The 72,089-nt window shown below is 44.6% G+C and overlaps 2 protein-coding genes across 2 annotated transcripts; one reads left to right on the top strand and one right to left on the bottom strand.

Annotated features, from left to right (window-relative positions):
• Positions 1 to 26,755: 26,755 nt before the first annotated feature.
• LOC123128142 (universal stress protein A-like protein) lies at positions 26,756 to 32,339 on the top strand. The gene is made up of 4 exons (XM_044548076.1): positions 26,756 to 27,029; positions 29,298 to 29,419; positions 29,514 to 29,632; positions 31,988 to 32,339. The coding sequence occupies exons 1-4, from the start codon at positions 26,846 to 26,848 to the stop codon at positions 32,094 to 32,096; spliced, it is 534 nt and encodes a 177-aa protein (XP_044404011.1). The 5' UTR covers positions 26,756 to 26,845; the 3' UTR covers positions 32,097 to 32,339.
• Positions 32,120 to 33,069, bottom strand: LOC123128141 (uncharacterized). Its single transcript, XM_044548075.1, has one exon. The coding sequence runs from the start codon at positions 32,890 to 32,892 to the stop codon at positions 32,353 to 32,355; it is 540 nt and encodes a 179-aa protein (XP_044404010.1). The 5' UTR covers positions 32,893 to 33,069; the 3' UTR covers positions 32,120 to 32,352.
• Positions 33,070 to 72,089: the final 39,020 nt, after the last annotated feature.

Genomic DNA, 72,089 nt, shown 5'->3' with positions numbered 1-72,089 from the left:
TTCTTTGCGGCCATCTTGGGGTCGATGCCAGGACGCCCAAGTGCCTTGCGCTTCTCAGCCTCATTGTAGGCTTGCACACATCTGTCCGCCAGAGACTTCATCCGCTCACGTGAACCCTGAGCTTCTGCGCGCTTCTTCAGAAAGTTTTCCTTTAGCTCATGCAACATGATCTTGAAGCTCTTCACTTCTTGCACGCTGAGCTTGGCCATATTCTTCTTGAACCGAGCCTTTTCATGATCAATTTTCTGCTTCAGTTCAACAATGCGCTGGGCAATGGCAAGTTCTGAAGCAATAGCGCCTTGGAAGGCGACGCTGAGGCCAACGGGCAGCTGTAGATCTTCAAAGCTGATGTTTGGTGTGGCAAACCACTCGTCAATGAAGTTGTGGATGATGGCGACATCAAAGAGAGGCAGATTGTTGAAGATTTCTGCTTCTTCTTTGCTCTTGATGAGTTGCTCAAGAGCGTCATCTCCAAGATCTTCATCACTTGACAGATCAACGGCTTCACTGCGCAGGATGGCAACAGTTGTGAGCTCTTTGCCAGTGTGAGACAGAGGCATCTTGGCCTTCTGATGCCTTGAGACGCGTGATAAGTCTTCAGACTGCACACTGTCTTCAGGAGGTGCAGTCGCCAATGGCTTCGCCTTTGAGATTTTTGGTGAAGGGGCTGGCTTTGAAGCTTTTGGCTTCTTCAACTGCTTAGGCTTCGGCACTGCAGGCACTGCTGGCGCTTCATCAGACTCAGTGTCAGCTGCAGGCTCATTCACTGCAGTCCCTTGAACCAAGATTTAGGTGATGAGGCCTTCAAGGTTGGCATATGGACCGATGACATTGGGTTCTGCTTCTCATGTGCCATCTGCCCTTGGTGCTGAGGGACCAGGGTTGAAGTCTAACCCAAATATCTTCTTGTTTTGCTTCGCTGATTGTTGGGCAAACTGGAAGTTGCGCTTGAACAGATTGTCGTCATGACTCCAGAGTAGTGACGAAGGATGTGCATCATCAGGCTGTGGCCCACGAACCATGCATGGATAGAAGCTTTGGGCAATAGCTTCATCTCTGGACCTGGGTAAAAGGTTCTTGTATAAGATGTCTCCCCACGGTCTTTTGATGGCACTTTTCTCAGCATACTCTTGGGTTGTGAAGCGGTATTTGAACCACTGTTCTGCCCAATAGCGTCGAATCCATTGGATTCAGGTCTTGCGTTGCCCATAATTCTCTTTAGGATCTGTTTTATACATTTCTGCCAGTTCATCAGGCAGATCTTTGGATGTTCCTACACGTCGCTGTCTGCCCCCCTTCCTTGCTGCTGTTTCTGAAGCCATAAATCTTAACTTGGAAGGCTTCAAGACGTTCAAAGGCTTCAAAGGCTTTCTTTTGCTGGACCAACGGCAACTGGCTTCAGGAGAATTTATGTGATGCTGTAGGAATTCTGCAAATGAATGCAGACTATGAGAACCAAAGGATTCTCCCACGGACATGTACCTGTGACAGCATTAAGGTGCGAGGGAAGGGGAAGAGGTCATATGCATTCTCAGAAGATTTTGAAGATAAATCAGTTTAGAAGACATTGACCTCATCGTGCGAAGACATTCACTCATAGATAAGAAGTTGGTTCCAGATTTGTACGAATCCACAGATCAGTACAAGTGAGGAATCTAACTATTTTTTGAAGCACAACTGAATATTCTAGGCATGTTATGAGATGCAGTTTCAGAGAGATCTAGTTTGTGTGAGCAGAAACTGCTTGTGGTAGAAAGTGACAGATCAATAGGATCAACGGTGCTGTAAAAAGGCGGTTTTTTTTACCACACTGAGAACTGCTAGACGGAGCGAGAGATGAGGCCGAGCAGTTCACTCGTCCGTGCCCTAACTTGGCGACGGAGGAGACCTACGGCGACGGCGGAGAGGACGATGTCCGCGATCGGCGTGAAGACGGCATCGGAGAGGTTGCGGTAGCGAAGCGCTTCGTCGCGGGCGTCGTCGAGAGCTAGCGGTGGCGCTAGGGTTCGTGCGGGGGTGGAAGAAGGGATAGTTACCGCTGTGAGTGTGTATTTATAGGCACAGGGGTGGCACTGTGCTATTACACGGGTGCCCCTGGCGATTCGCATCTGAGGAACGCGTGGCCAGTTTGCGGAAGTTTGGGGTTTGTTCCACGTCCCACGCACGCCTGGATTATCGGGTGGTCGTTCCTGCTTCTCCGGATTTTATGTGGAGGAATGAGCATTGAAAACGGACTTTATGGTTGTCTCTATACCTTCTGCTGACAAGGGCGCAGTGAAGACATTCGACAGTTTCAATAGAATGCATATGACTTGGAGAGATAGAGTTTGAGATAGAAAGCATGGAGAAGTTGGGGTCCGATCACATTCACTTAGTTCAAAAAGATTCAACACGAAGATATAGCTATAAGTGAATGCTGTAGAGGACAGAACACTAGCATATATATATTTATATCTATAATCAACATAGTGAAGATAATCATGAAAATATGTTGAGTTCGAAGCCAAACCAAATGTGAAGACATTGCAAGGTAACGCCATGAGTGAAACACTTCAAAATAGAACGTTTGGTGGTGGCGTTACCCACCGTATAGGAAGTATTAGACCCAGACACGACGCACAATTATCGTGGCGCTCCGAAGTCAAATTCCACATTAATGTATTCACACTTAGAATGTATGTCTTCATTGATTGAAAATATACTTTACTTTGTGTGTTGCACATCTAATTCATCATATGCATAAGTGTTAGGATGCGTGCCTGATCACATGACATTTGAGGATTCCAGGATATTTAGCTCACACCGTAACTTGCAAAACCTCTTCTCATCCAAGGGCTTGGTGAAGATATCTGCCAATTGCTCTTCAGTGTTGACGTGTATGATATCAATGGCTTCCTTCACAACATGATCTCTGAGAAAGTGATGACGAATTTCAATGTGCTTTGTCTTCGAGTGCTGAACTGGGTTGTTGGCAATCTTGATGGCGCTTTCGTTGTCGCAGTAAAGTGGCACTTGCTTCAGATGAATGCCATAGTCCTTGAGTGTTTGCTTCATCCACAGAAGCTGAGCGCAGCAAGATCCAGCAGCAATGTATTCAGATTCAGCAGTGGAGAGAGATACACAGTTCTGCTTCTTTGAAGACCAACATACAAGTGATCGTCCCAGAAAGTGACATGTGCCTGATGTAGACTTGCGATCAACTTTGTCACCAGCATAATCAGCATCCCAGAATCCAGCCAAATCAAACTCTGAGCCCTTTGGATACCATAATCCTAGAGTTGGGGTGTGAGCCAAATATCGAAGAATTCGCTTCACAGCTAAGTGATGCGACTCCTTTGGTGCCGCTTGAAATCGAGCACACATGCAAACACTAAGCATAATATCTGGCCTAGATGCACATAGATAAAGTAAAGAACCAATAATGGAGCGGTATACCTTTTGATCGAACTCTTTACCATTGTCGTCAGGACCCAAATGATGTTTGGCTGGCATTGGTGTTGTGAAGCCTTTGCAGTCTTGCATACCGAACTTCTTCAGGCAATCTTTGAGATACTTCTCTTGTGATATGAAGATGCCATTGCGTTGTTGTCGTATTTGAAGACCAAGGAAGAACTTCAGCTCCCCCATCATGGACATCTGATATTGCTCTTGCATCATGTATCCAAACTCTTCACTGTACTTCTGATTTGTGCAGCCGAAGATAATGTCATCCACATATATTTGGCACACAAACAGTTCACCATCATATGTCTTCGTGAAAAGAGTGGGATCTAGGTAACCAGGTATGAAGCCTTTGCTCTTCAGGAAGTATTTGAGTGTGTCATACCAGGCCCTAGGGGCTTGTTTGAGGCCATACAACGCCTTGTTGAGCTTGTATACCATGTCAGGATGTTTTGGATTTTCAAAGCCAGGCGGTTGTGCAACATACACTTCTTCTTCAATCTTGCCATTGAGAAAGGCACTCTTCACATCCATTTGATAAAGAAGTATGTTATGATGATTTGCATAGGCCAGCAGTATGCATATGGCTTCAAGCCTAGCCACATGAGCAAATGTTTCATCAAAGTCAATGCCTTCCACTTGAGTATATCCTTGAGCAACGAGACGAGCTTTGTTTCTGACAACTTGACCATGCTCATCTTGCTTGTTGCGGTACATCCATTTGGTGCCTATTATGTTGTGCTTCCGTGGATCAGGACGCTTAACCAGTTCCCATACATTATTCAGCTCAAACTGTTGAAGCTCTTCTTGCATAGCTTGAATCCATTCAGGTTCCATGAAGGCTTCTTCAACTTTCTTGGGTTCTGATATTGAAACGAATGCGAAGTGCCCACAGAAATTTGCTAGCTGAGTTGCCCTTGAACGAGTGAGTGGACCAGGTGCATTGATGCTGTCAATTATTCTGTCAATCTGCACTTCATTGGCAACACGAGGATGTACAGGGCGAAGACTTTGCTCTTGCTGATCTGTGTTGTTGTTGGGAGGAATGTCTTCAGGCTGAGCATTGTCTTCATGTTGATCAGGTGCTGAGATGATAAGTTCTTCTTCAGGATGAGCTTCAGAAGGTATAATCTCTCCAGTTCCCATTAGCTTGATTGATTCACTAGCTGGAATTTCATCTAGCACATTTGGCAGTTGCTCTCTTTGTGAACCATTTGTCTCATTGAACCACACATCCACTGTTTCAACCACTTTGTAATGAAAGAGATTGAAGACTCTGTAGGAGTGCGAATCCTTTCCATATCCAAGCATAAAACCCTCATGTGCTTTTGGTGCAAACTTTGAGGTGTGGTGTGGGTCCTTGATCCAGCACCTTGCGCCAAATACTCTGAAATAACTGACATTTGGCTTCTTGCCAGTTAGGAGTTCATAAGATGTCTTGTTCAGAAGCTTGTGAAGATAAACACGATTGATTGGATGGCATGCAGTGTCAATGGCTTCAGTCCAGAATTTTCTTGGAGTCTTGTATTCATCTAGCATCGTTCTGGCCATCTCAATGAGTGTTCTGTTCTTGCGTTCGACGACGCCATTCTGCTGTGGCGTGTACGGGGCTGAGAATTCATGTGTGATGCCCAAGGTATCAAGATATGTATCAAGGCCAGTGTTCTTGAATTCAGTGCCATTGTCACTTCTGATGTGCTTTATCTTGGTGCCGTAATTGTTCATAGCTCGATTGGCGAAGCGTCTGAAGACATCCTGCACTTCAGTCTTGTAAAGGATTATGTGCACCCAAGTATATCTAGAGTAATAATCAACAATGACAAAGCCATAGAGGCAAGCAGTAGTGGTAAAAGTTGAGTAGTGAGTGGGACCAAAAAGATCCATGTGAAGCAGTTCGAAGGGTCGAGTAGTGGTCATGATTGTCTTCGAGGGATGTTTTGCCCTCGTCCCTGCTTCACAGGCACCGCATAAGTGATCTTTCTTGAACTTGACGCCCTCGATGCCTATGACATGTTTCTTCTTTGCAAGGGTGTGGAGGTTCCTCATGCCAGCATGCCCAAGCCTCCGATGCCAAAGCCAGCATTCTGAAGCTTTTGCAAGAAGACATACTGCAAGTTGTGGCCCTGCTGAGAAATCTACCACATACAAATCATCTTTCCGATACCCTTCAAACACTAGAGACTTGTCAGATTCCATTAGTACCAGGCAACGATATTTTCCAAATATTACGACCATGTTCAAATCGCAAAGCATTGAGACAGACATTAAGTTAAAACCAAGGGATTCAACAAGCATGACTTTATCCATGTGTTGATCCTTTGAGATTGCAACTCTACCTAGACCCAATACCTTACTTTTACCAGTGTCAGGAAATGTGATGTGACTCTTGTCGGATGGACGTAAGGTTGAGTCCATAAGAAGACTTCTTTTGCCAGTCATGTGATTTGTACACCCACTGTCAATAATCCATTCTGAAGACTTTGAAGACGCTGGTGTCGTACCCTACAGTGCAGTTAGGGGGATAGGCTTCATGAAGAGAATTGTGAAGCAAAAACATTTGACGAACCAGTGGGTTATGAAAACTTAGATCCAGATTAGGACTAATAGGGAGAGTAGCATGCGATTCAGGAACGAAGTACATAATGATGCCATTCGGGCATTTTATCTTGCGCCCTACAAGTTTTTTAAGGTCCCCAGCAATAGCGTCAGAAGTTTTTGGTTTTCTGCTGGAGACCTTTCCCTGCAAAAGAGAGTTAAGCCTTCTTAACCACCCACATCTTCAAGGGTGGCTTAGAAGCAATAAGTCTAAGTGCAGCATCTGAGAATTTTGGCTTTGAAGCCTTAGCAAACAGTCTTGCAGGTGGACAATAGTACTCATAAGAATAAGCAGAATAATTTTTGGTCATATGAACATGACGGTTTGATGAACCGCTCTCATATTCATATGCCTGAGTATGGTTTCCCTGCAAAACATTTGCGTTAGTGTGACTCAGGTGAGTCCTCTGTTTGTATGAAGCCTTTGGACCGTATGAAGCCTTTGGTCTGAGGTTTGTCTTCTTCAAGTGAGGTGTCATGAAGACATTCACAGGAAGATTTTCCAGACACTTTTTCGGAACCCAGATCTTCTTCATAGGCGGTCCATTCCTGCAGTTAGTACCAATGTACCTGGCAAGCACTTCACCATTCTGATTCTTAAACAGTATATAGTTTGCATCAAAGGATTCATCAATGATAATGGGGTTGGCACAAGTGAAGCCAGATAAATTGGATGGATCTGCTGAAGGTTCCTTTGCAGCAACCCACTTGGTTTTGGGGTACTGCTCAGGTTTCCAGTAAGAGCCATCTGCATTTATTTTCCTTACGAACCCAACACCCTCTTTCCTAGGGTTTCGGTTCAGAATCTGCTTCTTGAGGACATCACATGATGTCTGATGTCCTTTAAGACTTTTGTACATCCCTGTTTCAAGCAATGTCTTCAACCTAGCATTCCCATCAGCAATAGCAGTGGTATCCTTAGCAGAGGGGTTAGTTACCACATCAACAGTTGAAGATATTGCAACAGCAGTAGCAGTGGAACATTCAGCAACAGAAGTAGCATTATCACGCTCAATGCATTTAATACATGGTGGTTCAAATCCTTCCTGAGCGGAACTGATCTATTCGGCGCGAAGTGACTCGTTTTCCTTTTGAAGATCTTCATGAGCCGCTCTCAATTTCTCAAGTTCTTGCTTCCTTTGAAGGTAATCATAGGAAAGCTTTTCATGAGTTGTTGAGAGAGTATCATGACGATCTTCAAGTTCCTGATACTTAACGTGAAGATTTTTTATGTCTTCAATTAAGGATTCAGATCGAGACATTTCAGCACCCAACAGATCATCGCTTCTGTCTAACAGTTTTTGAATATGTTCCATGGCTTTCTGTTGTTCAGTTGCAATTTTAGCAAGTGTTTTGTAACTGGGTTTTGAATCACAATCAGAGTCATCGTCACTAGATGTTTGATAGTGAGTAGTGCATTTGTTTACCTTGGCACCGCATGCCATGAAGCAGTAGGTAGGAGTGGAGTAGTCCTTGTCATTTGCATCGGTGTCGGTATTGAAATCATTGTCTTCAGTGTTGAAGATGGACTTGGCGACGTATGCTGTAGCCAGACTTGCAATGCCAGAATCAGACTCCTCCTCAGACTCCACCTCTGCCTCCTCAGAAGCGGACTCCTCCTCTGAATCCATTTCCTTGCCAACAAACGCACGTGCCTTGCCAGATGAGCCCTTCTTGTGTGATGAAGACTTTGAGGAAGACTTGGAAGAAGACTTTGTGTATTTCTTCTTCTTCTTGTCGTCTGAGTCATATTCCTTGATCTTCTTCTTCTTTTTGTTCTCATTGTCCCACTGTGGACACTCAGAGATGAAGTGTCCAGTTTTCTTGCACTTGTGGCATGTTTTCTTCTTGTAATCATGAGCAGAAGCTTCATCATTCCTTGAGCTTGATCGTGAAGACTTTCTGAAGCCTTTCTTCTTGGTGAATTTTTGGAACTTCTTTACTAGCATTGCAAGTTCCCTTCCAATGTCTTCAGGATCATCAGAACTACTGTCAGATTCTTCTTCAGATGAGGAAACAGCTTTTGCCTTCAAGGCACGAGTTCGCCCATAGTTTGGACCGTAGATATCTCTTTTCTCAGAAAGCTGAAACTCATGTGTGTTGAGCCTCTCAAGTATGTCAGATGGATCGAGTGTCTTGAAATCAGGACGTTCTTGAATCATCAGGGCTAGGATGTCAAACGAACTATCAAGTGATCTCAGCAGCATCTTGACGATTTCATGTTTGGTGATCTCAGTAGCGCCGAGGGCTTGAAGCTCATTTGTGATGTCAGTGAGTCTATCAAATGTGTGCTAGACATTCTCATTGTCATTTCGCTTAAAGCGGTTGAAGAGATTGCGAAGGACACTGATTCTTTGATCTCTCTGGGTTGAGATGCCTTCATTGACCTTGGAGAGCTAGTCCCAGACCAGCTAGGATATCTTCAAAGCACTCACACGGCCATACTGTCCTTTGGTCAGATGACCACAGATGATGTTCTTGGCAGTAGAGTCCAGTTGAACAAATTTCTTGACATCAGCAGCAGTGACACCTTCTCCAGCCTTGGGAACGCCGTTCTCGACGACATACCATAAGTCGACGTCAATGGCTTCAAGATGCATATGCATCTTATTCTTCCAGTAGGGATATTCAGTTCCATCGAAGACGGGGCACGCAGCGGAGACTTTGATTATCTCTGCAGTTGACATAGCTAAAACTCTAGGTGGTTAAACCGAATCACACAGAACAAGGGAGCACCTTGCTCTAATACCAATTGAAAGTGCGTTATATCGACTAGAGGGGGGGTGAATAGGCGATTTTTATTAAAGTCTTCAAAACGTGGGAGTATGAAGACAAACAGTGAAGATATGCCTATTACTATGCAGCGGAAGTTAGACTACACTAGGAAAGCCATGGTCAAGTATCAACAGAGTGAAAGCACAGTGATAAATAGCTGTAGTGTAATAAGGATCAGGTAGGAAGATACTATGAAGCCAAACAGATCATACACTCACGTTGTGAAGACAAAAGATAGAACAGACACGCAATGACTTCACAATGAGTGATCAGTAAGTAAAAGGAAGTGAAGATGAAACCAGTGACTCGTTGAAGACAATGATGTGTTGGACCAGTTCCAGTTGCTGTGACAACTGTACGTCTGGTTGGAGCGGCTAGGTATTTAAACCTTAGGACACACAGTCCCGGACACCCAGTCCTGAACACGCAGCTCAGGACACCAAGTCCTCACCGTATTCTCCTTGAGCTAAGGTCACATAGTCCTCGCCCAATCACTCTGGTAAGTCTTCAAGGTAGACTTCCAAACCTTCACAGACTTCGTTCACTGGCAATCCACAATGTCTCTTGGATGCTCTGAATGCGACGCCTAACCATCTGGGGATGCACAGTCCTCAAGTGTAATAAGTCTTCAGATCACACAGACAAGAAGACTTAAGTGATGCCCAATGTTCTCTGGCTCTAGGTGGTTAGGGCTTTATCCTCGCAAGGAATTCTCTCTCTCAAAGGCTTCGAGGTGGGTTTCTCTCACACGACAAAAGCCGTACTCTCAATCTGAGCAGCCAACCGTTTATGGTTGTAGGGGGTGGGCTATTTATAGCCACTTGGCAACCCGACCTGATTTGTCCGAAATGACCCTGGGTCACTAAGGAACTGACACGTGTCTCAACGGTCAGATTTCAAACTCTCATGGCAACTTTACTTGGGCTACAAGCAAAGCTGACTTGTCCGGCTCTGGACAAGATTCGCTCTCATTGTCTTCACTCGAAGACATAGGTTTTTGGTTTAGGCATCACTTCAGTCATTCTGACTGGTTCTCCTGGACCCCACTTAACAGTATGGTGGTTCCTATGACTCAACACAAAAGAAAAAGAACTACGAAAGATCTACGTCTTCGAGCTCCATAGGCTTCATAACGTGTCTTCTTTTTTCATAGTCTTCAATGTGAATATCTTCATATACCACCTTTGACTTTAATGTCTTCATACATTTTTAGGGGTCATCTCTGGTAGTAAAACCGAATCAATGAGGGACTTCTACCTGTGTTATCCTGCAATTCTCACAAACACATTAGTCCCTCAACTAGGTTTGTCGTCAATACTCCAAAATCAACTAGGGGTGGCACTAGATGCACTTACAGTAACAAGTAATTTACTTTCACATGCTTGCTTTGCATATTGAATGCCTTACCCGCCGCTATCTTTCTCATCACCTCAATATCTTGGAGGGCCTTTTGGGCTTCAGCCTTGGCATTCTTTGTGCTCTCAAGGGTCGCGGCAAGCTCAGACTTTCTCATCTTCGAGTCAAGCTCCAACGCCTCGTGCTTCCTCACGAGATATTGGAGCTCTTGTTGCACCTCGCCCACCCGTGCCTCTTGCTTGTCCCGCTCGGTGCGCTCCTGGGCCGCTTTGTTTTCGGCCTCAGACAGCGCTTGCTTCAGGGTCGCCACTTCGGGCGTGGCCCCTAGCAAATTCATGATGATCTTGTCATTTTGCAATCGCATCTTTTTTGTATATATATACCTATAGACAAGGTATTACTTACCTTTGTTCTCCTCGAGCTGCCTCTTGGCAAGGCCGAGCTCTTTCTCGGACCCCTCGAGGTCCTGCTTCAGTGTGGCGACCTTCGCAGTCAGTGCGGCAGAGGTCAGCAGCGAAGCCTGCACACGCATATAGACATACTTATATTAGACTCCTGTAGATATTATTTGATCCTCTATTCGGCTTTTCTTTGTGAACACCAAACAGAGCATCAAGGGCTACTGTCTATGCGGTAATATTTTTCCTATATTCTAAATACTTACCTCAAAGCCTCTTAGAAGGCTGGCACAGGCTTCAGTCAGTCCGCTCTTGGCGGACTGAACCTTCTTGATCACCGCACTCATAATAGTGCGGTTCTCTTCGTCGATGGAAGCGCCGTGAAGCGCTCCCAGCAGGTTGTCCGGTGCCTCTGGATGGACAGAGGTCACCGGCATGGGCGTCTTGCCCCTTTTGGAAAGGAGCCGCCTGCCCGAGTCCGGAACCACTGGAGGTTCCGGCGCGGTGTTCGGCTGAGAGCCGAACTTGGAGCCCCCAGGAGCCTTGCTCCCTTTGCTCCTGGAGTCCAGAAGGTCGCCTTGAGGCGCCTCCGGGACTGTCTCCCCCCGACTTGGCGCCCCTTGAGACAATACCTCGGCATTGTCCGTAGGGCAAGGGGAGGAGGCGGTTGGAAGTGGATCGCTATCCATATCCGACGAGTCCAAGGAACCGTCCGACGAAGACACGTCGATACGGGATTGGGGCAGTCTGCATAATCATATTCGGCGTTAGGAGAAGCAGTGCAACAACGGTATGCTATGAGTTACTCTGGTATCCGAATACTTACGACTTCGCCAGGGGCTTGGCCCTGAGCAGCCACTCGTCTTCGCCTTTAGCGACGGTGGTGGAGCAGTCCGGAAGAAGAGTCCTTCCCTTCTTAGACCCTTCGGCCTCCCCGGTTGGGGCGGCCTTCCTTTTCTTATCTCCCCCGGCCGGAGGGGGATCATCCTCATCTTCCTCCTCTTCTTCATGGGAGGAGTGCGTCACGGAGTTATCGTACGATGAGTCCGATACCACCTGGCGCCGGGAACTCTTTCGGGTTCCCTTGGCCTTCTTCTTGGTCTTCTCCGGCACCTTATAAGGAGCCGGAGTCAGCATCTCCGTCAGGAGAGCGTCCGCGGAGTCTTCAGGCAGGGGGGCGGATAGTTAATCTGCTCCGATGCCTCCACCCAGTCCTGTCAAGGGCATGGGAGCTCAGACCCCGCACATGGTTAAGCTATGGGAAATAAATATCCTACCAGATACAGAACTTACCGGATTCGCAGGGCGCTTTGCGCTTACCCCGCGGTCCTCGGTAAGAGAGGGAGGGACCTCAGCGCCCTTGAATAGCACCCTCTAGACATCCTTATGCATCGTGTCGAAGAGCTCGTGTAGAGTCTGTTGCTGGGCCGGGTCGAACTCCCATAAGTTGAAGTCCGTTGTTGACACGGGAGGATCCGGCAGAAGAGTATGACCTGGACTATGTTGACAAGCTTAAGTTTCTTGCTTGTCATGTTCCGGATACACTTCTGGAGTCCGTCTAGCTCCACCGATGAACCCCAGGACAGGCCCTTCTCCTTCCAGGAAGTGAGTCGCGTGGGGATTCCGGATCGAAACTCGGGGGCCGCCACCCAGTTGGTGTCGCGCGGCTCGGTGATGTAGAACCACCCTAATTGCCACCCCTTTATGGTCTCCACGAAGGAGCCCTCGAGCCATGTAACGTTGGGCATCTTGCCCACCATGGCTTCACCGCATTCCGCTTGTTGGCCGCCCACCACCTTCATCTTGATATTGAAGGTCTTCAGCCACAGGACGAAGTGGGGCCGGATGCGGAGGAAAGCCTCGCACACGACGATGAACGCCGAGATGTTGAGGATGAAGTTCGGGGCCAGATCATGAAAGTCCAGCCCATAATAGAACATGAGGCCGCGGACAAACGGATGGAGGGGAAACCCCAGTCCGCGGACAAAGTGGGGGAGGAAGACCACCCTCTCATGAGGTTCTGGGGTAGGGATGACCTGCCCCGCGGCTGGCAGTCGGTGCGCGATATCCGCGGCTAAGTATCCGGCTTCGCATAACTTTTTGATGTGCCCCTCCATGACGGAGGAGGCCATCCACTTGCCTCCCGCTCCGGACATGTTTTGGAGAGAGTTGAGGAGGAGGATGCGGACTTGGGCGCTGGAGCTCGAGTGCGTGAGAATGGATGAGCAAGGAGGAAAAAGGCGTGGGTAGAAAAAGGTGAGATCTTATCCCTTTATAAGGGCGGACTAAACTATGCGCCCCCACTAGCCTGGTAAAACTCGCTTATCCCCCAAGCGCCATAATTGATGGCGCGGTTGGGTTACCCACGTCCGTATTGATGAGAATCCCGTAATAAGGGGAACACGATCTTTGCTTTGACAAGACGTGTCAAGAAACCGCCTCGCGTTTTGTGCGGGGCTGGTTAAAGAAAAACGGTTCAAATAATTACCGGGCCATGGCATGATGTCATACTGCCAAAACGTGTCAGCAGATTGGATTTATGGAAATATTATGCTCTCTACGGTGGTATGTGGAACTTATTTTGCAGGGTCGGACACTATCCTTGTATTCAAATTCTTCCGTGGTGTATTCGAAGGAGGAACCCGCCTTGCAATGCCGAAGACAACACTGCGCGCCGGACTCATCGTCATTGAAGCCTGGTTCAGGGGCTACTGAGGGAGTCCTGGATTAGGGGGTCTCTGGACAGCCGGACTATATCCTTTGGCCGGACTGTTGGACTATGAAGATACAAGATTGAAGACTTCGTCCCGTGTCCGGATGGGACTCTACTTGGCGTGGAAGGCAAGCTAGGCAATATAGATATGTATATCTCCTCCTTTGTAACCGACCTTGTGTAACCCTAGCCCCCTCCGGTGTCTATATAAACCAGAGGGTTTTAGTCCGTAGGACAACATACAATCATACCATAGGCTAGCTTCTAGGGTTTAGCCTCTCCGATCTCGTGGTAGATCAACTCTTGTACTACTCGTATTATCAAGAATAATCAAGCAGGACGTAGGGTTTTACCTCCATCAAGAGGGCCCGAACCTGGGTAAAACATCGTGTCCCCTGCCTCCTGTTACCATCCGCCTTAGACGCACAGTTCGGGACCCCCTACCCGAGATCCGCCGGTTTTGACACCGACAACAATGTTCTACATAAGTGGAAGCATCACTGATGCTAGACCCACACACTTCCTAAGAACAAAGTGAAGGCCCTCAACCAAGTGAACATGATAAAGGGAAAGATCACCTTCATGATGATGGTGGTGCACTAAATGATGCCCAAGATCAAGTCCAAGACTTTGAGCAAGCTCAAGACGGTGCTGAAGATGATCAAGATGATCCTCCTCAAATGCCTATTGAGGAGGTATTGGAGCGTCGTGCTGCCAAGGTGGCTTCCAAGCTAAAGCATCAAGAACATGTCATGGAGAATGTGCTTGGAAGCTTGAGAAAAGGGGCAACTACTCCTAGACAATTAACAAAATTTTGTGAGCATCACGCATTTGTTTCTTGTGTTGAATCCCAAAAGGTACATGAGGCACTCAATGACACGGATTGGCTTGAAGCCATGCATGATAAACTCAAAAAATTTGAGCGCAACAAAGTGTGGGAATTAGTGCCAAGGCCAAAGGAGAACCACAATGTCAATGGAACCAAATGAATCTTCAAGAGCAAGCAAGATGTGAACGGTGTGGTGGTTTGAAACAAGGCAAGATTGGTACCAAAAGGCTACTCCCAAGTCGAGGGTATTAACTATGGTAAAACCTTTGCTCCCATTGCTCGTCTTGAATCTATTCGCATGTTTCTTGCATATGCATCTCATCATGATTTTAAGTTGCAACAAATGGATGTGAAGAGTGCATTTCTTAATGGTCCTTTGAATGAGTTGGTATATGTCAAACAACCCCCAGGATTCGAGGACCTCAAGTTCCCCAATCATGTATGTAAACTCAATAAGGCACTCTATGGCCTTAAACAAGCCCCACAGGCGTGGTATGAGCACCTTACCGAGTTGTTGCAAGATCGTGGGTTTGAAATTGGGAAAATCGATCCCACTCCTTTCATGAATAGGGTTCAAGGGGACTTGTTCATATGCCAACTATATGTTGATGATATTATATTTGGTTCTCCTAACAAATCTTTTAATGATGAGTCTGCCACACTAATGACCGAGAAGTTTGAGATGTCTATGATGGGAGAGTTGAAGTTATTTCTTGGGTTTGAAGTCAAGCAAAGAAGAGAAGGAACATTCATCAACCAAGCCAAGTATACCCAAGAAATGCTCAAGAGATTCAAGCTAGATGATTCAAGCCGGCCAAGACTCCAATGCCAACCAAATGTAAGCTCGGCATTTATCCCAACGGTAAAGCGATGGATCAAAAGGTATATTGCTCCATGTTTGGATCCTTGCTTTACCTTTGTGCATCTAGGTCGGATATTATGTTGAGCGTGGGAATGTGTGCAAGGTTCCAAGCCGCACCTAAGGAAAGTCACTATGTGGCGGTCAATGGGATATTTTGATATTTGGCTCATACCCTAAACTTTGGCTTATGATACTCCCAAAGGAGCAAGCTTTGATCTCATGGGATATTCGGACTTGGACTGGGCGGAAGACATCGTGGATAGGAAGTTAACTTTCGGAGGGTGCTAACTCCTTAGTCGCTCTTTGGTGAGTTGGTCTTCGAAGAAGCAAAATTGTGTGTCTCTCTGCACCACTCAGGCCGGGCATGTAACCGCCACAAGTTGTTGTGCACAATTGCTATTGATGAGACAAACTTTAAAGGATTACAGTGTCATTTGTGACAAAGTGCCTCTTCTATGTGATAATGAAAGTGCATCAACATCTCTTACAATCCGGTACAGCATAGCAAGACGAAGCATATTGGGATCCATCATCATTTCATTTGAGATCACATCAAGCACGGAGAGATCAAGATTATCTACGTCAACACTCAAGAGCAACTGGTGGATATTTTCACAAAGCCATTGGATGAAGCAAAATTTCGCAAGTTAAGGCATGAGCTAAATATTATTGATTCGAGCAATGTGGCTTGAATCTAGGCACACCCCACTATATTCATCATAATATCTTGTTCTAGATGTAGGCATGGACATCGGGGGAGTGTTGTTATCTAAGTGAACTCTCCCTCCCCAATTATGCATAAATCGATCAAGTCTTTCACATTAGCCATTGTTGATGGTACTTGTGCGTCAAAGATGAGTTTTGGTCATGGTCCCAAGGTTAGAATATTTGGGGTGCCATACCAATTGACTCAAACATAGGTGGCTTCGGCCACCCCCCCCCCTAGTGAGGTATTTGCTCGTGTTAGGGCTTTGTTGTTATTTGAGACACCCCAAGTTTGCTCTTCTTTTGTTTGAGATCTTGAACTTGGAGTTTCTCTTCCCATCTGCTAGTCTTTCATGTCTTCAACCCAAGCCATATCATCTACAACCTCTAGATATTTGCATAAGCCACCATGCCATCTTGATCTTGCAAGTTTACGCCTACGCGGTACTACTGTTGATGTCTGGGCGGTACTACCGCTTGCAATCGGTACTATCGCCGAGCACCATGGTACTACCGCTAGAGCAGTACTAGCCGGCCTCCTGCCGCGTAGTAGTATCGAGGCGATACTACTACTCCTCTGAGTGGTACTACCACGCTGAGGATCTGGGGGGTCTGAGTCGGGAAGGGGACCCATTCATCTCTCTCTCCCTCACATTCTCCTCTATCTCCCAGGTGACAAACATGCTCCGGTGGCCATCGCCGGGCCGTCGATTCTGTGCCGTCTTTCGTGATTCCGATTGGTGAGATCGTTCCTCGCCCTTTCCTCTTGCCATGGATCCCAGTATTGACCATGTTTTCCTCTCCTATAGTTCTAGTTTTTGAATCTAGGTTCTAGGGCAATACTTGTTGCATTCTTCAATTTTTGGCCAAAATAGGGGCATGAGTAGGGCATAGAAGACTACTAGAATAAGTGGATTGAAGTTTAGTTGGAGGAAATTTCAATTCGGCATCTCCGGAGGTGTTGGATCTCGCCGCGGTAGTGGTCAGCCTGCTGACCTTTGCCTCTAGCGATACTACTGCTGCGAGCTCGCGGTACTACCGCTCGGAGCTGTCAACTTCCAATTTCCTCATCTCAACCTTCAATATTTTTGTTTAACTCTTCTAGCTAATGAAATTGTTTACACCTACTTTTCCCTCGCTCTGTGTTGTGGGCTCCAGGTAGTAGCAGCGTTGGGCACCAGGCCGTCGCAAGAATCCGGATCGTCCAGGTGGCTCGAAGCATTACCATACATCAGAGGATGTCAGTGCCACCCCCAGTGCTCAGCCTATGCAGAGGTCCAAGTAGGTTGCCAACAAGCAGAAGGAGAAGACCAAACCCGCGAGTGAACTGTTTGCTAGGGATTTTTGTATTTTTTGCTGCCGCAACCCGTATTGCAACGAGCAAGATCCAGCTCTTGTCAGTCATCCCTTCTGAACCAAGCAGCAACACTCTATCTATCATGACGTGCTCAAAGGGAAGAAGAATCTTTTTGTAAGAGTTAGGTCCATTGATTTGGATCATATGCAGAAGGATCCCAAGTACCTTGGTGAAGCTCTTGAACTGTGCGGTCAGCTGGATATCATCAGTCTAATGACATTCAACAAGGACTTTGATGCAAAGATTGTGGCTCAGTTCTATGCCAAGGTTCATCTTGGTACTGATATGGAGAGGACATTGACATGGATGACAAATGGAAGACTGTTTTCTGCCAAGTGGAAGGATTTCATGGCCCTCTTGGTCTATGCTGATAAGGGGCTTGATACCCCAATTGGGTTACGCCCTCACAAGGAGGTGGCTGCCACACACAAGTCTGTGCTCTGGCCATTTAGTAGTGAGAAGATTTCTCCCACCACCAACAAGAAGTCCTATGAGTTGTGCCCGTTCTTGGATATCATGCACCGCGTCATCAGGCACACGCTCTTCCCTCGCATTGGGAACTTGGATCATGTACACTCATACCTTGTGGATATGTTGCTCATCTGCGAGAAGGAGAAGAACAAGGGGCAAGTTTTGGATGTGTTCCATGTCATGTGGTCGGAGCTTCACTCAGTCCTGATGGGGCGCAAGTGCACCTCTACTGTCCCTACTTGATGCCACTTATTGAGAAGACTTGGGAGTGTAGCTTTTCTAGATGACATGTTTGTGGCTAGTGACCTGACTACTCACGATGTGGTTCTACTGAGGCAGAAGGACAACTGGGGTACTCTACTGCTCCTGAGATGGAGGCCCCTGTAGATGAGGAGAGGATGAGGGCAATGATGAGCCCGATTATGAGCCGTTCGGTGAGGAGCCATCTTGGGCTATGAAGCTCAAGCAAAAAATGTTCTACATGGAGGCTCATGGTCAGTAAAAGGTGCATGTGGTAGAGAAGAAGGCCCTTAGTCGTGACAAGGCCATCATGAGGCAGATTGGTCTGGAGGTTTCCAGTGGGTCTGAGGACAATATCACAGATGAGGAGGAGTGGACCGCGATGCACTGCAAGTGGTTTGACTCGCACGAGGTCCAGTCGCGTACTGTAGAGGAGTCCGAGGAGGAGGAGCACGGATAGTGAAGACATGGAGTGTTGCTACCATCTTGGATCAGTGTAGTGCTCTGCTACTTCTTGAGCTTGCGTTGGTTTTTCCCTTGAAGAGGAAAGGGTGATGCAGCAAAGTAGAGATAAGTATTTCCCTCAATTTGAGAACCAAGGTATCAATCCAATAGGAGACAATGCCAAATCACCTAATACCTGCACAAACAATCAAATAACTTACACCCAACGCGATAAAGGGGTTGTCAATCCCTTCATGGTTACTTGCAAAAGTGAAATCTGATAGAGATAGATAAACGATAAAGTAAATATTTTTGATATTTTTGGTTTATAGATCGGAAAGTAAAAGATTACAAAAATAGTAGATCGGAAACTAATATGATGGAAAATAGACCTGGGGGCATAGGTTTCACTAGAGGCTTCTCTCAAGATAGCAAATAATATGATGGGTGAACAAATTACTGTCGAACAATTGATATAAAAGCGCAAAGTTATGACGATATCTAAGGTAACGATCACGAATATAGGCATCGTGTCCGTGTCAAGTAGACCGAAATGATTTTGCATCTACTACTATTACTCCACACATCGACCGACTCCTTCCTGCATCTAGAGTATTAAGTTCATGAAGAACAGAGTAACGCATTAAGTAAGATGCTATGATGTAGAGGAGTTAACTCAAGCAATATGATGAAAACCCCATCTTTTTATCCTCGATGGCAACAATACAATATGTGCCTTGCTGCCCCTACTGTCACTAGGAAAGGAAACCGCAAGATTGAACCCAAAGCTAAGCACTTCTCCCATTGCAAGAAAAACCAATCTAGTTGGACAAACCAAACCGATAGTTCGAAGAGAATTACAAAGATATCAAATCATGCATAAAAGAATTTAGAGAAGATTCAAATAATATTCATAGATAAGCTGATCATAAATCCACAATTCATTGGATCTCGGCAAACACATCGCAAAAGAGTATTACATTGAATAGATCTCCACGAACATCGAGGAGAACATGGTATTGAGAATCAAATAGAGAGAAGAAGCCATCTAGCTACTAGCTATGGACCCGTAGGTCTGTGGTAAACTACTCACACTTCATCGGAAGGGCAATAGAGTTGATGTAGAAGCGCACCATGATTGAATCCCCCTACAGCAGGGTGCCGGGAAAGGTCCCTAGATGGGATCTCACGGGTACAGAAGGTCGCGGTGGTGGAAAAGTGTTTTCATGGATGCTTCTGGTGGTTTGAGGATATTTAGGAATATATAGGCAAAAGAATTAGGTCAGGAGGGTCGTGGGGGGCCCACAAGGGTGCGGGGCGCCCTACTCCCCTGGGCACGCCCTCCGTCCTTGTGGCCGCCTTGTGGCTCCTCCGACTTCATCTCCAAGTCTCCTGGTTGTCTCCTGGTCCAAGAAAAATCATCACAAAGGTTTCATTCCGTTTGGTATTCCTTTTCTGTGAAACTCAAAACAAGGAAAAATAGAAACTGGCATTGGGCTCTATGTTAATAGGTTAGTCCCAAAAATAATATAAAATAGCATATTAATGCATATAAAACATCCAAAACAGATAATATAATAGCATGGAACAATCAAAAATTATAGATACGTTGGAGACGTCTCATGCTCTTTGCCCTTTTGGTGTCTCGATGCCAGAGGGGGAGAGAGTTTAGGGATTTTCTTTGCCGAGTCATGAGTGTGTCTTACTTGCCTCGCCTTCTTCACTCGTGAACTCTTTGCTTTCTCTTGTGTTTGGTTTGTGCTTGTGGGACCCGAAGACCTATTTCAAATGGTGTGATACGTATGCTACCGTATCATTTTCTTCATGTCAAGTACCTTGTTAGCTTGTGAGTTATTTCTTATCTTGTGCCCTTATCCTTATGCTCACATGCTATGACTTGCATCCATACTTATCTCTCATATTATGTTGTTGCAAGTATTGCCTTGTCTATAAAATATAGGGGGAGTGTTGATCCTAGTGTGTGCTTTGCATTTGAAAAGCACATTCAATTAGTGCACCCATCTAGGGGGAGCCCGTTTATATTTTGTAGGTGTTGGGTTAGCATTTTATCTTGTTTATCCTTGTGCAAATCCCACATTGCCATCAAGCCACCAAAAGGGGGGAGATTGTTAGGGCATATTTATCCCTTAATGGTTTTGGTGATTAATGACAATGCATTTGCGGACTAATCGTGTGTATTGATCATTTAAGATAATCTATCATATGGCACAAGACAATTCGAGCCCCTCGGAACTTTAAAGGTGAAGACGGCTATTTTCCTTCATTTCTTTTCGGTGGATTTGAGTCATAGGAGAACCGTACTATTAAGAGGGGGTCTGCTTTGAAAAGGTTTGGGTGAAATCATCACATACACATTTTGACATGCACCCTCTTTACCTTTCCGCCCTGATGGAGTTTCTCCTTCTGTGATTCACATGGGTGGTTGGAGAGTTGCCAGTGGTAGTATCGCTCGTGGCTGCGGTAGTGCCGCTTGTAGGCGGTAGTACCGCCACCAGTACCATGCATAGTACCGCTCCTTCTCTGGTCTCGATATTTCGTGTCGGGTTCAGCGGTAGTCCCATTGGCATACTACCTTTGTGTTCCTTTTAACCCAGTTGGACGAGCGGCGGTAGAAGTGGCAGTTAGAGTGGTAGTACCACTTGTAAGTGGTAGTAATGCCCCTACTTCCACTGCCACTTCCGCTCTGGCTCAGCTCTCTGTCTTTCCCTTGTCTCTCAGCAATGGTAGGGCGGTAGTGGATGAGCGACACTACACTTGTAAGCCGTAGTACCGCTCCTTGGAGCGGTAGTACCGCTACTGTGGTGCTGTCACCATCCGTGTTCTTGCCCTACCCCATGGGCTCCTGAGTTACAACCCCAGCGGTAGTACCGCTGGGGCGAGCAGTAGTACCTCCCCGGCAGCACTACCAGCTCGTGGCTCCATGCCATTGCACTGCTCTACGAGCACTGCCGCCCAAGCGGTAGTACCGCCATCTTGAGCGATAGTACCGCTTGGTGCGGGCTGAGAGCTATGCAACGGTTGGAATCTTTGTCGCTATACAAAGGGGGTCTTTTTCCCAAGAAGACCCACCTCTTGCTCCCCCAAACTCCATTGTTGCTCAAAAATCCATTTTCGCCCGATCTTCCTCCTTAGACAATCAAACTTGTTGATTTTTTGGGGATTGGTTGAGAGGGCCCCGATCTACACTTCCACCAAGAGAAATTTAATTTCCCCCACTAATCCCTTGCGGATCTTGTTACTCTTGGGTGTTTCAGCATCCTACACAATTGAGGTCACCTCGGAGCCACAATCCATTGTGGTGAAGCTTCGTGGTGGTGTTGGGAGCCTCCAATTCGATTCGTGGTGGTGTTGGGAGCATTACAAAGTGGAACACATGGGGTATCTATTGCTTCTGTTGTTGTTGCTAGCATCATATAGGTTGTTCACATGATTGCATATCTAGACAACTTATTTGCTGCTAAACCTAATTTGTTAAGAAAAACTAAGAATTGGTAGTTGCCTATTCACCCCCTCTAATCAACTACATCGATCCTTTCACCGTCTGGGCCGGCCCATATCCGGGCGGCCTATTTTTAAATTTTATTTTTTAATTTATTTTTCATTTTCATTTCTTTTTTCTACTTTAAATAATTTGAGACTTCAATAAAATTCCAAAAACAATAAAAAGAGAATTTTAAATAAAATGTTTCATAAATCATAAAATGTTTGCGGATTCAAAAAATGTTCGCAATTTTGTATAAAAATATTTGCTTATTCAAAAAATGTTTGACATTTTGAAAACATTGTTCAGAAAATTAAAAATTGTTCATGATTTTTTTAAATAGTTCATGTATTAAAAAATGTTAAAACAAAGTTACACCAATTCAAAAAATGTTCATGGACGAAAAAATATCCTAAAAATTAAAAAAATTGTTCGTGACTTACAAAATAGTTTGTCCAGTCATAAAATGTTCGCCGATTCGAAAAATGATCATGCATTTAACAAATGGTTATTAAATAAAAAAATGTTCGCCGATTCAAGATTTAAAAAAAAATATTCACTAGGTTTTTAAAAATGTTTGCAAATAGTATAAATGTTCATGAGTTCAAAAAAATCTTGATTTTAGAAAATGTTCGAAAATTTGTAAAAGTGTTCAAGAATTTAAAAAATGTTCACGACTTCAAATATGTGCACAAGTTTAATAAAATGTTCATGATTTCACAAAATTAAGAATGATAATGTATCTCGGTGATGCAGGAAAATGTGTTTGTGGCTATTGAAGATTATGAAAAAAAATCTCCTGTTGCAACACACGGACCATTTTACTAGTAATATCTATACATGCAATTAATGTCCTGGCTACGAAGTGCATGCACGTACGAATTTTTATGCTAGTGTAAAACAAGTAGCCCTTTCCACTTTAAATCTCAGGCCTTGCAGAGTCTGCCGACGCGGTTCGAAAACAGGAGCATGACTTGAGGACTCGAGGAGTGAGAGCCAGTTCTTTTGGGCGATTCTATCAGAATCGCCCCTTTCTCCAGCTTCTCCCAAAATTACCACTTCATATGTTTTTTACAATCTTAATTAATTAAATCTTAATTAGATAGGATTGTAAAAAAATATGAAATGACGATTCTGAAAGAAGCTGGGGAGGAGGGCGATTCTGAAAGAATCGCCGAAAAGAACTGGCCCTCATTCCCAACCGGACCGGTTCATGAGGGCAGGGAGTACCCACGTGGCCACGTGTAAGGATGAGCCGTTGCTCCATGATGAAAGAGCCTCTACGTGGATCACGAGCTCACGTCTGACGTGACGCGAGGAACCCCACCTGGCCGCGTCAACCACGGCATTGCTTGTTGCCACGTTGGCCCCGTAGAGATGCTAGCGGACCACAGCCGTACTACCAACCAGATCACAAAAAGATCATTATCAATCGATGATCAAGTGAAATAACATGAATATTGCTTCCCGTACACCATATAACGCACCAAAGAGTAAGACGCATTGTCCCTCTTTCTTCCCACATGTTGGCGGATACTCTATGCATCAGTTTGCAGATAATATTAATCTGTACACACTCTGACAAAAAATGAAGCCGGGGATGTGCTATGGATGGAGTAAATGATCACCTCATGGTCAGAACACATCTATGCTAGTACTGTATTGTTCTATTCAGTCAATGTTGTTGTACTACCAGGTCAAAAAAAAATATTATTGCACTAACAGTAAACCGAAGGTACTTAGAGTGTGGATGAAGCGAAATTAGAACAGCCATAGCAGGGCTTTATATCGGTATTTCTCTCCACAAGCCTATCATTTTAGAAACCGGTTGTTCTTTTGTGGTTTTCTTGGAAACGATTATTTGGATAGGTCTCTTCTAGCTGATCTTAAGAGGGAAGCATTGAGCATCTCCAGAATGATGACAAGATTTAAGATATCCAAGATTAACTGAAGGGGCAATAGGGTAGCGCACGAGATTGTAAAGTTCAGTTTTGTTAATAGGTCTGATGGTTTGTTTCTTAATAGTGTTCTCCCTGTGTGGCTGAAGTTGTAATGGATAATTGTATAAATGTTTTTAATTTATTAATATATGGAAATAGTTTTCAAGAAAAAGTAACCCAGCTCCCTTGGTCCAAACACTTTGTTTGGTCTTTTGTACGTAACTTTTCGCTGCATTTTCGCAAGGCACGTAAATTAAAGGTTGACGAGCAAAAGTAGATTTAGTATGAAATTAGAATCACGGTGGCCCATTTATACCAAAATCTGATAACACAAAAATATGTAAAAATATGAAGTAGATAATACATGGTATTATGGCATCTCCAATGCGAACCCTTAAACCACCCGCACCCGTTCAGACCGAACGGGACGCATTTTACCATCCAACGTGGTATCCATCGGCTCGTGGATCGATACAGATGTCTGTTTTCCTGCAAAACGGAGGCAACCCAAGTGGGCTTTGTGAGCATCGAGGTCGCTGCCATGCATGCGTCTATCACCCCGGTCCCATCGAAAACTTTCCCTGCACCCTCTCCCACATGAAGATGTTGTCGCATATTCATTCCAGTCAGTGCTGCACCAAAGCGCCGACGCCACACTCATGTCGGCCCATAACGAACACGACCTCTCAATGGAGCCCTCATTGAAGCGACACGCAGGCCGAGAGCGCGCCCGCGCCATGTCTCGGTCACCGACGATGCAATACACTAGGGTGGTCTCTCTGAGGGGAGCCGGGTAGTAGGCCCGCGTCAGGGCCTAGAGCCCTAGCAGAAGCCCGACCAAAGGAGGGGCCCAGAGACCAGGATAAGGATCATGAGACCATCTTGTCGTGCAAACCAAGATGTTGGCGGCGGGAGGTCAGTTAGATCCCTTGTAAACCCTTGCCCTCGTCACCGAGGCTAGGCGTGGTTCCCATCTACTTCCATAGAACCATACTCTCGGTATACTCATACATCAACTCCATTGTAACCCCCTCGCACGAGGTGCTCCACCATCAATACAAATCAAAAGCATGACGTAGGGTATTAATAGTCCTGGCCATGGGCAGCCCGGCCCGACCTTGTCCATGGGCCGGGCTCGGGCCTAGGTTTTGAGCCCGAAGCACGGCCGGGCCAGGCCCGGGCCCATCGTTTTCACCGTTTAATGAAGATGCCTGACTCATGGGCCGAGGCCCGGCGGGCTTTTAGCGTGATGGCTGGGCTCGGGCCCGATTTTTAGGCCCGACAGCTGGGCCGGGCCGGGCTTGAGCCTGGGTTTTTGCATCGGGCTTTGGTTGGCCCAGCCCAAAGCCTGACCAACCCAGGCCCGAGCCTGGCCCGGCCCGAGGGATGGCCAGGTATAGGTATTAGTATTACCCCAATATGAGGGTCGGAACCTGGGTAACTCCCTCGCGTGATCTCCGATCTGGCACTTACGGCTGTCTCGATCTGGTATTTACAGTTGTGTTTGCCACCCTACCGAGGGTACTTAAGGTTTTCTATACCGTCAATCTCCACACATGTTCGTTGTCGGAGAGACTTGATCGGACGACTCTTTTCGCATTCAAACCGGTTGCCCGTTTGTCCGTATGCCGACATTAAACAAGCGCAGCTGCCGATAAATCCACTACGACGCCCGCATTCACATAGCACGCCGCTTAGCCTGACACCCGCATTCACACATTCCGTCACTTAGCTTGGTTGGCACCCACTATTTATACGTGGCCAGGCCCGGCACGATCCACACTGCACCACACCTCCGCTCCCAATATACGTGGCCAGGCCCAGCACGATCCAGGCTGGCTTGCCAGCGAGCTTGACGGAGAGCAGTGCCACCACCCTTGCCGGTCCATGTTGGTATCACCTTGGAGCATGCACGTGCGAACTTCGACGCCGTAATGGAGAAAGAGCTGCAGGCACCATTGGTGTGAGCGTTTCGATAGATGCTGGAGGACTAAAGCTACAACCTCCAGCTCATCGACTAGCACCAACTTGTAGAGGGGCAAATCGGCGACAAGTAGGAGAACGGCGATGTCGTCGCAACCATGGTTGCGAAGGATCCAGGCTTTCTGGATGAGCAACGGGCGTTGTACCCGTCCATGCGCAGAGCCGCCACGAGTGATGGCGGTTGGATGTCCCGTGGGCGAAGAGGGACCCCTGTTCATGGAGATAGACGCATAGGTGGCCGAAGAGGAGGCGTATGCGACCGCGGATGACATCATCTCCGTGTCGGCTACGCTAGAACCGCACTTCATGCCCAGCCGCCACAACCACGAGGCTAATAAGTCCATGTTCGACACCGTAGACACGGCAGACTCGAGTAAGAAAGAGTAGTACATGGGACGCTGCCACGACTTGGGTCCCAGAAAGGCCACTCCTATTCTTTCCCGGGGCTCATGTCTGGTGAGCTTACCTGACATGGGGAAGACAGGACATAGGAGACACACTTCGCCATGGCGGACGGTCATTTAGATTAGTTTGAAAAAGTCTCGTCCGCTTTTGTTTAGTTGAAATGTGTCGATGATGTATGATTTAAATGAAATTCATCCGGTTTGCATAAATTTCGTCCTTTTTGTTCAAATTTGCTTTGAAATATATATATGCGGGCCTGGCTGGATGGCTAACCCGAGTATCACTGTCCACTCACAAATACAATGTCTATCATAAGGGTTTGCGTTGAAGATGTCCTTACAAAATAAAGTAAGAACATGGCCAATAAAGACTAGCCCTTGACGAACATTTTTTAATAGAAGAAACAACCGTGAGCACTACGCGTGAGCTAAGACTTGAACACAGGCGAGCTGGCCACGCACTCGCATGCCCAGTCTGTTCTTCATGGTACTACAAAATTGAAAGTCTAACCAAACGATGAAAACATTTTCTCACGAGTGAGTTTTGTAAATTTTACTAAATTTTTTACTTCTCTTTAATTGATTGGCCAATACAATTCCATTCAAGGTAGTAACGGAAATTCACACGGATATTCCAAAATTGAGCGGCTTTTGGGCCTCGATGGTGAACCTATTCTCATGTGGCCATAGCAAAAAAGAGTGAAAATGACCGGACCCAGTATAAATGAAGAAGGAAAGCGTGGATTGCTTTTTGTCCTCAAAATTTCCCCAAAACTCCTCCTCCCCTTCTTCTTGCCAAGGAAGCAAACAGCAAGCGAGGGCGTGCGCAAATGGCGGATTCGTCGGCGCCGACGCGGGTGATGATGGCGGTGAACGAGTCGTCGCTCAAGGGGTACCCGCACCCCTCCATCAGCTGCCGCTCCGCCTTCGACTGGATGCTCTCCAAGCTCGTCCGCTCCAACACCGACGGCTTCCACCTCCTCTTCCTCCACGTCCAGGTCCCCGACGAGGACGGTACGTGCAACCGCGCGCCCCCCTCGTGCGTCCCGTGAAGTGCCCCATGGGTGGATTTGCTTGCTTGCTGCGTACTTGAGGTGCTCGACGAAATGCGCCGGTTCCCTCTCGGTCGGCGCAGGGTGGTGGTGGTGGTGTGGCCTTGGTATGCGACGCCGTCGCGATGTGGGCGGTGGCTCTTCTTCGATCACGGTGTATCTGTTCGTAGCACGCCCTAGTGGTTTCAGATCGAATGCGCGATGAGTTCTTAGCATTGATCCGTGCTATCCTTACTGCAATCCCACTGTTCCTGTTCATGGGATGCGTCTGCTGCTGCGACCTGTGTACTAGACTCTAGTGTTTTGGTGTGAATCACACGAACTGTCGGCAGAAGAGGGAGATTACATACTACTTCTGATGCATCCGCTCGTAGCATCCTTTTTCGGTTGCATATAGTTGTCACGGTACTTTATGGGGAGCTTGTACTGTTTCAGGGTTAGTCAATGGCATGTACAATTTTAGTAGATTAATCATACTAGCTGGTGGTTGTTGCCTTGTTGATAGTTGTTGCGGCATCTGAATTAACTGTACCGCTACAAATGCCATGACCAGAAGCTGTGGCGAATGTACCAAGTGACTCTGCTTTCATGGCCTGTTGTCTAGCCTTGATAATATACTGAACTGGAATGCTGGTTATGTAGTTTTTGCTGTTTCTGGATAGAGGGTACTGCATGACTGGTGTGATACTAGTGCTCTGTAAGTTGTGTAAATGCAGATTGCAGAGGTTTTATATCCTCTAATCTTAACAAACGCATGTCGTGGTACTACACAGTGTATTTTTTAATGGAAGGCATACTGCACAGTTTAGAAGAGCATGTCATCTGATTGATGCGCCCCAGTTGGGTTCAGTTACGAAGGCATACTGGCTTGGGCCTTTTCAGCCTACACCTTACACGTTGAGATATTATCTACCATTCCTCAGCTGTTTCTGCTGCCCAGTATTATTTTCTGCAACACCTTGTTTCTCGTGTTTGAAGAAATGCTGCTCTTGCAGCAATATTTGGCTCATAATACCTATTTATGTCTAGTATCCTATTTAGGCCAATTTGGGGTGGAAGAGTATCCTCTTCCCTTGCTATTATAACTGCACAATGTGCTATTTGATTCATTCAACCGTTCTTCAGGAATACAATGACTTTATTTCTCTGTGGGCACTAACGTTTTTCTTCTCATGCCCTTAGAGGCGTACCTCCAGCAAAATTCTGGGAATAATTTTTCCAAAGTCAATTCAAAATATTTTAAATAATTTACAAGAAAGAAGAGTTGCCTTTCAATTTTATAGTAGAACTAGCGGAGAGAAAGAGCTCCAAAAAATTAAGCTGTTTAATTTTGCTTTGCAAAGGTTTTCATGAATTAACCTGGCGGTATATAGTAGTGAGTCTGCAACAGCTAGTCCTTTTGATTCCCATGGAATGGCCGGATGAAGGTAAAGGCACGTTATGCCGTTATAATAGCAATTGCAGGGTATTACATATCCACATGAGTTGGCTGTCCATCGAGTTGTTTACTAACTTTGCATGCTTTTGTTCTCCATGTTTGCTATGCTGCTCGAAATAGTGTATGCGACAAAATAGCTTTTGTGCTTTCCAGTGATTTGACCTGAATCTTTGTTCTGTTCTCGCGATTTTTGGACTAAAAGGCACTTCAGCTGATACTTGAAATTCAGTAGAGAATGTCCAAGAAAGCTTAGGGAGCACTTCTCTTGATGCCACTTAAAATGCTTTCCCTCTTTGTCTTCTAAACCGTTCTTTTTTGTCACTTCTTGCTGTTTGAAATAGCTCCTTGCTTGTAAGATAGCTGGGTAGTAAAGTAACTCAGTTGGTCCTAGTGCTTTATGTTATAATATGGTATAGTTGATATCTGGTTAACAAATTGTATGCATAGGAATCCTACCTTGAGATGCACTGTCAGGCTAGGTGCCCATTTAACGTGGATGTTCAGCCTGAATTCTGCTCAGTAAATCGCTTCTTGTAGACTCATGTCGCTTGCATTTGCATGTACTCCTTCCGATCCGGATTAAATGACGCAGCTTCTATACAATGTCCAGTTTACATTGTATAGAGGCTGTGTCAATTAATTCGGGTCGGAGGGAGTATCATTTTCTCCCAGTTTATTGTGAAACAGTACATTATGGAGTACCAAGTATTTGCTTAAACATCAGATATTTGGATCATAATTTTTTTATCTGCCTGGTGTATTTCTGATTTGTCTTTGTTGCCAATTCCAAAGGATTTGATGATATGGATAGTATATATGCATCACCGACGGACTTCCAGAGCATGAAGCAGAGAGACAGGATAAGAGGGATTCACCTACTTGAGTACTTCGTGAACGAATGCCATCGATTGGGGGTAGTTACATTTTGTTTTTTTCTCCAGTACTATAGGCTCCAGTCAGGAACAGTTGCCATTTTGGTTCCTAACAGCTTATCTAATTATGCTGCAGATAAAATGTGAAGCTTGGACCAAACAGGGGGATCCAAAGGAGGTTATCTGCCATGAGGTGAAGAGAGTCCAGCCTGATCTTCTAGTTGTGGGAAGTAGAGGCCTCGGGCCATTTCAGAGGTAATTTATGTTAAAATCACTTACCGTGTCAGCTTGAATATCATTTTTATAGAAGGTTGCATGAGTAATCTTCATTGTGTAATAACATGGCTACATGTATGTTTTGATAAAATGGTTCATCAGCTAGGTGTGCATCTCATCCAAACTAAGATATATATTCACAATCACCTTTCTTTGGCAAAATTGGGCTGGATCGAATGTACTGTGTTTTTGATGGGGGCATTTGAAAAGTTGATTTTATGATATTGTTATGATATTACAGTATTGTCCCTCCTCTGTTTTTTTTTCCTGTCTGTTACCTTAGTAAGTTAGTATAGTGGCAGGGTTAATGTTGCTGTATTCTGAAGCAAGCATACCTATCTTACTAACATGCCAAACACAGAAAATATCATCTTGCTAATTTTCATGCATGTTACTACCTCCATTCGTAAATATAAGACGTTGGGGCAGTTTAATTTAAACTGCCCCAGCATCTTATATTTAGGAGTAGAGGTAGTAGATAATTGTATCAGAACAACTGTGTTTCTTTAGCCAAATGTTTGCAGTATTTGCGATAAGCATTGTACATGAAAGTATAGAACATCAGTTCTTGCATCTTGATCTTGTCAGTTTTGGACTTCTGGTTGTATAGTTATGATGGAGATCTCTAAGATGAGGGTTGAATGGAGGCGCTTTGAATTCGATCTATTGGATAACCCACAGCTATGTCTTACAGAACATCGGAAAATAGCCAACAGTTTTTTGTCCTCAAATTTGTGCCGATCACCTTGGTAACTTAACCAAAAATGATTTCTATAATACATCAAGCACACTTAATGTCTGATATTGGGAGCCGACTGTGAAACTGTTATTGTGGATAACAACATTATAATTTGGATGTTATGCTTGATTTGCTAACCTTGAACTCAAATCTGAGCATACCACAATAAATCTGATACTGTTGAATTCTTTACACAGTTCTCTTTCGAATAAGTTGTATGCATTTTATCCTCTGTATTTGGCATACCAACCCTCCTTCCCAATTTGTCATCATGATATGCTTTTCTTTCTTAGAGAAAAAAAAGTATCGTATTCCTTTCATTTTAGTGTAGAAAAAAAAGGTAACCTTACATGGACTATATGATCAGAGAACATGGTGCATTGTTATATGCCTATGCACCTTGTAGTGAAGTCCTACAAGTCTAGATTTAAGTTGTGGCCTTTCCAGTTGGCACGATCTGATCCTGCCATTTGCTCTGATTTGTGTTGGTGCTAAATACGGTCAAGTTCTGAAAGAAATTGCGAAGTGCATAGATGCAGGGTGTAAGTTCTTTACACTTTGTGCGCATGCCTGCCCATTAAGAGGGATTTCGATGTTCGTGCTCGCTAGACAAGATGCTGCCTTGTAAATCAAGCAACAGTAGAAGCGTGCCTAGCTATTGTGAAAAAGCCTATTGATAAACACTTTTTAAGTATTACTCTAGGAGAACGTGCCACTGATAAAAAGACTCGATGATTTGACGTCCTACTCGTACAGAACTAATCGTATCCCTTCCTCAAAAGAAATTAATCATACCCCGGCCTATGATGTACTCCGTGGTCTATCTGTGTAGAGCTAGTACTGTGATACACAGGCAACCTCATGTACGTGTATGCTATTGCCCTACGTCATTGAGCTGTTTGGCTACTATTCAGGGTAATGTAGTTTGATTATAAATCCTGCGAACTCACTGTTTTTCTCCCAGTTTAGGAGATATATTTATGATGGGACGTAATTCTGTCATACTCCCTCCGTCTCATAATGTAAGATGTTTATTGAATCTAGTGTAGTGTCAAAAAACGTTTTTACATTACGAGACGGAGGGAGTACATTACATCTAGTACATTACATCTCTGCAACACCTTATAGCACTGATGCAAGGGCATTTTTACTTTGTTATACTTGTTCTTTAGTTTCGAGAAATGGTGAAGTCTTCACATGGACTGATGCCATATGCTACGTTTGCACCCATACCTAATAGCTGTGACAAATGCGAATTTTCCACAACCTAATCTTGTCTTTCCAGAATAAGGGCGTGTGAGGGTTTTATCTTCCCAGAATATTTTTCAAATCCAAATGCATTCTATCATTATGTGTGAATGCATCCTTATGATGCAACTTCCTTTTTATGTTTTCAGGTACATTCGTTTTGTTCCTTCCTGTGTGACCACAATATATTTTGTATGCAGCTTAGATTCTTCTTCTGACAAAGTGCACATCACTGAACTATGCCGTGTGGCTTTTTTCTGAACTACTAGCATATTGTGGTCCATTCTTGTGGGTGAAGCAAAGCAGAACTTCCGCTTGAACTAAACGGTCGGTGTTTTTCGTTGCAGGGTTTTCGTGGGCACGGTGAGCGAGTTCTGCGTCAAGCACGCCGAGTGTCCAGTCATCACCATCAAGCGCAAGGCCAACGAAGCTCCCCAGGACCCCATCGACGACTGATGCTTTCGTGCAGCCGTGGTTACTTTGAGAATGGGATGTTCTTCACTGCTCGATGAATTAATGTACAAAATACAATCTGGAAGTGACTGGGAACTGGTACAAACTTTGCAGAGCGCGCCCCAAAACTAGAGTGAAGAACGAACACGCTATGATCGCCGATGGATCATGGATGCCTAGTAGTAAATGCCTAGCAGACACTCTTTATCATATGATGAGATGCATCAAGCTGTGATGAACCTAAAAGCTACTGTGATGATCATGAACCGGGCTTTGCGGAGACGAACGTTCCGCCCCTTACTTGCCCTTGCCTGACCGCGCCGTTGGCAGCCGCGGGGTACCTGAAACCGGCGTACTCCTTCGGCATGCCGGCCTGGGGATGCTGGTGGTGGTGCTGCTGCTGCTGCGGGCGCCCTCTGTTGTCGGCCTTGGCGTCGGTCTTCCACGCGGCGGGCTTCCCCGGCGCGAACTTGATCTCGAAGCCGTCGTCCATGTCGTGGACCACGGCGCGCGAGCTCGGCATGGGCTTCATCGGCGGGTACTTGACCTCGAAGCCCTTCTCCAGGTCGCCGCCCACCGTGTTAGTGCCGTAGTAGTGCTGGTCGGCGTAGGCCTTCTTCTTGGAGAGCCGGCGGCCGCACAGCCGCCCCGCGACGCAGGCGACGACAGCGAGGAAGGAGATGACGCCCAGCACGGTGAAGACCGGCGCGAAGGAGCCCCTGGACGTGGTGGCCGGCTGCGCGTGCATGATGGGGTTGGTGGTGGGGTAATACGGCATGGGCTGAGTCATGGAAGCCATGGCAGCTTCTCCTCTCCTCTCTGCGCCTCTCGTGCTCTCGAAGACTACTCTCTGATGAGTCTCTGCGCTCAAAGGAAATGGCTTGCGATGGAGCGTTGGCTTCGTGGGTAGTGGTGTGGTCCTTTTATGATGGAGCGGGGCAGAGGCAGATGGAGCGGGGCAGAGGCAGAGGCAGAGGCCCGGGTTTGAATTGAACAAAATTCCTTTTCGCCCTCGCACTCCAAGCGCCGGTATGATGATGTGCATCGCCCATCTTTTCACTCATTCGTTCTTTTTTTTTTTACCTCTCGCTCTCGCTCGCCGCAGAGATCTTTGAACGCATCGGGCCGCGAGAAAGGCGCGCGCTTTGGAGCAGTTCAATGCGCGGGCTTGGCACAACGTCTCCCTCAGGGTTGGCCTCGCCCTCACGCTCTACTGTGCTGTGCTGTGCTGCTGGCTCTCTGCTTTTGCTTTTGGACGTTGCATTGCATTGGATCAAAGCAACCGTAGCAGCGAGGAGCAGCAGCGAGCAGGAGCAGGCAGGGACATCACATCGCTTTGGCTTCTTTGATTGCTTTCCCCGCTCCGCTTTAGCAGATTGTGGGGGCGGAGGAATGAGCGCCTACTGCTTGACTAGCCACCTTTCTTGGGCGTGCCGATCTAAAACGCCTCGCATATACTCAAATTCCGTGAGGTGACATGTTAGGCGTAGGGTTTGGTTTTGCTGTTCCATGATATTTGCTCGAATACGGTCTAGTGGTAGACATCTCCAGTGTAGGCTGCGGATGGTATTTTGGCGGCGTGTAGGAGGCACAATAATTTTGCCTAGGTACGTAGCAACGTGGACGTCGTTGTCACTCGAGCAGATGCATTCTACTGATTGAGCCACGAGACGAGAAGCATGCGTCGCCAGGAATGCTCGACGGATGGAAATCGATAACCCTTTTGCCTACATACAGGAACAGAGGAACTGAACTACTGAACGGCGTAATGTAGAGCTCTTCAGATTACGCCAGCCTGCAAATGTTCGAGCTGTTGGAGGGATCTTCGGGACGAATTTAAAAATGGAACGAAATACAGTGTGTAGTGTAGAGCGGTGGATCATTTGCCCTGAACTGATGGATTCACGTCGGGTCGGCGAAGCTGGAATGAAGTACTATACTAGTAGTACTCCTGTCCACTTGGGCGACCGGCCGGAGGGACGACTGTGCAGGATGCTTGCTTGCTACTACAGTAGTGCATTTGCTCTGCGACTGCGCGGCGCCACAATTTGGTCGCGTCACGCGGAGCTGCCGCTGCTTTGCTCGGCCGGGCTGTCCTGCTCCTGTCCGCAGTCGCACTCGAGAGAGATTCCTGCCGCTGCCCGCTGCCAGGTCCCAGGTGTCGTGTCGCCACCCATGCCATGCCCGTGTTGTCACCCTCACCCAGGTACACGACGACGGCAAGAGGAAAAAGCAAAGCTACCGGCGTACTGCTACTACAGTGCTAGTGCTACTGCCTGTCACTTGCCAAGCAGCCAAACCAGTGTCTAGACCCGACCCGAGGAGCACGTCCTCTGTTGAACCTGATTTTCACAAAATGGAAGGAGCGTTGTATTGGAGGTGCATTTTGTGTGCATCGTGATGTACTGCTACGAACTGGGCAATGCGGGCACCAGGAGCTTCCCAGCCTAAGAGCATCTACACCCGGTCATCCTAAATCCGTCTCAAACGTCTGAATGAACGGCTCGATCAGTGACCGATCAGAAACAACCGACCTAAGGCCAACTCCACCGCGCGACCCTATCCTGTCCGGCCCCGTCCGTTTGAGGTAAAACGAACAAACGAGGCGGTCCAACGCGCGGGAGCAAACGGACTTTTGTCCGTTTTGTGTCCGCTTTCGACCCATCCGCGGCCCAAGTTTGCGCCGCTTTTGGGGTGAAACGGACACCACGCGGACGCGCGGGTCGTCTGCACGTGTCCTCCCCTGGCCCGCCCGTCGGTGGCACAGGGCGAGCCTTTTTCTATCTGCCCCCTTCCTTTCTCCGGCCGCACCCCTTCCACTCTTCCCCACTCTTCCCCTCGCTGCCGCCGCCGCCGCTGACATTGCAGCCGTGCAGTTCGGACGCGAGCTCACCCAGCCCCTTTCCCTCGGCGCCGCCGAGCTACCAACCATGGCCACCTGGTGTGCGCACCTGCCCGCCGGATTTGGGGCGGATCCGGTCGGTCTTGAGCTCGGCCGGCTGTGGGAGGCCGGGCCGCGCCATGGACTGGCCGGGCCGCAAGGCCACATGCAGGCAGTGGCTCCTCCTCTAGCCACTTGGATTTGCACCGTCGGTGGTCCGCCGGCAGATACACGAATGGCGGTCGGCCGGGCTCGGTGCTTGCCAAAAAGCTCGCCGGCGCACCGTTGCCATTCATTAAGTGCGACCACTGCCCAAGGATGGTCGTGTGCCGCATGTCTCAACGCCGGAACATCCCGGATGGGTGTTCATCAAGTGCTTAAACGACGGGGTATGCACTTTTTTTAGCTTCGGTCTGTGCTCTAGATTTGACTAGTTATGCTAACTTCAAATTTTGTTGTGTAAAATGGATGCAAGTTTTGGTACTGGGAAGAAGAGTACATCGATATATTGATAGAGCGAAATTTCGTACATGTTCGTGCACTTTTAGCTAGCATAGAGGTTGTAAATGAGACAAGTGCACGTGTTGCTAGATTAGAGGCTAGACACGAGACTAGGTCTGAGGAAGCAACATCTACTTCTGGCTTGAAGAAGAAAGGAGGATGCCAGATCGAGCCTCCTTCATAGATCAACAATGAGTACATCGAGAAGCCCCTAACCCAACTCAAGGGGGCAGTTATGGAAGTTGGCTATCTTCTAAAATGTATTCTTATTGTTCTTATTTTCTCTAGCCTTGCTTTACTAGTCAAAATGTGATGATGTATTGTCATGTACCAAAAATGAATGATAAAAAAAAGTTAAGGACTTTCAAAGAAAAATGCACGCGGACAGGATGCGGCCGCGCGCTGGGCGCACGGCCACCGCATCTCAGGACACATCCGGACACGACCCCAAATCCCTACCCAAACGGGCAGAATCCGAACAAAACGGACGTCCGTTTGGGGTCGCGCGGTGGAGTTGGCCTAACCGAACGTCTCAAACCCCCTTCAAACATCTGGGCTGACCGGCATCCTTCATATTTAGCTAAAATATGGGGTGCACATGAGGAGGTCCGGGCGTGACCAGGCGCGTCCGTCATGTCGGACACGCCCCAGGCTGGCCCACCCGATCCCACATATATTTATCCTCATTCGCTCTCCGGACCAAATCCTAACCACTACACATGACTCCCCTCCACCACCCAACCTCCCGGCCAACGATCTCTAGCCTTCTCCGGCATGGCGGGCAGCGGATCCGAGTCCTACATCTCCAAATTCGTCGAAGTCGAGCTCGATCCCGCGCAACCCTGAGGAGGAGATAACTGTCCGGCTTGCGCTCCGCCGCTCCCGAGAGGAGGCAGCAACCGACAGCACTCAGACTCTTTGCGTCGGGAATACATTGTGTCCGCCCAAATGGCGCATGGATCCGCCGCGAGCTGTGTCACCGCTGCCTCACTGGAGGCGGTGCGGTTCGTCTGGAGTCCGAACATTGTGGCAGACGCGCAACCCCTCCATTGGCGCGTCAAGCAGGAGGTGAACGCATGGGCGTCGTCCGACGAGAACACGGTGCGGCGTGCCCGCCGTGCGAGGCAGCGGGCGCTGGAGACGGCGGTAGCCCTCCCGGCGATGGGCGTTGGAGAGGCGGAGTCGCATTCTTCGGCGCCTCGACGGATGGCTTGCAACCCCGCGCGCCGCAACTGCGTCATGGTGGATGTCGCCGGCTCCTCCCAATGCGGATCCATCATTGATCTCACATCCACCAGCAGCATCAGGGCTCCGAACTCCGACGAGGAAGAGTAGGGCATGAGAGACGGCCGCGCCTTGAGTCCTTTGAGCCGGACCGTGTCCCATGTCCTACTCTGCCTTGCTAGTGACTGGACCAACATTTTGAGGGGCGCAACCGGCTAACGGATATGGGCACGGCGGTGTCGGACGAGCTCCACTATAATGGTATGGATTTAAGGTTGACGCGTTGGCATGCGTTTGAGGAATCGGATTTGCAAAGTCCGGTTGTAGATGCTCTAATGTCTTGCCAAATGTCTTGCACTAGCACGTTTTTAATTTTTTGAACTTGATCTTGCCCTAGCACTTTGTACTACGGGTGGATTCTTTTTCTTTTTCTTTTGTGCTACGGGTAGATTCTCCAGTTCCCTTTCCATTATATTTGTGTGGTTTAATTCGCGTGGGAACTCCTCGAGCCTGCCTGATGAAAGAGAAAACTGCTGATGCCTGAAATGGTGTGGTGATAATTTGCATCCGCTTCTGGACTAGCTCTCAACCTTCGTGCTGATGTTGGAGCAAACGCCGTCGCAACGGCGGAGCCCGAGGACACATGTCCACCACTAGAATGCCGTCGCCGCCACGCCATCCTTAATTGAATGGTCTGGTTTCCAAATCCATCCCCAACCATAGGACCGATGGCCTCGTCAGGGAAGGATCCGAAAAATCTTTATTCAGCGTCGTCATCGTTGCCGCGGAAGCAAAGACAATGAACAACCTAAAAACCTAGACCACGAGGGAGTAAAAATGATCCACACGCGTGGATCTGGTGACCCCCCTCACCACCGACGACCAAGGTCCTCCAATGTGTACCCTGAAAACAAATATGGTATTTGTCCACGGACATGTTTGAGAGAAAATAGTCGGCCATCCATCCAACCATGTCGGCATACATTTTAAAATAAATTTGAATAAATCACACAATTTTCATGCAAACACGATGTACGTGTGGCCGTCCGGGCCAGTGGCACCACCGTCGTCGTCTGTGCCATCGTCATCGTCGTGTTCATCGTCAAAGTGGTCCTTTCAGTAGCGGAAGGGCACATAGCGCAACAGCCTTGCACGTCCGTTGCCCGGCACTCGCGGAGAAGGCGCTCCACTTCCTCATGCGTTGTGCGGAGGACCGACGCCAACGATGGCCGAGGATCCTTGTCGTTCCCTTGCCCCAGCCGTCGGCGACGACGATCTCACTGAGAGACCGCTCCTCGCTGATCTTGGTGAGCTCCCCGTTGAGGCGGCGCAGATGCCACACAACCGTCTCCGCGGTGGTCAGTGACCAGTCGTGGGGCCAGGCCTCCACGAGGTCAGGGTCTCGTGGGGCCAGGCCTCCACGAGGTCAGGGTCCCACGGACCCAGGCCGACGCCTTCGCGTCGCCTACCTAGCAGCCCTCTCCTCCGGCGCGCTAATGCTCCATGGCAGGGAAGAGCCACCACCACAACCATTGAAGTAGTGGAGGATGCGCCCACGTGCCTTCGCAATCGCCAATAGCACCTCCTCTTTCACGGACTTGCTACGCTTGTCAATTTGCAACGGTGAAGCCATTACTGGATACGGCCATATCGGTTGTGCATTGGCTCCTTCCTCACGCGGTAGCGTGGAGGCGGCGCCGTCCCCTTCACACAGGCTGGCGGTGGTGGCAGGGGCGGTCGCGGCCCACATTAGCGTAGCAATTGCTCGGTCATGATGTCAATCTGTCGCTGGAACTCCTCGTCCGGCGTCGCCGCCTCCTGGAGGAGATGTGGCTGCTACTCCGGCTGGTCGTTATCATCGGAGGAAATGATGGTCTCCTTCTTCTCGAAGGAGTTGGAGGCCGTTAAGGTCGAGGGGCTCGGAGACCGACTGCGGCGGCGCCTGCTGACTCTCGTAGGAATTGTTGGGATTCCCCCAAAGAGAAGGGTGAAGTAGAACAACAACAGAGTATTTCCCTTGGTTAGAGAACCAGGGTTATCAATCCAGTAGGAAGCTGCCAAGCTAACAAGTTAAACACCACTTGCACACAAACAAGATACAAACTTGCACCCAACGTGGCAAGAGGGTTGTCGAGCCCCTTGTCTTGCTAGTTACAGGATTGAAAGTAAATAGTACAAATAGATAGTGGTAAAATAGCACGACAAGTAAAAAGATCAAATTGTGTAGAAGAATTTATTAATGGAGAATAGATCCGGAGGTCATAGGTTCACTAATCTCTCTCGAAAATAGCAAGCATCATGGTAAAAAAACTACAGTTGTCCAATTGACCGAATTGCATATTCACGACTATGATCATTTATGGCATAATCTCATATAAGCATTACGTCTATGAGAAGTAGATCTGCTAGTCCAACTACATCTACTACTAATACCCCATGATGTCTACTAAACAACCTTCTTTTTGTAGACGTTGTTGGGCCTCAAAGTGCAGAGGTTTGTAGGACAGTAGCAAATTTCCCTCAAGTAGATGACCTAAGGTTTATCAATCCGTAGGAGGCGTAGGATGAAGATGGTCTCTCTCAAGCAACCCTGCAACCAAATAACAAAGAGTCTCTTGTGTCCCCAACACACTCAATACAATGGTAAATTGTATAGGTGCACTAGTTCAGCGAAGAGATGGTGATACAAGTGGTATATGGATAGTAGATAAAGGTATTTGTAATCTGAAATTATAAAAACAGCAAGGTAACTAATGATAAAAGTGAGCGTAAACGGTATTGCAATGCGTTGAAACAAGGCCTAGGGTTCATACTTTCGCTAGTGCAAGTTCCCTCAACAATAATAGCATAATTGGATCACATAACTATCCCTCAACATGCAACAAAGAGTCACTCCAAAGTCACTAATAGCGGAGAACAAACGAAGAGATTATGGTAGGGTACGAAACCACCTCAAAGTTATTCTTTTCAATCAATCCGTTAGGCTATTCCTATAAGTCTCACAAACAACCCTAGAGTTCGTACTAGAATAACACCTTAAGACACAAATCAACCAAAACCCTAATGTCACCTAGATACTCCAATGTCACCTCAAGTATCCGTGGGTACGATTATACGATATGCGTCACACAATCTCAGATTCATCTATTCAACCAACACATAGAACTCAAAGAGTGCCCCAAAGTTTCTACCGGGGAATCACAACGAAAACGTGTGCCAACCCCTATGCATAGGTTCATGGGCGGAACCCGCAAGTTGATCACCAAAACATACATCAAGTGAATCACGTGATATCCCATTGTCACCACAGATACGCACGGCAAGACATACATCAAGTGTTCTCAAATCTTTAAAGACTCAATCCGATAAGATAACTTCAAAGGGGAAACTCAATCCATTACAAGAGAGTAGAGGGGGAGAAGAAACATAAGATCCAACTATAATAGCAAAGCTCACGATACATCAAGATCGTGCCAAATCAAGAACACGAGAGAGAGAGAGAGAGAGAGAGAGAGAGAGAGAGAGATCAAACACATAGCTACTGGTACATACCCTTAGCCCCGAATGAGAACTACTCCCTCCTCGTCATGGAGAGCACCGGGATGATGAAGATGGCCACCGGAGAGGGATTCCCCCTCCGGCAGGGTGCCGAAACGGGTCTAGATTGGTTTTCAGTGGCTGCGGAGGCTTTTGGCGGCGGAACTCCCGATCTATTGTGTTCTCTGGAAGTTTTAGGGTATATGGAGATATATAGGCGGAAGAAGTTCGTCAGGGGGGCCACGAGGGGCCCACGAGGGTGGAGGGCGCGCCCTAGGGGGTGGGCGCGCCCCTCTACCTCGTGGCCTCCTCGAAGCTTCCCTTACGTGCACTTCAAGTCTTCTGGGCTTCTTTCCTTCCAAAAATGAGTTCCGTAAAGTTTCAGGTCAATTGGACTCCGTTTGATTTTCCTTTTCTTCGAAACCCTAAAACAAGGTAAAAACAGAAATCGGCACTGGGCTCTGGGTTAATAGGTTAGTCCCAAAAATGATATAAAAGTGTATAATAAAGCCCATAAACATCCAAAACAGTAGATAATATAGCATGGAGCAATCAAAAATTATAGATACGTTGGAGACGTATCAGCATCCCCAAGCTTAATTCCTGCTCGTCCTCGAGTAGGTAAATGATAAAAACAGAATTTTTGATGCGGAGTGCTACTTGGCATAATTTCAATGTAATTCTTCTTAATTGTGGCATGAATATTCAGATCCATAAGATTCAATACAAAATTTTAATATTAACATAAAAATAATAATACTTCAAGCATACTAACTAAGCAATTATGTATTCTCAAAATAACATGGCCAAAGAAAACTATCCCTACAAAATCATATAGTCTGGCTATGCTCCATCTTCACCACACTAAATATTTAAATCATGCACAACCCCGATGACAAGCCAAGCAATTGTTTCATACTTTTGATGTTCTCAAACTTTTTCAATCCTCATGTAATACATGAGCGTGAGCCATAGACATAGCACTATATGTGGAATAGAATGGTGGTTGTGGAGAAGACAAAAAGGAGAAGATAGTCTCACATCAACTAGGCGTATCAACGGGCTATGGAGATGCCCATCAATAGATATCAATGTGAGTGAGTAGGGATTGCCATGCAACGGATGCACTAGAGCTATAAGTATATGAAAGCTCATCAAAAAGAAACTAAGTGGGTGTGCATCCAACTTGCTTGCTCACGAAGACCTAGGGCAATTTGAGGAAGCCCATCATTGGAATATACAAGCCAAGTTCTATAATGTAAAATTCCCACTAGTATATGAAAGTGATAACATGAGGGACTCTCTACTATGAAGATCATGGTGCTACTTTGAAGCACAAGTGAGATAAAAGGATAGTAGCATTGCCCCTTCTCTCTTTTTCTCTCATTTTTTATTTTTTTATTTGGGCCTTCTCTTTTTTTATGGCCTCTTTTATTTATTTATTTTCGTCCGGAGTCTCATCCCGACTTATGGGGGAATCATAGTCTCCATCATCCTTTCCTCACTGGGACAATGCTCTAATAATGATGATCATCACACTTTTATTTACTTACAACTCAAGAATTACAACTCGATACTTAGAACAAGATATGACTCTATATGAACGCCTCCGGCGGTGTACCGGGATGTGCAATGGCTCATGAGTGACATGCATGAAAGAATTATGAACGGTGGCTTTGCCACAAATACGATGTCAACTACATGATCATGCAAAGCAATATGACAATGATGAAGTGTGTCATAATAAACGGAACGGTGGAAAGTTGCAAGGCAATATATCTCGGAATGGCTATGGAAATGCCATAATAGGTAGGTATGGTGGCTGTTTTGAGGAAGGTATATGGTGGGTGTATGATACCGGCGAAAGGTGCGCGGTATTAGAGAGGCTTGCAAAGGTGGAAGGGTGAGAGTGTGTATAATCCATGGACTCAACATTAGTCATAAAGAACTCATATACTTATTGCAAAAATCTACAAGTTATCAAAGTAAAGTATTACACGCATGCTTCTAGGGGGATAGATTGGTAGGAAAAGACCATCGCTCATCCCCGACTGCCACTTATAAGGAATACAATCAATAAATAAATCATGCTCCGACTTCATCACATAACGGTTTACCATACGTGCATGCTACGGGAATCACAAACTTCAACACAAGTATTTCTCAAATTCATAACCACTCAACTAGCATGACTCTAATATCACCATCTCCATGTCTCAAAACAATTATCAAGTATCAAACTTCTCATAGTATTCAACACACTCATAAGAGAATTTTATTATTCTTGAATACCTAGCATATTAGGATTTTAAGCAAATTACCATGCTATTTAAGACTCTCAAAATAATCTAAGTGAAGCATGAGAGTTCATATATTTCTTCAATATAAAACTACCACCATGCTCTAAAAGATATAAGTGAAGCACTAGAGCAACAACAAACTACTCCAAAAGATATAAGTGAAGATCAATGAGTAGTCGAATAATTATGCCATTATATGAAGACTCTCTAACATTTAATAATTTCAGATCTTGGTATTTTATTCAAAAATCAAGCAAAACTAAATAAAATAAAATGACGCTCCAAGCAAAACACATATCATGTGGCGAATAAAAATATAGCTCCAAGTAAAGTTACCGATGAACGAAGACGAAAGAGGGGATGCCTTCCGGGGCATCCCCAAGCTTAGGATCTTGGTTGTCCTTGAATATTTCCTTGGGGTGACTTGGGCATCCTCAATCTTAGGATCTTGCCACTCCTTATTCCATAGTCCATCGAATCCTTACCCAAAACTTGAAAACTTCACAACACAAAACTTAACAGAAAACTCATAAGCTCCGTTAGTATAAGAAAATAAATCACCACTTCAAGGTACTGTAATGAACTAATTATTTATTTATATTTATGTTAAACCTACTGTATTCCAACTTCTCTATGGTTTATAAACTATTTTACTAGCCAAAGATTCATCAAAATAAATAAACAACACATGAAAAACAGAATCTGTCAAAAACAGAGCAGTCTGTAGTAATATGGATCAAACTTATACTTATGGAACTCATAAAATTTTAAAATAAATTGCTGGACCTGAGGAATTTATCTATTAATCATCTGCAAAAAGAATTAACTAAATATCATTCTCCAATTAAAAATGGCAGCAATTCTCGTGAGCGCTAAAGTTTCTGTTTTTTACAGCAAGATTAAAAAGACTTTCCCCAAATCTTCCCAAAGGTTCTACTTGGCACAAACACTAACTAAAGACATAAAACCACATCTAAACAGAGTCTAGATGAATTATTTATTATTAAACAGGAACAAAAAGCAAGGAACTAAAATAAAATTGGGTTGCCTCCCAACAAGCGCTATCGTTTAACGCCCCTAGCTAGGCATGATGATTTCAATGACGCTCACATAAAAGATAAGAATTGAAACATAAAGAGAGCATCATGAAGAATATAACTAGCACATTTAAGTCTAACCCTCTTCCTATGCATAGGGGTTTTGTGTTCAAACAACTTATGGGAACAAAAATTGACTTGCATAGGAAGGTAAAACAAGCATAACTTCAAAATTTTAAGCACATAAGGAGGGAACTTGATATTATTGCAATTCCTACAAGCATATATTCCTCCCTCATAATAATTTTCAGTAGCATCATGAATGAATTCAACAATATAACCAGCACCTAAAGCATTCTTTTCATGATCTACAAGCATACAAATTTTATTACTCTCCACATAAGCAAAATTCTTCTCATCCGGAATAGTGGGAGTATCATAAGAAACTCGAATACTATAAATTGTTTCCACATTAAAAGAGTAATGTTCAGAGAAGGGGTAACCATAATCATGACTAGTTTTATAAATATAATCACTACTTTTTATAGCATTAGTATCATCACAATAATCATCATAGGTAGGAGGCATGCTATCATCATTATAAATTTGCATATCAAAACTTGGGAGACTAAAAATATCATCTGCATTAAACATAGCATCCCCAAGCTTGGGACAAACATTAATTGCAGAAAATATATTCTCAAAAACATCATCTTCACCAAACATAGCATCCCCAAGCTTGGGCCTTTTCATATCATAAGCATAATCACTCTCATCATTAATAGTATGGATAGCACCAATAGTATAGCAATTATCATATTCTTCCAAGCAAGTGCCAAAAAGATTTTCAAGATCATAAGAAGTATCATTATCTTCCACAATTATATTTTCATGAGGCACAATAATAATAGGAGCAACATTATTTGGGAGAGATATCTTTTTACCTCTCTTCCTTTTTCTTTTCTTCTTCTTCACCACATCATGTGTGGGTTCAATGTTCTTTTTGGAGCTCCTTATTAATGAGATTGGTTGAATAGGAGGCTCCTCCTCGTTACCTGATTCATCATAAGAAATAATAGGAGGATATTGGGAAGTCTCTTCCCTTTCATTAGTATTCTCTTCATCTTCTATTTGTTTTCTTTTCTTTATGTAATTGGCAATATAAGGATTTTAAATACAATTCACCACATAATACATATAAATTTCCTCTAGATCCAAACCAAGAAGTTTATAACGGGAAAATTCTGGAAGATAGTTAGTTACACGTTTCATTTCTTCATAGCCCATAAGCAAACTAAGTTCATTATAGTGTGCAAGGGAAATCAAGTCATCACAATTTTTGGACACGATTAGATCATGAAACAATTTGCATCAGATAGCTAAATGACCACTTTCATTGCAAAGTCCACAAGCATGGCCAAGAAATTAAATTTTCAGCACAATCATCTAGCCTTTCTTTCAACAATTTAGTTTCTAAGTACTTATGCCTCATGCAATATCTATCTTCCCTATTTGGTGTGTACTTACAAACCCAATGCACTCCACAAAAATTGACATGTTTATAGGAGACATCATCACTAGTGCAATCATCATTAGTATCATGGATATTCAAAGAATTCGTACTAACAACATTGCAATCATGCTCATCATTCAAAGATTTAGTGCCAAACATTTTATAGATTTCTTATTCTAGCACTTGAGCACAATTTTCCTTTCCATCATACTCACGAAAGATATTAAAAAGATGAAGCATATGAGACAAACTCAATTCCATATTTTTGTAGTGTTCTTTTATAAACTAAACTAGTGCTAAAACAAGAAACTAAAAGACTCGATTGCAAGATCTAAAGATATACCTTCAAGCACTCACCTCCCCAGCAACGACGCCAGAAAAGAGCTTGATGTCTACTAAACAACCTTCTTCTTGTAGACGTTGTTGGGCCTCCAAGTGCAGAGGTTTGTAGGACAGTAGCAAATTTCCCTCAAGTGGATGACCTAAGGTTTATCAATCCGTAGGAGGCGTAGGATGAAGATGGTCTCTCTCAAGCAACCCCGCAACCAAATAACAAAGAGTCTCTTGTGTCCCCAATACACCCAATACAATGGTAAATTGTATAGGTGCACTAGTTCGGCGAAGAGATGGTGACACAAGTGGTATATGGATAGTAGATAAAGGTATTTGTAATCTGAAATTATAAAAACAGCAAGGTAACTAATGATAAAAGTGAGCGTAAACGGTATTGCAATGCGTTGAAACAAGGCCTAGGGTTCATACTTTCGCTAGTGCAAGTTCCCTCAACAATAATAGCATAATTGGATCACATAACTATCCCTCAACATGCAACAAAGAGTCACTCCAAAGTCACTAATAGCGGAGAACAAACGAAGAGATTATGGTAGGGTACGAAACCACCTCAAAGTTATTCTTTCCAATCAATCCGTTAGGCTATTTCTATAAGTGTCACAAACAACCCTAGAGTTTGTACTAGAATAACACCTTAAGACACAAATCAACCAAAACCCTAATGTCACCTAGATACTCCAATGTCACCTCAAGTATCCGTGGGTATGATTATACAATATGCGTCACACAATCTCAGATTCATCTATTCAACCAACACATAGAACCTCAAAGAGTGCCCCAAAGTTTCTACCGGAGAATCACGACGAAAACGTGTGCCAACCCCTATGCATAGGTTCATGGGCGGAACCCGCAAGTTGATCACCAAAACATACATCAAGTGAATCACGTGATATCCCATTGTCACCACAGATACGCACGGCAAGACATACATCAAGTGTTCTCAAATCTTTAAAGACTCAATCTGATAAGATAACTTCAAAGGGGAAACTCAATCCATTACAAGAGAGTAGAGGGGGAGAAGAAACATAAGATCCAACTATAATAGCAAAGCTCGCGATGTTGGAAATATGCCCTAGAGGCAATAATAAAAGTATTATTATATTTCATTGTTCATGATAATTGTCTTTTATTCATGCTATAACTGTATTATCCGGAAATCATAATACACGTGTGAATACATAGACCACAATATGTCCCTAGTGAGCCTCTAGTTGACTAGCTCGTTGTGATCAACAGATAGTCATGGTTTCCTGGCTATGGACATTGGATGTCGTTGATAACGGGATCACATCATTAGGAGAATGATGTGATGGACAAGACCCAATCCTAAGCATAGCACAAAGATCGTGTAGTTCGTTTGCTAGAGCTTTGCCAATGTCAAGTATCTCTTCCTTCGACCATGAGAGCGTGTAACTCCTGGATACCGTAGGGGTGCTTTGGGTGTATCAAACGTCACAATGTAACTGGGTGACTATAAAGGTGCACTACAGGTATCTCCGAAAGTATCTATTGTTTTATGCGGATCGAGACTGGGATTTGTCACTCCGCATGACGGAGAGGTATCTCTGGGCCCACTCGGTAATGCATCATCATAATGAGCTCAAGGTGACCAATGTGTTGGCCACGGGATCATGCATTACGGTACGAGTAAAGTGACTTGCCGGTAACGAGACTGAACAAGGTATTGGGATACCGACGATCGAGTCTCGGGCAAGTAACGTACCGATTGACAAAGGGAATTGTATACAGGGTTTGATCGAATCCTCGACATCGTGGTTCAACCGATGAAATCATCGAGGAGCGTGTGGGAGCCAACATGGGTATCCAGACCCCGCTGTTTGTTATTGCCCGAGAGTGGTCTCGGTCATGTCTGCATGTCTCCCGAGCCCGTAGGGTCTACACACTTAAGGTTCGGTGACGCTAGGGTTATTAGGAAGACTAGTATGTGACTACCGAATGTTGTTCGGAGTCCCGGATGAGATCCCGGACGTCACGAGGAGTTCCGGAATGGTCCGGAGGTAAAGTTTTATATATGGGAAGTTGTTAAACGGGCACCGGAAAGTTTCGGGGTTATACCGGTATTGTACCGGGACCACCGGAAGGGTTCCGGGGGTCCACCGGGAGGGGCCACCCCTCCCGGGGGGCCACTTGGGCTGTGTGGGGATAGCAGCCAGCCCCTAGTGGGCTTGGCGCGCCCCCCTCCTTGGGCCCATGCGCCTAGGGGTGGGGGGAAACCCTAAAGGGGGCGCACCCCCTTTGCTTGGGGGGCAAGCCCCCCACCCCTTGGCCGCCGCCCCCCTAGGGTTTTCCCTAGAGGGCCGGCCCCCCTTGCCCTTTCCCCTATATATAGAGGGGTGAGGGGAGGGCTGCAAGACACCATAACTCAAGGCGCAGCCCCTCCCCTCCCCAACACATCTCCTCCTCCGTACGTGCTTGGCGAAGCCCTGTCGGAATACTGCCGCGTCAACTGCACCACGCCGTCGTGCTGCCGTTGGAGCTGCCTTCCTCAACCTCTCCTTCCTCCTTGCTGGATCAAGACGGAGGAGACGTCTCCCGTCCCGTACGTGTGTTGAACGCGAAGGTGCTGTCCGTTCAGCACTAGGACATCGGTGATCCGAATCACGTTCGAGTACGACTCCATCATCACCATCTCCTTGGCAAGCTTCCGCTCGTGATCTACAAGTGGTATGTAGATGCAAACTCTCTCCCTTGACTCGTTGCTTAGATGAACTCATAGATGGATCTTGGTGAAACCGTAGGAAAAATTTTAATTTTCTGCAACGTTCCCCAACACGCGATACATCAAGATCGTGCCAAATCAAGAACACGAGAGAGAGAGAGAGAGAGAGAGAGAGAGAGATCAAACACATAGCTACTGGTACATACCCTCAACCCCGAGGGAGAACTATTCCCTCCTTGTCATGGAGAGCACCGGGATGATGAAGATGGCCACCGGAGGGGATTCCCCCTCCGGCAGGGTGCCGCAACGGGTCTAGATTGGTTTTCGTTGGCTACGGAGGCTTCTGGCAGCGGAACTCCCGATCTATTGTGTTCTCTGGAAGTTTTAGGGTATATGGAGATATATAGGTGGAAGAAGTTCGTCAGGGGGGCCACGAGGGGCCCACGAGGGTGGAGGGCGCGCCCTAGGGGGGTGGGTGCGCCCCCTACCTCGTGGCCTCCTTGAAGCTTCCCTTACATGCACTTCAAGTCTTCTGGGCTTCTTTCCTTCCAAAAGTGAGTTCCGTAAAGTTTCAGGTCAATTGGACTCCGTTTGATTTTCCTTTTCTTCGAAACCCTCAAAACAAGGTAAAAACAGAAACTCGCACTGGGCTCTGGGTTAATAGGTTAGTCCCAAAAATGATATAAAAGTGTATAATAAAGCCCATAAGCATCCAAAACAGTAGATAATATAGCATGGAGCAATCAAAAATTATAGATACATTGGAGATGTATCACCCCACCATAAAAACACTATGCAGCATGCATCTTAAGGTATTAACTTTGCAAGAAACCGAGTAACACAATAAGCATGGTGACATAATATAGACAGGAAGAAGTCAACCAATATGACAAACCCCGTTGTTTTATCCTTAGAGGCAATAATACAATACATGTCTTGGCCCTTATTGTCACTGGGTTAGAGCACCGCAAGATTGAAGCCACTACAAAGCACAACTACCTTTGAAGAAAAACACATTGAATTTGGCCAAAGAAGATAGATAGATCGAAGAGCATATAAAGCTATTTAATTATGCAACAACAAAACTTCAAAAGATTCAATTGAATCCAATAAAAAATCTAACCATAAAGTGAAAATTCATCATGTCCCAACAAATACATGACCGATTACGTCAAATTGATCCCGATCAAATCACAGGAAGATGGTATTGAAGATCCAAAGACAGAGAGAATCATCTAGTTACAACTATAGACCCCAAGGTCCTAATGGAACTACTTACATATGATCATGGAGGTAGTAAGGTTGATGAAGATGGCTCTGGCAAAGGCTTCCCCCTCTAGCAGGGCTCTGGAACAGGCCTCCATATGGAATCTTCTCGGTACAGAGACTTGCGGCAGCGATAAAATTATTCTTAAAAATATTACAAAGGGTTTCAGTATTTGGAGGGATTTATGGCGGTGGAATTGGACTAAGGCGGTGTAGGGTGGCCCACACAGGCAGGTGGTGTGGCCTTCCAACCGCGTAGGGTGTCCATGTGGGCACCTGGCAGCTCTTCTCGAGGTCTCCCAAAGCTTCATGTGTTTCTTGTCGCCCAAAAACTCGTGTTAAGTCGACAACTTTAAGAAATGGTGTTCGGCCAGAAAACAGGAGCGAAGAAAATAGAGAGAGATCCAATCTCGGAGGGGCTCCCGCCCCTCGGGAGCTGAGGAGACCAAAGACTAGAGGGGAAACCTTCTCCCATCTAGGGGGGGGGGCAAGCAAGAAGAAGGAAGGGGGCTCTCTCCCCCTCTCTCCTGGTGGCACCGGAGCGGCGGCAGGGGGAACCATCATGATGGCGATCTACATGAACAACTTCGCCGCCGTCAACAACATCTCCCCCTCTATGAAACAGTGTAACCTCTCTCTTCCCGCTCTAAGCTTTACTTGAAGCGGTGTAACCTCTCTCTTCCCACCCTAAAGGTCATCGCGTGTTTGAATTAATGCAACTACCTGACACTCTGAAGTATGCTTATCTTGATGAGAAAAAGATATATGCTGTTATTATTAGTGCTAACCTTCCAGAACACGAAGAAGAGAGATTATTAGAAATTCTGAGGAAGCACCTGCTACCTCTTTAGCACTGCGTTGGTTTTCCCTTGAACAGGAAAGGGTGATGCAGTAAAGCAGCATAAGTATTTCTCTTAGTTTTTGAGAACCAAGGTATCAATCCAGTAGGAGACCACACGCGAGTCACCTTGTACCTACACAAACAAATAAGAACCTCGCAACCAACGCGATAAAGGGGTTGTCAATCCCTTCACGGCCACTTGAGTAAAGATTGCAAAATAAAATAGATTGGAAACTTGTATGATGGAAATAGACCCGGGGGCCATCAGTTTCACTAGTGGCTTCTCTCAAGATAGCATAAGTATTACGGTGGGTAAACAAATTACTGTCGAGCAATTGATAGAAAAGCGAATAATTATGAGAATATCTAGGCATGATCATGTATATAGGCATCACGTCCGCGGCAAGTAGACCGAAACGATTATGCATCTACTACTATTACTCCACACATCGACCGCTATCTAGCATGCATCTAGAGTATTAAGTTCATAAGAACAGAGTAATGCCTTAAGCATGATGACATGATGTAGAGGGATAAACTCATGCAATATGATATAAACCCCATCTTTTATCCTCGATGGCAACAATACAATACGTGTCATTTCCCCTACTGTCACTGGGATCGAGCACCGTAAGATTGAACCGAAAGCTAAGCACTTCTCCCATTGCAAGAAAGATCAATCTAGTAGGCCAAACCAAACTGATAATTCGAAGAGACTTGCAAAGGTAAACCAATCATACATAAAAGAATTCAGAGAAGAATCAACTATTGTTCATAGATAATCTGGATCATAAACCCACAATTCATCAGATCTCGACAAACACACTGCAAAAGAAGATTACATCGAATAGATCTCCAAGAGAACTGAGGAGAACTTTGTATTGAGATCCAAAGAGAGAGAAGAAGCCATCTAGCTACTAGCTATGGACCCGAAGGTCTGAAGTAAACTACTCACACATCACCGGAGAGGCCATGGAGTTGACGTAGAGGCCCTCCGTGATCAATGCCCCCTCCGACGGAGCTCCAGAAAAGGCCCCAAGATGGGTTCTCTCGGGTACAGAAGGTTGCGGCGGTGGAATTAGGTTTTCGTGGTGCTCCTGGATGTTTGCGGGGTACGTGGACTTATATAGGAGGAAGAAGTAGGTCGGTGGAGCAACAAGGGGCCCATGAGGGTGGATGGCGCGCCCACGGGGCTAGGCGTGCCCCCTGCCTCGTGGCCTCCTCGATTGTTTCTTGACGCCCACTCCAAGTCTCCTGGATCACGTTTGTTGATAAAATCATGTTCCTGAAGGTTTCATTCCGTTTGGACTTCGTTTGATATTCCTTTTCTACGAAACACTGAAATAGGCAAAAAAATAGCAATTTGGGTTGGGCATCCGGTTAATAGGTTAGTCCCAAAAATGATATAAAAGTGTAAAATAAAGGCCATTAACATCCAAAACAGATAATATAATAGCATGGAGCAATCAAAAATTATAGATATGTTGGAGACGTATCAAGCATCCCCAAGCTTAATTCCTGCTCATCCTCGAGTAGGTAAATGATAAAAAAGAATTTTTGATGTGGAATGTTTTCTAACATATTTCTCAATGTAATTTTTCTTTATTGTGGCATGAACGTTCAGATCTGAAAGATTCAAGATAAAAGTTTAATATTGACATAAAAATAATAATACTTCAAGTATACTAACTAAGCAATCATGTCTTCTCAAAATAACATGCCCAAAGAAAGTTATCCCTACAAAATCATATAGTATGGCTATGCTCTATCTTCACCACACAAAATATTTAAATAATGCACAACCCCGATGACAAGCCAAGCAATTGTTTCATACTTTTGATGTTCTCAAACTTTTTCAATCTTCACGCAATATATGAGTGTGAGCCATGGATATAGCACTATATGTGGAATAGAATGGTGGTTGTGGAGAAGACAAAAGGAGAAGATAGTCTCACATCAACTAGGTGTATCAACGGTCTATGGAGATGCCCATCAATAGATATCAACGTGAGTGAGTAGGATTGCCATGCAACGGATGCACCAGAGCTATAAGTGTATGAAAGCTCAACAAAAGAACTAAGTGGGTGTGCATCTAACTTGCTTGCTCATGAAGACCTAGGGCAATTTTGAGGAAGCCCATCATTGGAATATACAAGCCAAGTTCCATAATGTAAAATTCCCACTAGTATATAAAAGTGATAACATAGGAGACTCTATCATGAAGATCATGGTGCTACTTTGAAGCACAAGTGTGGAAAAAGGATAGTAACATTGTCCCTTCTCTCTTTTTCTCCCATTTTTTTATTTGGGCCTTTTTTTTTTTCTTTTTGGCCTCTTTTTTTCGTCCGGAGTCTCATCCCGACTTGTGGGGGAAGCATAGTTTCCATCATCCTTTCCTCACTGGGACAATGCTCTAATAATGATGATCATCACACTTTAATTTACTTACAACTCAAGAATTGCAACTCAATACTTAGAACAAAATATGACTCTATGTGAATGCCTCCGGCGGTGTACCGGGATGTGCAATGATGCATGAGTGACATGTATGAAGAATTATGAATGGTGGCTTTGCCACAAGTACGATGTCAACTACATGATCATGCAAGAAATATGACAATGATGAAGCGTGTCATAATAACGAAACGATGAAAAGTTGCATGGCAATATATCTTGGAATGGCTATGGAAATGCTATAATAGGTAGGTATGGTGGCTGTTTTGAGGAAGGTAAGTGGTGGGTTTATGGTACCGGCGAAAGTTGCGCGATACTAGAGAGGCTAGCAATGGTGGAAGGGTGAGAGTGTATATAATCCATGGACTCAACATTAGTCATAAAGAACTCACATACTTATTGCAAAAATCTATTAGTTATCAAAACAAAGTATTACGCGCATGCTCCTAGGGGGATAGATTGGTAGGAAAAGACCATCGCTCGTCCCCGACCGCCACTCATAAGGAAGACAATCAATAAATAAATCATGCTCCGACTTCATCACATAAAGGTTCACCATACATGCATGCTACGGGAATCACAAACTTCAACACAAGTATTTCTCAAAATTCACAACTACTCAACTAAAATGACTCTAATATCACCATCTCCATATCTCAAAACAATTATCAGGTATCAAACTTCTCATAATATTCAATGCAGTTCTATGAATGTTTTTATATTATTCCTAAAAGCACATTTCCATGTTGTTCGAAAGGACTCTCAAAATAATACAAGTGAAGCATGAGAGATCAATTATTTCTATAAAATAAAACCACCGCCGTGCTCTAAAAGATATAAGTGAAGCACTAGAGCAAAAACTATATGGCTCAAAAGATATAAGTGAAGCACATAGAGTATTCTACTAAATTTCAAATCATGTGAGTCTCTCTCAAAGGGTGTGTACAGCAAGGATGATTGTGGTAAACTAAAAAGCAAAGACTCAAATCATACAAGATGCTCCAAACAAAACTCATATCATGTGGTGAATAAAAATATAGCTCCAAGTAAAGTTACCGATAGACGAAGACGAAAGAGGGGATGCCTTCCGGGGCATCCCCAAGCTTAGGATTTTTGGTGTCCTTGAATTTTACCTTGGGGTGCCATGGGAATCCCCAAGCTTAGGATCTTGCCACTCCTTGTTCCATAATTCATCAAATCTTTACCAAAAACTTGAAAACCTCACAACACAAAACTCAAAATAGAAAATCTCGTGAGCTCCGTTAGCGAAAGAAAACAAAACACCACTTCAAGGTACTGTAATGAAATCATTATTGATTTATATTGGTGTTAAACCTACTGTATTCCAACTTCTCTATGGTTTATAAACTCTTTTACTAGCCATAGATTCATCAAAATAAGCAAACAACACACGAAAAACAGAATCTGTCAAAAACAGAACGGTCTGTAGTAATCTGTAGCTAACGCAAACTTCTCGAACCCCAAAAATTCTAAAATAAGTTTCTGGACGTGAGTAATTTATCTATTAATCATCTTCAAAAAGAATTAACTAAATAGCACTTTCCAAGTAAAAATGGCAGCAATTCTCGTGAGCGCTAAAGTTTCTGTTTTTTACAGCAAGATTAAAAAGACTTTTCACAAGTCTTCCCAACGGTTCTACTTGGCACAAACACTAATTAAACACAAAAAACACAACCAAAACAGAGGGTAGATAAATTATTTATTACTAAACAGGAGCAAAAAGCAAGGAATAAAAATAAAATTGGGTTGCCTCCCAATAAGCGCTATCGTTTAACGCCCCTAGCTAGGCATAAAAGAAAGGATAGATCTAGGTATTGCCATCTCTTTGGTAGGTAATTCTTCAATAAGACACCTATAACCCTTGGGAGTTTCTTTCTTTTTATTAATTATCAAACTCCTAGGCACGAAATCAAGAAAATCATTTGTAGCAAAAGGTTCCTTAAGGATAGTGAGAAAGTTGGGGTGAACACTTATGGATTTGAGGTCCGCATTTTCCTTACTAGAAGTTTCACCCTTATTTTTAGGAACATGCATCAATTTGGCAATCTTAGCATTAGGAGGAGTGTTTTTCAAGGAAGAAAATGCGGACCCAAGGTTGGTAATAATATCCTCAATTTTATCAATTCTAGTGGAATCTTGATCTATCTTTTCATTAACCAGAGGTCCCTTTTCTTTAAAAACATTAAGAGCAACTCCTACCTTAGATCCGTATTGGGTAATTTGGTTATGGATCTTTCTATCCAAATTTTCAATCAACTCTATGGTGGCAACTTTATTTTCAATAATTGCAAGCCGTTGCATCATGTGTTCCAAAGTTAAAATAGTTCCATTAACCAAAAGAGGTGGTGGGCCAAACAAATCTATCATAGCATTATAAGAATCAAAGTATGGCTACCCAAGAAATTTCCTCTGGTAATGGTATCAAGAATATATCTATTCCAAGGGTTGATGCCTACATAAAAATTGCGAAGAAGAACGGAAGTAGATTGCTCCCTAGAAGATCTATTTTGCGCATCGCAAATTCTGTACCAAGCATCTTTTAGATTTTCTCCCTCCCTTTGTTTAAAATTAAGAACTTCATTCTCGGGAGACAAAGGAGTAGATAAAGGACTAGCCATAACGACGAAGCTAGTGGAAAAGAGGCGAGCGGAAAGGGAGGGCAAGAGGAAAAAAGGGCGAATAAGACGGCAAGGGTGAAGTGGGGGAGAGGAAAATGAGAGGCAAATGGGAAATAATGTAATGCGGAGGATAAGAGTTGTGATGGGTACTTGGTATGTCTTGACTTGGCGTAGATCTCCCCGGCAACGGTGCCAAAAATGGCTAGTTGTCGGGAGATCAAATCTTGACTTGACTTTGCGTAAGCCTCCCCGGCAACGGCGCCAGAAATCTTTCTTGCTACCTCTTGAGCACTGCGTTGATTTTCCCTTGAAGAGGAAAGGGTGATGCAGTAAAGCAGCATAAGTATTTCTCTCAGTTTTTGAGAACCAAGGTATCAATCCAGTAGGAGACCACGCGCGAGTCACCTCGTACCTACAAAAACAAATAAGAACCTCGCAACCAACGCGAGAAAGGGGTTGTCAATCCCTTCACGGCCATTTGCAAGAGTGAGATCTGATAGAGATAATAATAAGATAAATATTTTTGGTATTTTTATGATATAGATTGAAAGTAAAGATTGAAAAATAAAATAGATTGGAAACTTGTATGATGGAAAATAGACCCCAGGGCCATAGGTTTCACTAGTGGCTTCTCTCAAGATAGCATAAGTATTACGGTGGGTAAACAAATTACTGTCGAGCAATTGATAAAAAAGCGAATAATTATGAGAATATCTAGGCATGATCATGTATATAGGCATCATGTCCGCGACAAGTAGACCGAAACGATTCTGCATCTACTACTATTACTCCACACATCGACCACTATCCAGCATGTAGCTAGAGTATTAAGTTCATAAGAACAGAGTAACGCTTAAGCAAGATGACATGATGTAGAGGGATAAACTCATGCAATATGATATAAACCCCATCTTTTTAGCCTCGATGGCAACAATACAATACTTGTCGTTTCCCCTACTGTTACTGGGATCGAGCACCGTAAGATTGAACTCAAAGCTAAGCACTTATCCCATTGCAAGAAAGATCAATCTAGTAGGCCAAGCCAAACTGATAATTCGAAGAGACTTGCAAAGATAAACCAATCATACATAAAAGAATTCAGAGAAGAATCAAATATTGTTCATAGATAATCTGGATCATAAACCCACAATTCATCGATCTCGACAAACACACCGCAAAAGAAGATTACATCGAATAGATCTCCAAGAGAATCGAGGAGCACTTTGTGTTGAGATCCAAAGAGAGAGAAGAAGCCATCTAGCTACTAGCTATGGACCCGAAGGTCTAAAGTAAACTACTCACACATCACTGGAGAGGCCATGGAGTTGACGTAGAGGCCCTCTATGATCAATGCCCCCTCCGGCGGAGCTCCGGAAAAGGCCCCAAGATGGGATCTCTCGGGTATAGAAGGTTGCGGCAGTGGAATTAGGTTTTCATGGTGCTCCTGGATGTTTGCGGGGTACGTGGACTTATATAGGAGGAAGAAGTAGGTCGGTGGAGCAACAAGGGGCCGACGAGGGTGGAAGGCGCTCCCAGGGGGGGAGGCGCACCCCCCTGCCTCATGGCCTCCTCGATTGTTTCTTGACGCCCACTCCAAGTCTCCTGGATCACGTTTGTTGAGAAAATTACGTTCCCGAAGGTTTCATTCCATTTGGACTTCGTTTGATATTCCTTTTCTGCGGAACACTGAAAATAGGCAAAAACAACAATTTGGGCTGGGCCCCCGGTTAATAGGTTAGTCCTAAAATGATATAAAAGTGTAATATAAAGCCCATTAACATCCAAACAGATAATATAATAGCATGGAGCAATCAAAAATTATAGATACGTTGGAGACATATCAGCACTGTGCTGCTATTGGATATACTCTTGATGATCTTAAGGGCATCAGTCCCACTCTCTGTCAATACAAGATTAATATGGAACCTGATGCTAAACCCGTTGTTGATCATCAACGACGATTAAATCCTAAGATGAAGGAAGTGGTAAAAATTGAAATACTAAAGCTTCTGGAAGCAGGTATAATCTATCCCATAGCTGATAGTAGATGGGTAAGTCATGTTCATTGTGTCCCTAAGAAAGGAGGGATTACTGTTGTTCCTAATGATAAAACTGAACTGATTCCACAAATAATTGTCATAGGTTATAGAATGGTAATTGATTTTAGAAAATTGAATAAAGCTACTAGGTAAGATCGTTATCCTTTACTTTCATTGATCAAATGCTAGAAAGACTATGAAAGCTACTAGAATAGTAATTGATTTTAGGAAATTAAACAAAGCTACTAGAAAAGATCATTACCCTCTACCTTTTATTGATCAAATGCTAGAAAGATTATCTAAGCACACAAACTTTTGTTTTCTTGATGGATATTCATGTTTCTCTCAAATACTTGTATCACAACCTGATCAAGAGAAAACCACTTTTACTTGCCCTTTTGGAACTTATGCTTATAGACATATGACTTTTGGATTATGTAATGCACCTGCTACCTTTCAAAGTTGTATGACTGCTATATTCTCAGAGTTTTGTGAAAAGATTGTTGAGGTTTTCATGGATGATTTTTCCATTAATGGAACTTCTTTTGATGATTGCTTAAGTAACCTTGATCGAGTTTTGCAGAGATGTGAACAAACTAATCTTGTCTTGAATTGGGAGAAGTGCCACTTTATGTGAATGAAGGTATTGTCTTGGGGCATAAAATTTCTGAGAGATGTATTGAGGCGGATAAAGCTAAAGTTGATGCACTTGAGAAAATGCCATGTCCTAAAGACATTAATGGTATTCAAAGTTTCCTTGGTCATGCTGGTTTCTATAGGAGGTTTATTAAATACTTCTCTAAAATTTCTAGGCCTCTTACTAATATTTTACAAAAGGATGTTCCATTTGTTTTTATGATGATTGTGCAGAAGCCTTTGAAACACTTAAGAAAGCCTTAACTTCTGCACCTATTGTTCAACCACCTGATTAGAACTTGCCTTTTTAAATAATGTGTGATGCTAGTGACTATGTTGTTGGTGCTGTTCTAAGACAAAGAGATGATAAGAAATTCAATGTTATCCATTATGCTAGTAAAGCTCTATAAAATGCCCAAAGAAATTATGCTACTACCGGGAAAGAATTTTTAGCAGTTGTGTTTGCTTGTGAAAATTAAGATCTTACATTGTTGATTCTAAAGTAATTGTTCACACCGATCATGCTGCTATTAAATACCTTATGGATAAGAAAGATGCTAAACCTAGACTCATTAGGTGGGTTCTTTTGCTACAGGAATTTGATTTACATATTACTGATAGGAAAGGAGCTAAGAACCCCATAGCTGATAACTTGTCTAGGTTAGAAAATGTTCTTGATGACCCACTGCCTATTGATGATAGCTTCCCCGATGAACAACTAGCTGTCATAAATGCTTCTCATAATACTCCTTGGTATGCTTACTATGCTAATTATATCGTTGCTAAATTTATACCACCTAGTTTCACTTGCCAACAAAAGAAAAAAATTCTTCTATGACTTAAGACATTACTTTTGGGATGACCCATATCTTTATAAAGAAGGAGTAGATTGTATTATTAGACGTTGTATACTGATACGTCTCTAATGTATCTATAATTTTTGCTTGTCCCATGCTGTTATATTATCATTCTTGGATGTTTTACAATCATTTTATAGCAACTTTGTATCATTTTTTGGGACTAAACTATTGACATAGTGTCGAGTGCCAGTTGCTATTTTTTGATTGTTTTTTTACTTCACAGAATATCAGTACCAAACGGAGTCCAAATGCAGCAAATTTTTTTGGAGAATTTTTATGGGCCAGAAGGAACAACATGGGCCAAAGAAGTACCGGAGGGGTGCCCCTAGGGGCCCAAGCGCGCCCTGGTGGGTTGTGCCCACCTCGGTGGCCTCCTGCACCGCCTCTTCGCCCTAGAAATTCCCAAACATTCCAGAACCCCTGAAAAGAACCCTAGATCAGAAGTTCCGCCGCCGCAAGCCTCTGTAGCCACGAAAAACCAATCTAGACCCCGTTTCTCCACCCTGCCGGAGGGGGAAATCATCACCGGTGGCCATCTTCATCATCCCTATGGCCACCATGATGAGGAGGGAGTAGTCCACCCTCGGGGCTGATGGTTTGTACCAGTAGCTATGTGTTTAATCTCTCTCTCTCTCTCTCTCTCTCTCTCTCGTGTTCTTGATGGCACGATCTTGATGTATCGTGGGCTTTGTTAACATAGTTGGATCATATGGTGTTTCTCCCTCTCTATCTTGTTGTGATGAATTGAGTTTTCCCATTGAGATTTCATTTTATCGGATTGAATATTTTTATGGATTTGAGAGCACTTGATATATGTCTTGCATATGAATACCCATGGTTACAATGGGGTATTATATTGATTCACTTGATATTTGTTTTGGCACTCAACTCGCGGATTCCCGAGGTGACATTGGGGGTAATCTATGCATAGGGGTTGATGCACGTTTTCGTCCTTGTTTCTCCGGTAGAAATCTTGGGGCACTCTTTGAGGTTCTTTGTGTTGGATCGAGTATTGTGAATCTGAAATTGTTTGATGCGTATCGTATAATTAATTCATGGATACTTATGGTGACATTGGAGTATCTAGGTGACATTAGAGGTTGTTGATGCGTATCATATGGTGTTATTTTAGTACGAACTCTTGGATATATCTAACGGAAAGAATAACTCTGCGTTATTTTAGTATGTACTCTTGAATAGATCGAACAGAAAGAATAACTTTAAGGTGGTTTCATACCCTATAAACAGTTTCTTCTTATGTTCTCTGCTAGATAAGAACTTTGGAGTGATTCTTCATCACACGTTGAGGGATATGGTTATATGATCCAGTTAGATTAGCATTGTTGAGAGATTGCACTAGCGAAAGTACGGACCCTAGGCCTCATTTTCAAGCATTGCAATACCGTTTGTTCTCCGTTTTATTAATTGCTACCTTGCTGTTTTTTATTGTTCGTATTACAAAAATCACTATCTAGTATCATTACTACACTTGTATCACAATCTCTTCACCGAACTAGTGCACCTATACAAATTACCATTGTGTTTGGTGTGTTGGGGACACAAGAGACTCTTTGTTATTTGGTTGCAGGGTTGTTTGAGAGGGGCCATCTTCATCCTACGCCTCCCATGAATTGATAAACCTTAGGTTATCTACTTGAGGGAAAATTGCTACTGTCCTACAAAACTCTGCACTTGGAAGCCCAACACGAGTTTACAAGAATAAAGTTGCATACTAGACATCATATACCTGAGCATGAACAAGAACAAATCCTTTAGAAATGTCATTCCGAAGCTTATGGAGGGCATCATGCGGGAGATAGAACTGCACACAAGGTATTACAATCTGGTTTTTGTTGGCCTACTCTTTTCAAAGATGCCCGTAAGTTTGTCTTGTCTTGTGATGAATGCCAAAGAATTGGTAATATTGGTAAGCGTCAGGAAATGCCTATGAATTATTCACTTGTTGTTGAACCATTTGATGTTTGGGGCGTTGATTATATGAGACCTTTTCCTTCCTCTAATGGGTATACACATATTTTGTTGCTGTTGATTACGTCACTAAGTGGGTAGAAGCTATTCCAACTAGCAGTGCTGATCATAACACCTCCATTAAAATGCTTGAAGAAATTATCTTCCCAAGGTTTTGAGTCCTTAGATATTTAATGACTGATGGTGGTTCACACTTTATTCATGGTGCTTTCCATAAAATGCTTGCTTAATATGATGTCAACCATAGAATTGCATCACCCTATCATCCTCAATATAGTGGTCAAGTTGAACTTAGCAATAGAGAAATAAAATTAATATTACAAAAAACTGTCAATTGGTCCCAAAAGAATTGGTCTAAGAAACTTTATGATGCACTTTGGTCCTATAGAACAGCTTATAAAAATCCCATGGGTATGTCTCCATAAAAATGGTCTATGGAAAAGCTTGTCATTTGCCTCTTGAGTTAGAACATAAAGCATATTGGGCAATTAAAGAACTCAATTATGACTTCAAACTTGCCGGTGAAAAGAGGTTATTTGATATTAGCTCACTAGATGAATGGAGAACCCAAGCTTATGAAAATGCCAAACTATTCAAAGAAAAAGTTAAAAGATGGCATGACAAAAGAATCCAAAAGCGAGAATTCAAAGTTGGTGAGTATGTTCTATTATACAATTACTGTTTTAGATTTTTTGCAGGTAAACTTCTCTCCAAATGGGAAGGGCCATATATCATCAGAGAAGTTTATCATTCTGGAGCTATTAAGATGTTTATCATTCTGGAGCTATTAAGATCAATAATGCCGAAGGCACTAATCCAAAGGTGGTTAATGGGCAAAGAATTAAGCACTATATTTCAGGTATGCCTATTAATGTTGAACTAATATTATTCAAACCAAGACACTGGAAGAACACATAAAAGAGACCTTCCGGAACACTCTAGAACCCTGAAAAGGAAGAGGTATGTGATACGGTAAGTAAACGAACTTCGAAAATTCCGCAAAATATTTTCTGTCAGTTTTGGAATATTAGAAAAACTAAAAAACAACCGGGAAGGCAACTAAGGTGCCCACAAGGCACCAGGGTGCGCCTGCCCCACATGGCGCGCCCTGGTGGGTAGTGGGCCCCTCGGGCACCTTCCCGACTCCGTTTTCATTCCATATACTTGTTTCTTGAGATAAAAAATCCCTATATATACCCCCGGACGACTTGACCATCGTATCGTGGAAAAATCCACTGTTCTTGTTTCATGCTGTTTTTCTGGCAGGTTTGAAAATATGTCGTCTCAAAATTCAGAGGGAGAGAGCTATGTTGTTGATTATATCGCAAACCCTAAGGTCTATGGGGAGGTGGATCATTATGATTGGACCACGGATGAGGAGGAAGACGTCAACATGGAGAAAACAAGGGATGATAGCTCTGATGAAGATGAAGATCCACTACCTCAACCTGGAGATAGGAACTTGGAGTTCAAGTAGTCAAGCCTCCCTAACAAAGGAAACAAACCTAGGGTTCAATTTATCCCATCCCGTTTTCTACACGAGAGCAAGGCGGCATTATGCAAAAGGGTATTAAAGCTTGAGCTAGAGAATTATGATCTAAGGGAGGAAAATTTTAGCCTCAGATGCAAGCTGGAGAAAAAGACTGCCTCCTCAACACCACCAACATCTCCATCACCCAAGAAGGAGACTTGAGTACATGGGTATGGGCACTCCCCTTGGCTTGTGCCAAGCTTGGGGCAGATGCCCCGATATCATATCACCATCACTTTCATTACCTTTACCTATCTTAGTTCGACCCCTAGCTATTTTGTGATTTAGTTGAATAAAATTTTTAGTATGATCTAATTTCAAGTGCTAGTTTCATGATCTATCTATCTATGTAATTGAGTGAGAGTTATATAATAAAGTTTAGTTTCAGTTTTTGCTTCTTTACTTTTATGTTCCAATCAATATAAAGGGAAATAATGAAAATATCATATGATAATCTTATGGTAAGTAATGACATCACTTAAGGAAAAGTATAAGTGGTAAAATCTATTGAAAGTTGACAAACATAGCATTGGTCAATGATGTAATTCATGAAATAATTAATAAGGAAAGAGAAGATTCACATGCAAATATACTATCTTGGACATCTTTTATGATTGTGAGCCCCCATTAAATATTTTATGCCAAATTGTTGATGTTGGACAAGGAAGACAACATAATGATTTATATTTGTTCATATTCACATAGAAGTTATATTGTCATAGATCCTTTAACATGTGGTGCTTGCTCAATATCTTTGCTAGGCAAAATTCAGCACTAAGTAGAGATACTAATTGTGCATCTAAAACCCTTAAACCGTGTAGGATCGAAAGTATGTCTAGAGGGGGTGGGGTGATTAGACTAATTAACCAACTAAAATCTAGCCTTTTCCCAATTTTAATTCTTGGCAAATTTTAGCAACTTAGCACAAGTCAAGCAATCAACCTACACATGCAATTCTAAGAGTATAGCAGCGGAAAGTAAAACAATTGCATATGAAGGTAAAGGGAGGAGTTTGGACGTAGCAAACGCAATGTAGACACGGAGATTTTTGGCGTGGTTCCGATAGGTGGTGCTATCGTGCATCCACGTTGATGGAGACTTCAACCCACGAAGGGTAATGGTTGCGTGAGTCCACGGAGGGCTCCACCCACGAAGGGTCCATGAAGAAGCAACCTTGTCTATCTCATCATGGTCGTCGCCCATGAAGGACTTGCCTCACTAGGGTAGATCTTCACGAAGTAGGCGATCTCCTTGCCCTTACAAACTCCTTGGTTCAACTCCACAATCTTGATGGAGGCTCCCAAGTGACACCTAACCAATCTAGGAGACACCACTCTCCAAGAGGTAACAAATGGTGTGTTGATGATGAACTCATTGCTCTTGCGCTTCAAATGATAGTCTCCCCAACACTCAACTCTCTCTCATAGGATAGGATTTGGTTGAAAGATGATTTGAGTGGAAAGCAACTTGGGGAAGGCTAGAGATCAAGATTTATGTGGTTGGAATCGAATATCTTGACCTCAACACAAGTGTAGGTGGTTCTCTCTCAGAAAATGTATGTTGGAAGTGTAGGCATGTTCTGATGGCTCTCTCTACGAAGAAGAGTGGGTGGAGGGGTATATATAGACTCCACACAAAATCTAGCCATTACACACAATTTACCAAACTCGATGGGACCAAATCGTGAAACTTGGTCAGACCGATTTAGTTCATAATGTGACCGTTAGGATTTTCGGTGGGACCGACATGTCAACTCGGGGAGACCGATTTCGTTAGGGTTAGGGCATAACGTAATCTCGGTGAGACCGATTACAAAAACTCGGTGGACCGATTTTGGTAATAGACAAACAGAGAGTTGGTCAGGCAAACTCGGTGGGACCGATTCGCTCATCTCGGTTGTGCTGAAACGTTACGAAAGGGAAACAGATAGTTTGCATTGCAATCTCGATGGGACCGATCGCTCATCTCGGTTTACCAAAATGTTACGAAGGGAAACAGAGAGATTACAATCTCATCTCGGTGAGACGGAGATCCCTATCGATAAGACCGAAAAGACTAGGGTTTCTTGTAGTGGCTATGTCAACTGAACTCGGTGGCGCCGGTTAGACAGTTTCGGTGGGGCCGAGTTTGACTTTTGGTTTGGGACATATGTGGATGTGAGAAAGTAGTTGAGGGTTTTTGGAGCATATCACTAAGCACTTTGAGCAAGAAACTCATTAAGCAACACCTCACCCCCTCTTGATAGTATTGGCTTTTCCTATGGACTCAATGTGATCTTGGATCACTTAAAATAAAAAAATGTAGAGTCCTGAGCTTTGAGCTTGAGCCAATCCTTTGTCCTTAGCATTTTGAGGGGTCCACATTTCTCATCCATGCCATGCCAATCATTGATCTTTCCTGAAATGTTTATCTTGAAGTAGCATTAGCTCAATGAGTTATATGTTGTTAGGAATTACCAAAACCACCCAGGGATAGTTGCACTTTCAATCCCCCCCTTTTTGGTAATTGATGACAACATATAGATCAAAGCTTCGACAAAAGATAATAAGATTGAAAAACATCGTCGCTTTGAGAAGTATGTGATAAGTAAGAGCTCCCCCTAAATTTGTGCATTATTTAAAATTTGCTTTTAAATGCAAATGCACAATCAATTAGGATCATGGGCTACTCTTCCATGTCACATACATCTTTGTGGAGCGCTCAAAATGATAGAAGTTAAAAACATGCACTCATCACCAAGCAAGTGAATGATCATGTAGGGATATAAGAGATAATATCATCCAACAAGCATTAAGGGTAGCATATGATCAAACAAGTATCTCACAAGGACATAAAGTATCTCACACAAGTACGCAATAAAGTAGTTCAACCAAAATAGCAAGAGAGATAAAAAGCAACACTCTCTCTCGAAGCCTATGATCTATACAATTTTCTCCCCCTTTGGCAACAAGTTACTAAAAAGTTTGAAAATGCATAGTGCTATACGTCTCTCAGGCTTGATCTTCGGGAGGTGGTCTAGAGATGACTCCAAGGACGAAAGCTTCCGATGAAGTAGTTGTAGCTGATGGAGTGGGTGCTGGAGGTGGCACTGGAGCTATAACTGCTGGTGCTGACACTGAAGCTCTAGTATCTGAGAGTGGCACTATAGTAGACCTTGGACCTCATGGCACGCGCTTGAAAGCATCAGTGGTTTCTTTTCCTCTCCTCTCCTCTGCTTCCTCCTAAAGCTACTCAACTGCAGTCTAAATCTCAGTCACTTTGACATCAAGATCATAGAATTTCTGCTCAATGATCCTCTCCAAGCTCTCCTGGTTTTGAGTCAGGGTGGCCAAGCCCTTCTCAATACTCTAGGTGGATTCGATCAGATATCCAAGCTGATCTTGCTTGGTCTTCAAGAATACTTGAGATGCCTCTTCAACAGTTGGTATCTTTGCAGCTTTCTCTGCCCTTGCCTTCTCTCTCTTCTCATGTGCTTAGTTGAAGAAAGATGATATCTCCATCGATTGGTCCTCGTGATTAGTTGTTGGATCTATTGCCTTGTCAAAACTTTGACTTGAGTATGGGCTATCATCAAGTCAAATCAGAACCAACGATGTTCGTAATGTTGTCTTACTCGTGGATGATCCCTCGAGCATACACCATTACATCTTTTGGTCTGACCAATGCTATCACCGTGTTCACATGATGGTGGAAGTCCAGTGATATGGAAATTCCGATGAGTTGCCGTTGAGTCCATCAGCAGCATTTTGTCTCCCCCATGATTCATGTTAAACATTAAGCTAGTGTTGGTAACTTTGTAAACAATGCCTTCATGTTCCGTTCATGAAGCATATGCTTGGATGGAAGAAGTGACTTCCTCGAATTCATGTGCATTTGGAAGTTGCCGCCATGAATTTGAGAAAGGTTTGTTTTGTTTCCTCTGGAATCATCCCAAGTTAGTCACGCATATGTGTGAAGTACTCTATGGTTTGATAGGTTGGCCGCCTCCATTCTGTATGTGTTCCTAGCACACCAAGCCACTGATTGATTTGTTCAAGGAGAAGAAGTTCTTTCTTAGGATCCGGACTTATGAAAGGACTTCGTTATCCTTGTTGATGGTTCCCATCTGGACTCGGTAGTGTTTTATTATAAGACTACTATGTGGTCATGCTTGTCTGGGACAGCGTGTTCATAGGTTTGTAGCAAAACCAACTCATGTTTTGGAGCTTACTATCGTAGTTCATTTTCTAAGAATCTCGCAACGTCATCTCGTCGGTTTGTGTTGCAAACTTTATTTTCCAGACATGCTATCTGAAATATCCTATTACCAACCAGATCTGAATCTCAGGAAGATATGATGGTTGGAACTTTTCCAGGATCTATGATGTAGGTCCCGACAGGGTTGATATTCTGGCCGACACACCTAGCCGGAAGATCTGTCATTATAGTATCTTTGCCCATCTTTCCATGAGGATTTCGTGCGACTTATTATAGAAGTTGTTCCTTAGGGATCCTTGTGCTCTCAGTTTCTTCAATGATTCTATAACCATTGAAACATTGGAAACACTCTCGATTATTGAGTTTTTCCCCAGTTACCAGAATCATTCCCAGCATTTGCATTTTGTTCCCAACTTGCACCTCAGTAGTAGTTGTCCAGGATCATCTTCAAAAGTGGACTTACCATGGGTCCCATCCGTCTCCGATGATAAGCAAATCATCCATTGTGTTGTCTCCAACAAGGTAGTCCACATCATTCATCCTAGTCCGAGTATGCCATTTCTTCGAGCTCTTTCAAACGATCAATTTAAAATTGCTTTAAGTTGGTATGAAGAGTTTCAATGATCTATGGATCAAAAGTAATTCTTTTTGCAACTTAAGGGAACAATCCAACGAGTCACCTTTCCCAAGGTGCCCCGTTACGGGATCATGGCAATTATTTCCTCGCCACCTTGACACCATCCACCATCTTTCTAAGCGTGGAATTGTTGCCCACAAATCAAACCTCGTCGTTTGTTCTTCCATCCCTCTCGATGTGTTTTGTGTCTCAACTCGAGATGTTTCAACATCTCATTCCGCGAGTTGATCTTGTATAGCTCGATCTTCGAGAAGATCAATCCTAGTAAAGTTTCTTTCCGTCGTCATCGCATGGATGAAGATCTCAAAAGCGAGGATATCAAGATCAATGTATGCAACGAATCAACAACCTTATGAGGTGCAACTTGGATTGAGAAGACTGTGATAGTTTGTGACCTCCTTTCCGCTTACCTCACGTCTTGAATCTCGGGACGAGATTCTTGTTTAGAGGGGGTGAGTTGTCACAGCCCTAGCCTTAGCCTTTGCTTGACCTTGCATGATCATCATGTTTAAGTTTTATGAAACTCTGAAATGGGGATGATCAAGCCCTAGCACAAATGCAATTCAAATAGTTTCAAATAAAAACATTTTCAATGAACTCAAAATGCCTTTTAAAAATGTTCATCATCTCTGGTTTAAGGTGGAAGCATCTACCCAAGATGATTTGCATTTTTGCTGGACACATTTGGGCTTTGAATTAAATCCCTAGGTATTTGAATTTGGGCATTTAATCAATATTAAAATTTTAAATGCTCGAATAATCCTGGAAACAATTTTGGGCAGTCGTAAATATTTCAAATAGAGCCCAAAATATATCCCAGGATTTATGGAAATGAGTTAGTATTATTACTAATTCCTAACATATCAAATAAATAGAAAACTAAAAACTAATAGAAGGAGAGAGAGAGTTTCCTTACCTAGCGCCCACCTGGCGGCCCAGCTGGCCCAGCTAGCGCACCAGGGGCACGGGCGTCTTCTTCCTCGTGCCAACGCACAAAGCAGCTCGCTGGAGCACGCCGACACCACCCTGGCCAGCTCCTGCTTCCACCGCGACACCCGGCTCTTCTGAACGCGCCACGGAGACGCCCTCGACCCCCTGCGTCTCTCCCCTCTCGCTCTAGACCCCTCCCCCTCCTCTGCTCTCTCTCACACGCACGGCCGAGCGAGACCTCGCCGCCGCTTGCCGTCACCGCGTCCACCGTGTTCCCCGAGCCTCCCCGAGCTATCCCCGAGCTCCGCACCTCGTTCCCTACCTCCTCACCGAGCCAAGCTACCGGAAGGGCCCCGAAGCGCCACCCCCGACGCTTTTCCCCTCCTCGGCCACCGAGGATCGCCACCGTCGAATTGCGGCCGTCTATGCCTCCCTGAGCTCGCTGAGACTGTCTCCGACCCCGCTATGAGCTCCACCATCTTCTCCCCTGCTCCCCGCGCTCGTACGCACCCTCTAGCCGCCTCCACTACCGGAGCCGTGAGCTCCCACCCGCCGGCCATGTCACCGCCGTGGCTAGAGCCCACACACGTTGCGTCTGAGCATGTTTTCATTCTTACTGCACCCCTAGGAACCCGCAGACACCACCAGCTCGCCCGAAGACGCCCCGTAGCGTCGTTTCCGTCAAGGTCCGAACTCCGGCCGCCGCAGAACTCGACGCCGTCAACGTATCCGGCCACCCCGTGACTAACTGATGGCACCATTGGATGCGCGCGAGTGCCAGCATCCCGTAGCTACAAACCACGCTCAAAACCATCACCTATAGCTCAATCCTGAGCAGACTCCGCCACGGCTTGAGGTCGCCGCCGGCCAAACTCCGGCATGCCGACGTGGCGGCGTAATTAGTGCTAATCTCCGTTAATTACCCATCCTAACACACACTGACATGTGGGTCCCCGAGCCTAATTAGGTTAGTCTAAATATCCTGCTTAAATTAGTGCTAATCCTGCGGACCCCACGTGTCAGCTTGACTTCGACTTAGTCAACGTTGACCGGGCCCACCTGTCGGCGACCTAACTAGCCCAGGGTCACTGACCAATGGGTCCCGCAGGTCAGGTTTGACCTGGCCGACTAGTTGACCCGCTGACATCACCCTTGCGCAATGCTGACGCAGTAAAGCTTTTCTGGGATTTTAAATAAATCAGAAATGATTTATTTATTTTAGAAAATAGCTAAAACTTCTAAAAATCATAGAAAATAATCTATAACTCCAAATGAAATAAATTATATATGAAAAATTATCAGAAAAATTCAAGGAATCTGTTTATGGCATTTGCATGCATGTTTGAACAACCTAGGGTTGCTGTACAGGGCAATTTGCATAATTGGCATTTAAATAAGCACATATGGAGTTTGAATTTGAACCCTTGGTTCAAACCAACTTCATTTAATATGATTGCTAGTTGCATTAGCTCAATCAACAGCATATTGCCATGACATTATCATGCATCATAATTGTTGCATTGCATTGATTGTGTTCCTCTTTGTTTGCCGGTATTTGTCCCCTCTCGATAGACGTGGTTCTGACGATGAGTTCGATGACACCGATGAAGAACTATACTATCTTCAGAAGTGCCAGGCAAGCAAAACCCCCTTGTTCATTCCGATACAATCCCACTCTCTCGCTCCTGCTCTCTTTTACTGCATTAGGACAACAACAATTCAACTATTACATGCTGCGGTAGTTGAACCCCTTTCCTTTGCATGACCTGTCATTGCCACAATAAATAGATGAAACCCACTAGCATGAGTAGGAGTTGTTTGAGCCCTGATGTGCCTACTCATTCATGCTTGTTTGTCATGCCTGCTATTGCTTAGAGTTATGTCAGGTCTCATTCATCAGGGATGAATTGGAACAGTGATGAACATGTCCTGCTGTGTGTGAGCTAAGTGTGTGAACACGATTTGGTAAAGGTAGCGGTGAGAGGCCATGTAGGAGTACATGGTGGGTTGTCTCATTGAAACCGTTCTTAGGAACTGAGTTCTGTGTTTGTGATCCATGACCAGCTACTACCATGCATTGGGCCCGAAACCAATGGACCCTCTCGACTTATTAACTGCCTTGTCCTCTGTCTAGGAGTTGCAACTAGTTTCTGGTGTTTGTAGGTGTGTTGGCGGTCGTGCATAGCGCTGACCCTAGGGGTGGGCTATGATGCGGTAGATACACCATGGCACGGTGTACCGGGTGCCCATTTGGTGTCTCGGGAACCCTGCACACATCGTTTGGGGCTGTGAGCAAAACTCCGGCCGGATCTCCTCGCGGATGGAACCCAAATAGGCGATAAACCTGGACTAGAGAGTCGTGTGGTTAGTCAGGTCGTGGCCGACTCCCTCACTAGGCTTCCGCTTGAAGGTTGCTGAGATACACGACATGTACATGGTGGTAAGTGGCGAGAGCATGTGTGAAGAAGTACACCCCTGCAGGGTTATAAATGATCTATTCGAATAGCCGTGTCCGCGGTAAAGGACTTCTGGGTTGCCTATAACAGTTCATAGACAAGTGAAAGTGGATACTCTAAAACTCGCAAGATAAGCGTGAGTGCTATGGATGGCCTTCTCGTAGGGAGACGGGAGCGGATCCATAGTGGTGTATTGATATGGTGAATATGTGGACTCGTGTGCGCCACCTCAAAAGAGTTGCTTGCAATCGTAGTTCAGGTTAGCCACTGAGTCAAAGCTGGCTTGCTGCAGTTAAACTCCACCACCCCCCTTGTTGATACCAATGCATATGTAGTTAGTTCTGGTGTAAGTCTTGCTGAGTACCTTTGTACTCACGTTTGCTTAATTTATGTTTTGCAGAGAGATTTCAGTCTCGCTAGTAGTTCCGCGTGGACTTTGACGTTTAGCCTGATACCTCAGCTACGATCTTGTGCCCTCGGCAGGATCTGGTAGATAGTCAGGCTTCTTAGCCTTTTCCATTTGTAGATGTCTGTACTCAGACATGTTAAGCTTCTGCATGTGCTTGAATTGTATGCTATGATTGTTGGGTCATGAGACCCATGTTTGTAATATCTCGCTCCTCGGAGCCTAATGAATAAATACTTGAGTTGTAGAGTTATGTTGTGATGCCATGTTGTATTTACACATATCGAGCATATTGTGTGTATGATTGAAATGCTTGGTATGTGTGGGATCCGACAAACTAGTTGTTTATCCTTGGCAGCCTCTCTTATGGGGAAATGTAGTCTAGTGCTTCCATGAGCCATAGTAGTCCGCTACAGCCCGGTTCACCGGAGTCCTGTTAGCCCAGCACTACTGCTCAGGACACCTGACTGGCCGGCATGTGTTTCACTTCGTTCCTGTGTCTGTCCCTTCGGGGAAATGTCACGCAGTGACATCTGGAGTCCTGCCTAGCCTGCTATAGCCCGGGTTCCTGGAGTCCTGTTAGCCCAGTGCTACAGCCTGGATTCACACGCTGCTGACCGACATGCTCGATGTGATTCATGTATGCCTGTCCCCATAGGTTGGTGCCGCTTTGGGTTCATGACTAGCCATGTCGGCCTGGGTTCTCTATCATATGGATGCTAGCAACACTATCATATACGTGAGCCAAAAGGCGCAAACGGTCCCGGGCCATGGTAAGGCGACACCCGTGGGAATACCGTGCGTGAGGCCGCAAAGTGATATGAGGTGTTACCGGCTAGATCGATGTGACTTGGAATCGGGGTCCTGACAATATTGCCGTTGACGGCGGCGGAGACCAACGGCGGGAGGTCGCTGGCGGTGAGAGGACGGTCCGAAGACCCAAAGAGGCAGAGCAGGTTACGCGCGGGTGAAGGGTTTCAGAAAAAATTTCCAAAATTTGACCCGAGTATATATATAACCTAACCCTGTCGGTGTGACCGAGTGGGACAACTCGGTGGCACCGAGATGCAGAACTGCAAGCGGTTACTGCA

This window comes from Triticum aestivum, chromosome 6A, assembly GCF_018294505.1.
Source record: "Triticum aestivum cultivar Chinese Spring chromosome 6A, IWGSC CS RefSeq v2.1, whole genome shotgun sequence".
NCBI lineage: Eukaryota > Viridiplantae > Streptophyta > Magnoliopsida > Poales > Poaceae > Triticum > Triticum aestivum.
Note: the sequence above shows the minus strand (reverse complement) of the source record. Positions and strands in the feature narration are given on the sequence as shown.

Excerpts from the sequence above, each read along its gene's own strand:
- LOC123128142 (XM_044548076.1), top strand. The coding sequence starts at position 26,846 with ATGGCGGATTCGTCGGCGCCGACGCGGGTGATGATGGCGGTGAACGAG. Across the intron at positions 29,420-29,513 it reads ACGAATGCCATCGATTGGGG|ATAAAATGTGAAGCTTGGAC; the intron begins GTAGTTACATTT and ends ATTATGCTGCAG. Across the intron at positions 29,633-31,987 it reads GGCCTCGGGCCATTTCAGAG|GGTTTTCGTGGGCACGGTGA; the intron begins GTAATTTATGTT and ends TTTTCGTTGCAG.
- LOC123128141 (XM_044548075.1), bottom strand. The coding sequence starts at position 32,892 with ATGGCTTCCATGACTCAGCCCATGCCGTATTACCCCACCACCAACCCC.